General features: G+C 41.2%; 4 protein-coding genes across 6 annotated transcripts; 1 reads left to right on the top strand and 3 right to left on the bottom strand.

Annotated features, from left to right (window-relative positions):
• Nucleotides 1-14,876: 14,876 nt before the first annotated feature.
• LOC131447517 (terminal nucleotidyltransferase 5A-like) lies at nt 14,877-18,674 on the bottom strand. The gene is made up of 2 exons (XM_058619338.1): nt 18,427-18,674; nt 14,877-17,212 (listed from the first exon to the last, which is right to left on the bottom strand). The coding sequence occupies exons 1-2, from the start codon at nt 18,562-18,564 to the stop codon at nt 16,199-16,201; spliced, it is 1,152 nt and encodes a 383-aa protein (XP_058475321.1). The 5' UTR covers nt 18,565-18,674; the 3' UTR covers nt 14,877-16,198.
• Nucleotides 18,675-30,225: 11,551 nt separating this feature from the next.
• On the bottom strand, nt 30,226-47,757 carry LOC131447283 (palmitoyltransferase ZDHHC18-B-like). Of its 2 annotated transcripts, none has more exons than XM_058618950.1 (9): nt 47,463-47,757; nt 46,187-46,347; nt 38,577-38,726; nt 38,281-38,445; nt 35,668-35,719; nt 35,490-35,592; nt 35,121-35,230; nt 34,404-34,506; nt 30,226-31,051 (listed from the first exon to the last, which is right to left on the bottom strand). In XM_058618950.1, the coding sequence occupies exons 1-9, from the start codon at nt 47,717-47,719 to the stop codon at nt 30,803-30,805; spliced, it is 1,350 nt and encodes a 449-aa protein (XP_058474933.1). In that variant the 5' UTR covers nt 47,720-47,757; the 3' UTR covers nt 30,226-30,802. The 2 variants fall into 2 exon arrangements, with proteins under 2 accessions (XP_058474933.1, XP_058474934.1); XM_058618951.1 differs by having other exon boundaries at nt 30,227-31,051; nt 38,281-38,418.
• Nucleotides 47,758-48,516: 759 nt separating this feature from the next.
• kdf1b (keratinocyte differentiation factor 1b) lies at nt 48,517-57,200 on the top strand. 2 transcript variants are annotated; one of them, XM_058618952.1, is made up of 4 exons: nt 48,528-48,819; nt 50,075-51,006; nt 52,954-53,040; nt 56,485-57,200. In XM_058618952.1, the coding sequence occupies exons 2-4, from the start codon at nt 50,094-50,096 to the stop codon at nt 56,550-56,552; spliced, it is 1,068 nt and encodes a 355-aa protein (XP_058474935.1). In that variant the 5' UTR covers nt 48,528-48,819; nt 50,075-50,093; the 3' UTR covers nt 56,553-57,200. The 2 variants fall into 2 exon arrangements, with proteins under 2 accessions (XP_058474936.1, XP_058474935.1); XM_058618953.1 differs by lacking the exons at nt 52,954-53,040; nt 56,485-57,200 and adding an exon at nt 52,167-52,947 and having other exon boundaries at nt 48,517-48,819.
• Nucleotides 57,201-59,810: 2,610 nt separating this feature from the next.
• LOC131447039 (uncharacterized) lies at nt 59,811-65,165 on the bottom strand. The gene is made up of 6 exons (XM_058618499.1): nt 64,234-65,165; nt 62,218-62,441; nt 61,709-61,899; nt 61,497-61,587; nt 60,821-60,993; nt 59,811-60,071 (listed from the first exon to the last, which is right to left on the bottom strand). The coding sequence occupies exons 1-6, from the start codon at nt 64,321-64,323 to the stop codon at nt 59,893-59,895; spliced, it is 948 nt and encodes a 315-aa protein (XP_058474482.1). The 5' UTR covers nt 64,324-65,165; the 3' UTR covers nt 59,811-59,892.
• Nucleotides 65,166-72,089: the final 6,924 nt, after the last annotated feature.

Genomic DNA, 72,089 nt, shown 5'->3' with positions numbered 1-72,089 from the left:
GCAGGGTGACCCAATCACAGTGCAGGAGAACAGGCAGGCCGAGGCAGGCGGGTGAATTGGTGGAGGAAGACCAGGCAGGAACCAGAGCCACCAATCAGGAGCAAGGGCTGGCACACGTCTTCTGCATACTCAACACATGACAAACACTTGTGGCAGGACTCTAACCTCACCTTATGTCACCTCATGTCCTCATTTGATCCCATTTGATCTAATCTCATAGCAGTTTATCTCTTCCTATATGATCTTATCTCCTTGTCATTTCTCATCTAATCTCATTTTAACCCAGTTTCTCTCTACTCATCTCATCATTTCTTATGTTCATCTCATTTGATCTCATGTCCTCTCAGTTCATCTCCTCATTTTATGTCAGAATGTCTTATCTATATTCTGTTCTTATATTATTTCAATTTCTCTAACCTGAAGTCAATTCATCTCTCATATTTTTCATATTTCAAGATGAAGAAAAACACTGTGGCACATAACCTGAGGGAGTGTTAAACAGTTCACTTTTTGTACTGTTACCAACACAAGGGCTGCATCATAATTACCTCCTTATCAATTAATCCGTCAGTTATGCTTCAGATATGTTTTAGTTGACAATGTGACACAAAAAGTGAAAATTGCATGTTTCCAGAGTCCAATGTGACTTTTTTAAGTTGCATTTTTTTTGTCCGACCAACCGCCCCAAACACACAATGGATTCCATTTATAGTTATATAAAACGGAGAATCCTAACATTTGAAAAGATGCCAGTGACTGTTTGGCATTTGTGTTTATTACTTTTCCTGATACATTACTTGAAATAATGTGCAAAAAAGGTTTTTTGGTTAATTTAACATTCAATTTAAAGTTTTGAACTTAATCCAGTGACCCAAGTCTCTCATTTGGAGCAACACATGGGGGAATGAAGTGACAAAAAGAATCAACCCTAACCAAAACCAACAAGATATTCTTACAGTGATTTTACCAAGGTGTACATCACAGAGACGTAGTGGTTAGCACTCTTGCCTTTGCAGAACACCTGAGTTCGAGCCCCGGTTGGAACAAGGGTCTTTCTGCATGTAGTTTGCATGTTCTCCACATGTCTAAACTACATTGTATTGCTATAAACATGTCATCATTGACTGTATAAACTTGTAACTTGATACAGTTGTTGTGTATCTGCTCCTGGTCTCTCTCTCTCTTCTGTCTCTACCTCATCTCCCTCTTGTCCTTTCTCTCCCCCCTTTCTGTCCCCCACCTCTCCTCTGTCCCCCATTTTCCTTTCACCCCGACCGGTCGAGGCAGATGCTGCACATGTGTGAGTCTGGTTCTGTCAGAGATTTCTTCTTCTGTTAAGAGGGAGTTTTTTCTCTCCACTGATGCCTAGTGTTTGCTCATTGTGTGAACTGTTGTGTTTCTCTGCTCTCCTTGATGTTGTCTATGTACACACCTGAGATCATGTAGGTTATGATTTGGCGCTATACAAATAAAATTGAATTGAAAGTGTGCTTTGGTTTTCTCAGGGTTCTCCGGCTCTCTCCCATAGTCCAAAATCATCCAATATGGGGATTAGGTCAAATGGACACTCACAAAATGGCGTGTTTCCACCAGGTTTACTCGCCTCGCCTTGGCATGGTTAAGTTGCATTTCCACTAGCATAGTACCTGGTACCAGGTCATTTAAGTACCTGGTACCAGGTAATTTCAGTACCTGCTCTGGTGAGGTTCCAAGCGCGCTGAGTAGGTACTATGTGTGACATCGCCAGACTGCAAGAAGAGACATCCAACACAAGAATCAAGCTGAGCAGTGCTGAACTGTAGATCCGTTAAAAAGATTTAACGATCCTGAAGACGTTGGTTAATCTCCAACAACTAGCAGTCTCAGGCCCCGTTCACACGAGGACGCTTGCGGGTCACAGCATGGAATTCACATGGGCTTTTTTCTAAATGTAAAAAACAAAACAGTCTTAAATCCTTTGGCAAACTTAGTCATGAATCATAGATTATGGTGTGAGATACTATCATTCAAATTTATTTAATAGGTTAAAAGACAATCAACAGTTTTCATGGTGTTCAATAAACTTACAGCAAATCTTTTATGATTTCATATTCAGGATATTGCAGCTTTTAAACGATAGCACATGGTTCCATGAAAACTACACCCACTCAACACTTTTTAAATTAGACTTCAGATAAAGTGACTGTAAAGCATCATTGGTAATTACCACTTTCACTTCATCCCCCCCGGCCTCCTATGACGAGTCCCACTTGAGGCCCCACACTCTGCAAACCCTTAAATGTTATACAGCTGCTTACACAGCCACTACACCTCCCTCTGCCCCATTCATGTGCTATATCAGGGCTGCAGGCGTCACGCTCCTCCAGAGCCCTCCAGACCTCAGTCTCAGACCCCAGTGGGGAGTTGAGCGCATTGCTGCTAAGGTGTCTCATATAAAGTTGCCCCACATGGTCATTATAATGTCTGCCCCTGGTGAGTGCTGGGAACTCATGGGAGCTATAAGCTTGGCAGGGAATCTCAAAAAAGTGCTGGTGTAGAGAATACACTTCCTCTCTCTGGGTAACAAACCATTCATTTATAAGAACGGCTGGTTCTTAACCCCAAGAGCTGCTGGCATGTTCCACCATTTAAAGCCCTCAAGTCTCTGTAATGAAATAATGTTACTGCCGAAAGATCTGTTCTTGAGTCTACTTAACATTTTCCTAAATATACTAATGTCAGCTAACTATATTCCTCTGAATTTTTCAGAATGACCCACTACATTTGGATCATGTGAGCTTACCAGAGATCAATGTTTCCAATCATTTACATAAAGAAACATGGCTCTACATGTGGACTTGACACACAAGCCAAAGGAGAGTAGATTATATTTATCCAACACTCGCCCTGTAGTGATGAACCCTTAACAGCATCTGTCTGACCCTCTTTTGAGCCTGAATGAGCCACATACAGTCGTAACATCTTTTTCACGATGATGGTTACAGTTGGCGGCTACAGCCAGCGCTCGTCTAAACGCGGGATAAAAAGTGACGATGCGACACCACTGTCGCATCATCATGTAAACGTAGCCTAAGTCTTTTCTATATCATGGATCTGTGTCTATATATCCACACCACTGACCAGAGCAAAGTATTGTATGAACTTAACCTGGCAGTAAACCTGATCCTGATTCTGATGTATGCAGCTGTCAGCATTAGCAGTAATTTGCAGACCTTCACACTTTTGTTTTTCGTTCACTGTGTGCAGCGTCTTGCACACCATGTTCCCTCCCATGGAGAATGTGTTTCACATTAAAACACAGCATGCAACATGACAGCAATAAATGACTTAAAAGTAAAGGATCAATATGGATTTACTCCGACCACACACGCTGCTGGTTCAACAGCTTTAAACTGAATTCTGAATCATTAACGTTATACTTTGGTTTAGTCAGCAGAATGATGTGCTGCTATTGCTTTGACTCTTCAGACTTTATACACTCACGGCCTCTTTATTAGGCAAACAGGACACATAATAAAGAGGCCGGTCAGTGTAGGTATTACATGTAATAGGAGTGCCTATGATTTGTGACTGACATTAAATTTACCTTTTTGGTTTTATTTTTAACATTAAGCATCAAAATATCAAAAAATCTGAATTGTTCATGGTGGTGTGAGTCGACCACCTCGGTACAAATGATGTACGAGGCATTGAAAGTTAATAACATATATTTAAATCAAGCATAAATAGGAATCCAGGAATCCTTGCCTTTGCCCTTGAAGTTGGCAGATTATAAAAAAGTCATGAAGAAAACAGATGGTGTGAATTATGCCTATTATGGAGTCACATTTTCCTCTGTATTGTTCTCACTGTGATGATCTTACTGAGTGACATGTATTCTTAAAGGGTGGATTAGCATGGAGTACAAACTCTGTCCATTCAGCTTATTTCTAGTGTCCATTAATAATACAGCCCTTAAAACATTCACTCTCTTTCTGCTCTCTATGTTTGTCCATGGTATGACTCTGTGTGCCAAACATGGATAAAGACGATATGATGCTTTCACAAACTAATCCCTGCCCTGGCCTGGAGCTGATTCACCAGCATACCGAATTATTACTTCCCTGTACTCTGGAATCAGATTGGCTTACAGCTTGTTTTGTAACCGTATCTGTTTTGGTTCCTGTTGTGGTGTCCTGTGAGCCACCGTGTCACAGAAGCTTGTTTCCCGGTAGCACTCTGGCCAAGAGACAATGGAGAAACCTGGGAACTGAAACAGAGTAGGCGGCCACAAGTGAAACCTCTAGAACTGTAATCTGCTCCCAAGTATCTGGCTTGTTTTTATCCTGATAGTACCCTATAATGTCGACAAGCATTCCCACTGTGTGCATTGTGTGGTCTAGCAGTGTCTGTGGAGGGTAAAGGAAGCTTATTCTCAGAGGTTTGCCTCAACTTGACCAACTGAAAAAACCTCTTTAGATTTGTGCCACTATAGTTTTATTTCAGTGGAGTTTACAGCACATCATGTTGAGAATAAATAAATCCTACAACTGAAACCAAGAACCATGTAATGATTAGGGTTTAAAGCACTTTACACTATAGTTTTTACTATAGTTTCCTCATTCAAACATCCCATCTATATGCAACACTTTTTTGTATCACAAATATATGGTCTGGGTTGCAGGACTAGCAGAGCCAGGAATCAAACCCACAACCTTCCAGTTGAAAGACATCTTACTCTACCACTGTTCCACTGTTGCCACACTTGTGTCGTACTCATTCACACACTGTTGCCTCAGCTGTCAGAACCAATTTGTGGTTAAGTGCAACACAAGGGAAACACATTGGCACTAAAACTAGATCCAACCTTTCTAGTTAGAAGACGACCACTACCCCTGAACCACCGTCTCTCTATAAGGCACTCCTATTTTATTACAGCTTCAGCTTCAAATATTATTTTAAAGAAATAACTGATTCAATCACAAGTGAACAACGCTAAGACAGATGAATGCATGTGCACATCTGATCACAAAAACACAATAGTGTTCTTATGGTGCATTAAAGACCGTCACATACACACTCTGCAGTTCTCAGCACCCATACATTTATTTCAAGTATTTATAGTGACCACCAACATTTTAACACTGATCTTTTTTATATCATTTGTTTACATTATATTATTCTTATTTATATTGGCTGTAAGAGATGAAGAGATGACCCCATCCTGTGGTCGCTGCTGTGCTCACTCATGGCAGATGTTATGACAGAATTTGTCCCATACAAAATTATTTTTAAAAAGTAGAAGTTATTCAAATTAAGCTCAGACAACTCTTTGGTATTCTTTATGTTGCTTTCGGTTTTAAACTCAAAATGGGTGATTATTACAAAACAGATTTAAAAATAGATGGTTTATGTATGTATCCCAATATAGCTTTCTGGTGTTTGTGCTATAACTGTGAATGACCCACTGTGGATGTGGGAATGGGTCAGGAAATAAGTATGTGGAAGCCAGTGTCTCTTTAGGCGGATTCCTTTGACTGGGAGGCCCTCTGTGACTCGCTAGGATGGAATTTGCAGGAAAGAAGAAAGGTGAGAGAAAGAGAGAGAGAGAGAGAGTTTTTTCCCCAGAGAGGAACTTGGGCTCAGCAGTGGCTTCCAAACAATCCATAGTCTATGTTGTGTGTGCTGGGAGAGTGAATAGCCTCAGTGTTTCAGACTCACAGATGGCAGAACTTGCCCCAGCCTCTGTTTCATCAGCCGTTAGACTTAACAGTGGGACGTGTGAGACAGCACACAGGTAAAACCACTGCTGAAAATAAACAGGCCACGACCCAAGAGGAGCAAATATTTGATCAATCTGAGAAAAGGTTCAAAGTAAAGATAAATGCAGGGGTGAAGGAGTAGGATGGGAGAGAGCAGAAAAGGGAGGCAGTGATGGCTGAAGATGAAAGAAGCCACCATTGTGAAGTATGTCCTATTTTATATAAATGCATTTTCACTGATGTTTCTGACAATGACCGTATATTAACTGTCCTACAAATGACTGCGAGTTAAGAAACAAATACGCTGACGTGGAAGTCTAGATTGTGTCTGGTCAGTCCAGTCGTACAGTGGTAGGTTGATGACGCCCCCTGCCTCTTTTCTTAAGATAAATCAGTAAATGTCAATGGTCTGTATTTATATAGCGGAAATCTGAGCACAGGAATGTGACGGTGACACCACAACTGTTGTCAGCTTTCTCATGTGTTGAAGATGACTTCTTCCCCTGCATCGAAGAGCAAAGAGTAGTCTATATAATAGTGCAAATTCATGTGCTGCTAATGGTGTAACAGGGTCTTGAAAAAGCATTAAAAGTCATAAAGTCATTGCTAAAATGAAGGCCTTAAATGGCATTAAAAAGCATTACATTTGATTCACAGAGGCATTAAAAAAAATTAAAATAAATACTTTTGATGAAAAAATAATATTACCAATTTTTTCTTAGTATATAAACATTAATTTTGCATGGAAAGTACATTGGTGTGATAAACATGTGGAATCAATTCACTGGGTTGAGTGTTTACGGCTGGTGCACTATGCAACGTGCTCTGAATGTGCCCATTCTGTACGTGAAGAAAACGAGCAGACAAACGAAGAAATGGGGAAGTGCCAATTCCAGAAAAAGAGGAACGATTTCGAACCTGGTTGAAACCTGTTGACGGTAAACCTGGGGAAGGATTTTGTAGCGTGTATAAAAAAGTCTTGGGTGTAAATGCCATCAAATCCCATATGCTGTCAGAGATCCACAAATCACAGTAAAAGGAAGCCAGCTGTTGACTATGCCACATAGTTCCTCTGCTGCTGCTACTACCACAACTGCTGCTGCAGCGAGCACTTCCAGCACGGCTGCTACAGAGGGAAAACCATGCTACAAACAAGTAGCGTTTGGTTCCAACGCGACTTTGCAAGCAGAAGTGCTCTGTAGACTTGTAGTCAAGACCTAAACCGAGACCAAGACAATACCAAGACCAGAGGGTATCGAGACCAACACATGACCAAGACCAAGGCCAAGACAGACCAAGTCAAGACCAACACCAAGTCGAGACAAGACTGGGACCAAGACCGAGACCGGGAAAAAAAAGACGGGTGTTGAAGTTACACCATAACAGCAGCATACTGCGGTTCAGCCACAGTTTACATTCAATACATATTAGAAGGTTTCATTTCAACAATACAGAGACAGAGTTGATGTCATGTGAGCTCACTCACTGTAGAGGCACTGTAGAGGCAGTACAATACAATTTCAATACTTTACACTACACCAGAGGGGTATTCCAGAAAGCAGGTTCAACACACTCTGAGTCTATCCCTGAACTCTGAGTTGACTTACTCTGAGTCGGGAAACTCTGAGTATCCGGTTCCAGAACAGCTGATCAGAGTTAGTTCAATCAACTCTGAGTATGTTAACCTCGAGGTACGCGCGTGCACAACCACTATAAAAAGCCATCATCAATGGAGCCCCGATACCACGAGTCACCATGACAACCGAGAAAAAAAAAGATCAACTTATTTCAGTGCGAAGGAGTTGGAGATCCTTTTGCTGGGCTACGGAGAATATGAGCACATATTTCGCCGCGAATGCAACACAGCTGCAGCAGCGAAGGAGAGAGAGACCGCATGGGAGAAAATTGCTGCCCGAGTCAACGCGTAAGTTTGAATGTACTATTCCATTGACGTAACATTTAACCGTAAGATCGTAGCATAGCCTATAGTTATGAATATAAGTAGGAATGAAATCTGAGTTTTTCATTTAGGTGCAATCCAACAGGAGAAAGGAGGACTTGGAAGCAGCTCAAAATGAAACATAAAAACATCATTCAAAAAGGTAAGGCATATTTTGCTAGGCTATGATTGCACCTCACTTTGATTTATTTTTAATTGACAGAAAGAAGGCAGAGGCCCGAAAAACGGGTGGAGGGCCACCTCCACCACCTCTGACAGAGGCTGAGGAGCTGGCTCTCAGCCAATACAGGGGTCGCCCTGTGGCTGAAGGCATCCCTGGGGTAAGCTCATCTGAGCCTGTCACCCCCCAGGACACAAGTGCCTACATCAGATGCAAGTATACACTTATGTCTTTTTTTAAAATAAAACTTTTTTATATGTATATGTATATGTATGTATGTGTGTGTGTGTATATATATATATATATATATATATATATATATAGATATAGAGGAGGAGGAGGAGACGCTGTCTGCTGCCACAGGGAGAGATCCGGAGGGGCCTACTGAAGTGTGTCTTAATATTATGTATAGCTACTGGCACTGCTCTACCCATTCATATTCATTTACATTCTTGAGTGGAATTTGGAGTTTGACATGTACACTGAAGTGATGAGCATAGATAATGGACAAACTAGCACATTCTTGTCCTTCAACAGAACATGGTTGGGCATCACCAAGAGGAGGGTCCATCAACTTCTAGAGCACAGCTTGACACAGTGAGATTTTCGGTCAATACCATGTTAAATCTGTATGTAGAACTGCAGGAATTAAATGTCGTCCATATGTTTCCGAGTTGCCGGTAAAAGAGTTGTACAGGGTGCACCTAATGAAAACCATTCAAAAAACCGAGAAAGAAATGGTGTACCTGGACCGGCAAATCAGAAAAACAGACTTGTAAATTCTATTACTTGAACGCCAGTTGAGGTGGGTGCATTGTCATGGTGAAACAGGTGAATATGTGAAATATGTTAATAGTTGGAACTATATTACAAATCCTGACTGTTGCTTTTGTACTTTTAGAGAATAAAGAAGAACCAAATCACATGTGAATTTGTCTTTTATTTTTAATCAAAACGTCTAATCTGGGTCAGAAGATTCTCTCACGACGTAATGCATTTCTAATAAATACGGCTTCGATGTCGATTGGATTTCTAATGAATGGGCAATCCATGTCTAACTGCTTTCTTCGTGTGGGAGAAGACAGGTAGAAACTCTGGGTTTCTTATAGTAAACCTGCCAGCGAGCAGGTTATGTTCACAGAGTAAGTTACCGCAGTAACAGACCCAGAGTTTAAGTTACCTCTCTTTCTGGAACGGATAACTCAGAGTTTCCCTCATCTCAGGGTTAACAAACTCAGAGTTCTCACATAACCCGCTTTCTGGAATACCCCTCAGGCCTATTCAACTAGCGCTGCCTGTGGGCCGGATACAGCCCTTTTTAACAAACTCTCAGTAAATGAAGCTGACTGTATGATGAAACTGACCTATGAGCTATTTTAAGAAGAGCAGCTGAGTCTGAACGGCTCTGTCACGTTAATCAATCTATTGTTTTGTGCGACACAATTTCCTCATTTCTTTAGTCCCTCCCCCCCAAAGCTCCACTTGCTGTCGGATGCAGATTCTGCCCTTCTCCAGGTAAGATGTGTGTCTGCAGGGTGTTTTGTGAGCTGATGCCTGACTTTGCCATAATTAACAATGGTTTCATCATTAAATGCAAGACTACGAAAACGATCTTCTAACTTGTGAACATAGCCATATCTTGTCTAGCTAGCTTAAGTCAACTAAGTAAGTAAGTTAATAGTTATTCCCGCCAAGTGTTGAGGCAGACCTTTCATGACTATAGTGCTTCTGCATTAGTGAAATATGAATTGCACCAGCATTATAATTTACATAGTGTCTGTCTACCCTGTCTAACCTTTCTCACTCTCTCTCTCTCTCGCTCTTTACTCTGCTTATGGGGAAAGTCTCAAGACGAGCATGGTAAGAGCAATCTGTGAACATAAAAACATAGCTGTGTATGTGGTATGTAAGCAAGAATGGTTATATAATGCTTAGCATTTTTATCAATATCTTAGTTACAAAAGTCAGTCAGTCAGTCATCATCTACCGCTTTATCCTCTGCCAGAGGGTCGCGGAGGGTGCTGTGCCAATCTCAGCTACATCGGGCGATAGGCTATAGTCTTTTTTGTGAACCCTCCTGGCTTTATGACTAGAAGACAGATACAGACAAATACACAAACAGGCAGACCAACAAACAGTTCCACAGATGGCTGCCTAGCTGAGAAAGAGATGAGACAGAGACAGGTGAGAGACGCTCACGTTACTGGAAATGAACTGACTGAAGTGTATCATGATGTCGTTCACCGAGCGAATGGACAGAAATGTATTTAAGAGCATTAACTTAAAGAGACACAAGTCAAATCATGGCTTGTTTTTCCTGTCATTGCAGATCTTGTCATCCCTGCCCTGCAATCACCTCATTCCCCTCACCTGAGCGTCCCCACCCACTTCCACACCTGGCCTTCATTATCCTCATCAGCCTCCCATTCAGTCTCCCTTTTAAATACAACCATTCTCATTCTCCTTCTGTCAGATCGTCATGCTACATGTCCTGCTCTGGTCCTGCCCAAGACGGCCCGTTATGTCTGCGTGGGGTTTTCTGTGCCCCTCTCCCTCAGTTTAGTTTGCTCACTTTGTTTGCTGCCTAAGTTATTTTTGAGACTTCAAATAAGTTTTTTTGACTCTCTAAATTTGTGCTCTTGGGTTCAGTGTTTCCGGAGATCTAACAGTACGATCTGACCAGAGAATGGACCCAGCCGATTCAGATCCAGTGCTGCAGGAGCTGTCTTTTCAAGTCACAGCTATCAAGCGTCAAGAGGCTCCAATCCACTCGGTGGCTCGGGGTCTTCAGGAGTTTGCCGCTCATCAGGGCCAGGTTTTGGACTCCCTCCATGAGCAGTTGCAGCAGCTCTGCCTGTCAGTAGAGCCTCGGCTTCCTCCTCCAGAACCGTACTCTGGTGAACCAGGAACTTGCAAGCCTTTCCTCGTTCAGTATTCCCTCCTCTTTGAGCTCCAGCCCTCCTCCTATCCGACGGACCGAGCTCGCGTGGCGTTCATCATCTCCCGGCTCACGGGTTGTGCCAGAGATTGGGGAACTGCGGAATGGGAGAGGCAGTCTGCGGTTTGCTCCTCAGTTGAACTTTTCTCTCCTGAACTGAAAAAAGTTTTTGATCACCCCACTCCAGGAAGAGAGGCGGCTAGAGGACTGCTCGACCTGGTTCAGGGGAAAAGGAGTGTTGCAGACTTTTCGATTGAGTTTCGCACCATAGCCGCAGGAAGTAAGTGGAACTCTGTTTCACTTTATGATGCCTTTTATCATGGTCTCTCTGATGACATTAAAGATGAACTGGTGGCTCGAGACCCTCCCGTGGGTTTGGATACCCTGATTTCTCTCGCCATTCGTGTGGATGGGCGCCTCAGAGAGCGGAGAAAGGAGCGAGCCCGCTCCACTAATCTCCAACGTCGCCCATGTCTGCCTGCTGTGGAACCAGCCTCAGCCCTGCCCCTCACTTCCAGCACCTTGTCTGACTCTCCAGAGCCAATGCAGTTGGGGCGGACTCATCTCGCTCTGGAGGAACGTCTGCGCCGCCGACGGGAGAACAGGTGTATGTACTGTGGCCAGGTCGGTCACTTTGTGGCATCATGTCCAGTAAAAGAACAGGCTCACCAGTAATTCTACGAGGGTCCTTCCCACCTTCCATGTTTCTCGTCATAAGCCTGTTAAGGAGAGCCCGCTTAAGCTACCCTCCAAGGCCCTACCTCCCACCCGGCTCATTGGGGGCGCTCCACCCTACACTGTCAGACGCCTCAAGTCCCATTGGCGTGGGAGGGGCTATCAGTACCTGGTAGACTGGGAAGGATATGGTCCTGAAGAAAACAGGACCAGGACCAAAAAACAGTCCCTAAACCAGTGACAGGGTCAGGAGACCCTGTCACTGGTTTAGGGACTGTTTTTTGTTTTACTAACTCTCCTGTTATTGCAGATCTTGCCATCCTTGTCTGCCCTGCAATCATCTCATTCCCCTCACCTGAGCTTCCCCGCCCACTTCCACACCTGGCCCTGGTCTGCTCTGGCCAAGACTGCCCGTTATTTCTGCTAGGGGTTATCTGTGCCCCTCTCCCTCAGTTTAGTTTGCTGTGTCTGTCTCTGACTCTCTGCTGCTCTCCTCTCACAGTGTCGCAGCACATACACATTGTCCTGTCTCTAATATTGTAAGAGACTATCTGACTGACACGGACATGTGCAAACAGGTACTATAGCATCATTTCAACATAGTCAAGTGACATCAATCGCTGTGATTGTTGACAAAATGCCTCATGTTATTGAGCAAACACAGGTGTGTGTGTGTGCACATACACATGCTCTCAACACCTGCTTTTTGTTACCATGTTTGTGCAAACACTTTGTTTTTTTGTGTTCCGGTTTTGGAGCATTGAGAGCACAGCTGATTGTTTAATAAACAATTGACTCTAACGCTTTTGCCTGCTTATCTGTCAAATTTTATGTAACACACACAATAAATAAAACAAACAATAAAACACACAATAAATTTGACTTGGAATGAAGTTGTTCAGATGTAGTTAAACTACTTTTGCCATGTTTTGGTGTACAAACGATTACGAAAATGAATTCCAATAATACAATACATAAAACAAACTAAGGAAATAAACTAAATCAAATAGACAAAACAAAAATGGAGCTCTTCCAACATGTTCAACATACCATCAACAAGTGAATAAACATCCAAGAAAACTAAGCAAAATCAGTCACAGCATAAAAGGAACATGTTTAATTTAATATGCTTAAGTTACAATAAAATAAAAACTACTAGACTCACACTAAAAGACATTCAATTAAAACGTTGGTTTGGGTAGATCAGGGAGTAGACATTTGCATGCAAAGTAAATCTGTGCTATCGGAGTTTTGAATTTGAAATTCTAACCCTGAACTAAACTTAATAAAATTACAAGCGTTTTTCAATGTTAAAAATAAATTAAGTAAAATTCTTGTTAGCAGTGATTAAGCTTGTTTTACAGTGGCCAAAGGGTAAGAGCACAAGAGCTGGTGTGTCATATTTATCTGTTGTATTGATTCAAGTATGGTTATCTTGTCTTAAATGACAACCTCAGCTACTTGAGTAAACATAATGGGGAAAAGAATTGTTAGCATCTAAGTGTAAGGTTTTCACTGGACTATATAATAACTAAAACCATCTGACATCTGAATTTGAACATTGTAAATGAATGATTTGTTCAAATGTTGTGTAGTTATTAGGGATATCGGTCCGATATCAGCCAAAAAATGAGTATCGGATTATATCGGACTGCCTCTAAGATCTCTGATATAAACGCTCCGATACAACAGTCCATTCCGCTCCAGCTCTTCTATCCAGCAGCTGTTGTGATCACGTGGGCTCTGAGCAGAGCCGGATTAACTAAATGGACTATACTAGGCAGACTGTATTTTTTGGGCCCCCCTCCATCGATGTTATTTATGAATTGAAATCTGAAACTTACCAAAGTTACTAATAAAAGTTAATTCACCTTTTACATAGCGTAGTCTTTGGTTACGAGTTGGTTCTTTGTATTCCAAAATAAGTCATGTGTCGTATATCAGACTATTTTTTGATTTTTATTACCGTATTTATAGGTTACTACAAGGCTCTATTAAATGCTATTAAATTATTCTTATCTTATCCATTGCGAGTGTCATTGTTAAGGCAGTAGTACCAGTAAATCACCAATAGGTGTCAGCATTGCTACGTAAACAGAGCAAATAAGATAAATGTTGTAAGCTATTGCATTTTGCAGAAAATCTTAATTAAATGTGTTGATTAAATTGAATAGTTTAACAAGTAGTCAAATATACAAAGACCAATAACATGTGCAGTAAGAGAATGGTGAGATGGTGAACTGTGCACTGTTGTTTTTGGAAGCCATTCTAGATTTAGTCTTAGTTTTAGCAATTTTAACAAATTTTTAGTTAAAATGGATGTAACCATTGGTTAATAATAAATGGGTCAGTTTTCCTGTTTAAGTAATATCACTTGATCAAGTCTATTCTAACATTCCACACTACAAAATAAGTCATTAAAGTGTGTATGATTCGTGCTGATATCGGATCGGATCAATATCGGTATCGGCCAATACTCAAGGCTGCAATATCATCCCTCGTAATTATGAGGCTGAGCTGTGAACATGGTCTATGTCACGAATCATTTGTGATCATTTGGTTTCAAACCAAAGGTATTACACACTTTCACATTTTCACTAACTAAATAACTTATATGTTTCATGCAAACTTCAATCATTCATTTAACTTGGTAAATTTAGTTTGAATAGTTATTAATAATGGTGGTTCCAATTGCAATATTACTTTCAAGTTTGTCAACCTTGTTTCCTTGTGTCAGTGTAATGATGGTGCTGTGATGGAATCACCAAACTTATTAGTTACCCTCAGGTCCATATGATGTCATGGAAATTCACTCATTCAGTTTTTAAAACATTTCAACAAATGAATGAAATATAATTATTTTCAGCCACACACAACTCTGCATTTAACCCATTGTTGTTACACACAGTCGTCTTAATATTGAAAACTTGTAGTTATTGAAATGTCCACATTTTGGAACATGTCCCCATGCTTAAGTATTTAAGATACAATGACTCCTGGCCTCAGAGAGTTTGAAGTGCTGGACTGGATGCAGCTGCTCCCTCAGCTGCTCCCTTTAGAGCTTACAGTGTCCAATACAAGCAACAGCAATCTGATATGGATTGTCCCTCTACAAGGATATGGAGAGGGACATGGCTTATGTCCACGCTCTGGCTGAGGGCTGTGGGACACAGAGCTTGGATTACAGACTGTTTATGTCAGGCCACAGTGATGGAACACAGACAACACACAGTGTAGCTTGTGTGATTGAGAGAAGTTTGTGAAAGATCGACAGTGAACAAGAGTTTAGATGAAATTCATATCATTCATCATCACCTAGAATAAACCCTGATGTACAGTAACCTGGATGAAAGAGTTTAAAACACTTCTGAGCAGGATATTTGTTTAACTACACATGAAAGTTTATTTCCACTAAACAAAAACACACATTTACATGTCAGTAAAGATACAAGACATGAGCCTCCATCAGACAAGAAGCAGAACAAAAAACAAGTTCCTGCGTCACGTATGAAGCCTTCATTTTTCAATGCACGTCCACATTATGACATTATGAAATGAAAAGAGAATAAAATATAATTACTGTGGCTCAAAGGAGAATTGTTGATATAAGATTTGAAGAGAAAGAAACAATACAAACTCGTTGTACACACTAGGCCATAAACCAAACAAGCTACATTGCTACAGAGTTTACATCATTACAAATATCTTTCAAAAGGTTAAAGTTTTTATCGGTATGTTACTCTTTTTCATGAGGCGGTAGTTTTGTGTTTGTGTGTGTGTGTGTGTGTGTGTGTGTGTGTGTGTGTGTGTGTGTGTGTGTGTGTGTGTCTCTAGGGGCCCTATGACGTGTGTGTCTAGGGGCCCCACACACACACACACACACACACACACACACACAATCAACTGCACCCATGAAAAGACAAGCGACCACCACTGAGCTTCTAAAGGTCATAAAGGTCATACGAAGCCTGTGGTCAGAGAGCGCGCTAACACCAGCCTCCACATGAGCAGGGGGCGTGGCCTCTGATGAACTCACCAGTATCTAAGCACATTATTGTGTTGCTTTAATGGTATTGACAATTGTTTTTGTGAAGTTATGTTTTATTAAAAACTTTAGCATTAAAGCACGTATTAAAAATACTGAAATATTGTGTTGCATAAATAACTTTATTTTTACATTATAGTAAATTTTACATTTACACTTTGCTGGTGTGAAACGTTAAAAAACTCAATTTGAAAAACATTTTAATAGGAAAAATGGAACTTATAGCTCTAGGTGTGTGTGTGTGTGTGTGTGTGTACGCACTGAGAGAGAGAGAGCAACACAAGTGTGTATGTGAACATGAGTGCACACACTCTTGATAAGGTGTACAATAAATTGCTGATGTTGAAACTTCCACCCAACATTAGAAAATCTCCTCTTAAAAGACTTTTGAAACACAAACAAGCTTTTCTGGTACAGAGTCACCTGTGTTCAGGTTCAGAACCCACATGGTCCAACATGTCACATTAAAGCCACTCTGCCACCACAGTCATGTCTTCAGCGAAGCCCTCAGCATGTGTTTGGGTGGTGCGTGAGTGAAAAGCGTCCCCCCCCGAACAGTGCTTTGCTGCAGCATGTTCCACAACATTCACATCATAACAAATAAATAGAGTATTTCAGTACTACACCAATGTACCCTTTAAACGTATACAGTAAACAGTAAAACCTGTGACGTCACCGCTCAGCTGCAGGGCAGCCATGTTTGATAAGAGCTGCTCACTGTGGTCACAGGTGACACATAGTAATGGCTGAAGTTGCCGTCTCGGACATAAGGAGCAGGCTGGTAGTAGCAGGTGATGTTGGACAGAGCAGGAACAGCGTTGTGTTCAGCCATGACACGCCGGGCCAGCGTGGAGATCAGAGCCAGCGTCTGTCTGCGCTCGTGACCCATGAGACACACGGTGCTCTGGTCCACCACGCGCCTCAGCGTCACCAGGTACTCGTAGCGCTTGTGCTCCAGGCCTGCAAAGTGGTTCTGCAGATAAGCCTCCAGCTTCCTCCGCTGCTCACCGATGTCAGAGAAGTCGATGAAGAACCGTGAACACATGTAGCGCTGCATCTGCTTCATCTGCATCTCAGACGACGGCTGGAAGCCGCGCACCAGCAGGTGGCAGTATTTGAGCAGCCCGCCCCCTCTGATCTCCTCTGGGCTGCGGGTGGCGATGGTCCTGGAGCGAAGGTGATCCAGAGCCTCGCCGAAGTGTCCGTACATGCTCTCGCCCTGCACTGTGGGGTGGAAGGTGTCAGACATCTCCGTCTGTGAGCAGCGGTCAAACAGCAGCAGCGAGTCCAGAGTGATCTGGAAGGAGTCCACGCTGAACTCAAACTGTCTTCTCAGGGAGTCCACAAACTTCAGCTCCACGTTCTTGCCCGTGTTGTTGGACAGTGAGATCAGACTCCAGCGATCTGTGTCGGTACAAACTTTCACCAGCTTCTGCACGTACGCCTCCTTCAGAGCGAGGGCTGAGACTCGCTCCCTGCTCACCTCTGTAGGCAAGAACTCCACCAGGCAGTCCAGAACCACGTCTTTGACACGCTGGAAGGTTTTGTCATCAGTGAGATTCAGACCAAATATCAGGTCTAGGTCTTTGTAGCCGAGGCCATTGTCCTGGTGCAACACATGGCTAGCTGCAGAGCCGTTCAGCTTCACGCCACGTACCTCCACGCCCCGCTCCTCCAGTCGAGCCTTGACAACCTGAAACACAACAAAGGTAACGATCACAAGAGTCTACACAAAATACACAAGTGTGTGCGAGCAAAAATGGATCTGCTCTCCCTTTAAAATGAAAACATACTTAAAACAAAGTCAATTTGCCTGAATTACAAACACTTTTAAATGTGAGACCTTTGCTGTTGGATGTGTAAGCAAACATGTCCATTTACCAGTCAAGTGAAGACATCTCATGTCACTGCTGTGGAAGAACATAATCAGCTGTTTCTGGATGCTCCCTTTCAGGTCTGTGTTCAGGTCCCAACATCACATTTCTGTTTATGTCTCTGTTTCATGTAAATCATGTGATGGACCGTTAAACATAAACTAACCCCTGTGTTTGCATGAAGAACATTAGAAATCAGAGAAGCTGAGTTTCATTTGAAGGGAAATCCAGTTGGTCCATGCCATGATCTGCCTGTCGGGGGTCTCGGGGAGTGAGTCATGGTCTGCTCCATGTGAGATACTGGACTTGTTCCTCTACTTTGAGGTTCCTGGACATTTTAATCTATGCAAGAGACTCGTCTGAGGGTAAATAAAACATTTACTGAGTCAGACATGAAAGCCAAAGAGATAGAAAGTGAAGGTCAAGGCGAGAGAAGCTGAGATTTTACAGTAAAGTCAAGCATTCATTGACTTTACTGTAAAATTCTTGCCTTTGCAACTCCAAACTGGCTCATCTCACATCAATAATCAAGTAAATCATTGTTTGTCTCTGTGTGTTTGCCACTAATGGACCGGCCGGGGTAAACCTCAGTGTGCTGACAGCTCCTTAAATTCTCAAGCTCATGGAAAGAAAAAAAATAAGTAGAGCTGCAACTAACGATTATTTTCATAATCAATTAATCTGTCGATTATTTTCCTGATTAATTGATGAATCGTTTGGTCCATAAAATCTCAGAAAACCTTAAAAATGATGATCAGTGTTCGTCAAACCATTTTTTTAATCAATAAATGTGTATTTCACCCATTAATCAATAAAATAAATATGATGATTATCAGTGCAACAGCCTTTAAAACCACTTTATCAGGATATCATGTCTCATGTCACGATACAGAGATAATATCGATATGTTGCCAAGTCAAGTTAATATGTTTCACAATTTATTTCAAAATAAAAACACTTTTTTGTTTATAATGTTTATGTTTTTAATTTTAAGTGTTTCCTGTCGGTGTGATAAGAAGAGCTCGTGTCTCACCTGCACGAGCTGTCGGGGCTGCACGGACAGCGTGGGGAAGTTTCCGCGGCCGTGGATGGGGACGCTCTCCGCCAGGATCGAGTCCAGACGCCGCACCTGATCCCAGGTCAGCACACTGACCCTCTCATCCCGGTACATGACGACTCAACGGGGCGTCCAGAGATGACAGACAGAGGAAGCTCTGGATGTGTCTCACAATCCGCCAAACTGTGAAGCAGTGATGGTACACGTCACTGCACGAGCGTCAGCCTCTGAGTTCACTGCCTCTCTGCTGAGACCCGAGCGCACCAGCGCTTTTTACCGGCCTGAGCTTTTACAGGAGCTTCCCTATTGGCTACGTGCACGCGCATGCGCGCGCGCACACCAATGTGTGAAGTGAGGAGACAGTGTCAGTGTATATGTCTACAAATATTACTAAATCAAGTTTAAATAAAAGACACCAGTAGATGTCAGGTGTTTATTTCAATATAACATATGATAATAACAGTGTAATAAACGCATATCCAGGGAGGAAACTCAGCATTTGTGATGTCCATGTGTTCCAAACTTCAGGCAGTCATTTACGGCAAAGTATTTTCAAAGGCTCATACATACATTTTATTTCCTCTGTGTTCCCGTGATAACGAGACCATTCATTAAATTGACTGTGAAATAATAACATTAACATCATATTTAAATTTTGAAAATCAGTTTAATCCAAAACTTTAGATTTTGCTGTCTGGCAGATTATAGATTATAGTTTCAGTCAAAAATAACTCTTCTGTAAGCAACGTCCACTTTGTTGTGCAAAACTGTATGAAAATGCATTCTGTCTGTAAAGTAAAGTCAGTATCTTCAAGCATGTAACATTTTCTTACTGGCTTTTGGTGAACTCAAATCATCAGAGTGATCTCATGTGTCGATGCTAAACTAAGATAATGTATTTGGAATACTTAACCGTTAGTGTAATGTTTGTATATAACATAGCACGTATGGACCGCTCTGTGGCGTTCACTCCACATACCATGTTTAGTCCATATCCATCACACATATTTCACTTTCCGTCCGTCTCTGACCTGAAGCCGGCGAATCAGCGTCTTTGTCACCACAGAGGAGAGAGTTGGAAAAAAATATGGTTTTTATTTTAGTTTTATTGTAAATAAAATGCTAATTTAACATTAAAATCAATTTCCTTTTTTTGTTTCTCTTCATTTGAAATAGTTGAGACACTATTTTAAAATGCAGTAAATTGAAAATAACTGTTATAGTCCAAGTTATCACTTATTCAGGGGACTCAGGCTCAGGTGTTCATAATCAAATGTATGCAAGTGGTTTTGAACGTCCCATTTTTTCAAATGAGTTTACCATGAGACCAACATCGGAAACAAGCGTGCCTTACTTAAAAGAAAACATGAGCTAACCGTGCAGCATCTGCTAAATGGAGAAATCTATCGTCTATCGTCAATAAATAAAATGACATGTATGTATTTAAATACATGCGGGAGAAGTCGGACATGTGAGAAATATCCTTGTAATAAATGCATCACATCAGCAGCACAATACTGTTTATGACGACATAGAGCTGATATCTGCTGATAACCTTCTAGATTACACTCACAAGGATATGACATCATATGTAAAAGTGGAATAATGATGTCACTACGAAATATTCCCTGGGTGATGTGATTGGACGGAAGGTGTGCCACGCCCACAACACACAAACCCAGAAACTAACGAGGAGAGAGTGACAGGGAAACACAAAGTTGTGCAATTGGTCTTAAACAATCTTTGTCTTCTGCTGGGATTTAATCCAAACCATTGTTGTGGCTAGTTACTGGAAATTCAAGATTCATTTTAGAATAGTTAGTATTCCTAAAATTAGATTATTTTTCTAATGTAAAACATGCTTGTCAAGATTATTTTTCTTTTTAGGCAAAAAAATAAGAACAATTTCCTGGAAACAAGTTTTTTTTTCATTTCTTGCAGCTGAAGTGGTGGATTAAGATTAGGATTAGGAGGTTTGTTTCCCCTCTGTTCAATTGGGTAAGAACATGAAACACAACGTGTTCAGCTGTTGTTTGTTACGGCTGTGAGAGACATCAACATAAACACTGTCAAAGACACAATGTTTTAGATGAACTTAGATGAACAAGACAAAGTTGCAGTAACGCGCTGAGATTGAGGCTCGAGCTTCAGGCTCGAGCTTCAGGCCGATCACTTGCTTTTATCTGTGGTACGTTCCAAACCTCAGGTCAGAGGTGGAGTCCTGATGATTTGACCACATGGTTTAAAAGGTCACCAGTTAAACCCTCAGGTTCTCCACAGTCCATCATCAAACATGTTTTCCATCAGCTGTGAGGAACACACACACTGAGCGCCACGTCTGGCTCCTGTTCTCCTGTTCTCCTGTTCTCCTGTGATCCTGATTCCATGTAGTGATTGAGCACAGATGTGAGGCCTCACACACTCAAAAATAACTTACATTTTACAGCCACATAAATTCATCAGAGCCACTTCCTTTGATCTTAGGACAGAACAATATGCACCTTGACAAAGTCTGACTTACTTCACCTGGTTATCCAGATATTTTAAAGGGCATGAAATCATCACGACCGAATGTAAATGAAATAAAAACAAAGAAATGGTCTCACGCGTCTCAATTGTCTTTATTATGAGGGAACGCTAAAACTGTGTCTGTGCCACTTAAATACCCCATGTGTGCAATTGTGTCCACTGTAATCAACTGTGGAAAACACAGTAAATGTAATGCATTATAGTGTATGAAGTTATTGTGTTATAACAATGCACCATTGTGCACATATGGAAGACTTCATGGCATCAGAGGTTCTTCCAGGGGTGGTCTTGCCCTCATTAGAGCTCTGCACACATTGATGTTCATGTTGTGGCTGGTGGTCTGGGTCATAGTGCCACACTGTGCACAACAAGGTGGAACAAACACCTCTGTGAGTAGCAGTAGCTTGAAGGCTCAGTAAGAATAAGGAGCAGTAAGTAGGTGCCGACTTAGGTTTAAAACACAGAGCATCACAACTCTGAAACCTGGAAAAACATTATAATATAACAACAACCCACCTAATAAAATCTCCTTCTGTATCCATTTATTTGTGGATATTAATAACATCTATTAATAATTATATTTCACACAAAACAAAACTACGGTCTCATTTTATTTGATAGTCGCTTGGTGACACTCGACTTCAATGTAATCAATGTTGATGTTTATGTGCTAACAGGCTTGGACCGGCCACGGGCGTCACCAGTGGGGCTGACGGCTCGGGGCCCCCATAATTGATTTTCTTGAAGGACGCTCTCAGCCCTCCCCTCCCTGCACCCCCCCCTTCCCAGGTTATCAAATTTTGCTATTTGAGTTACGGCAGAGTTGGAGTGAAGTGAGTATGGATAAAAAGAGCACGGGGGTCTAATCAGTTTTAGAGTTTGTTTTAACAATTAATACAAGATTTCTGATTTTCGAGCCTCCTTATATAATAATCATAAATCATAAATAAATAATCATTAAAACTGAAAAGAAATTTGAAAACATCATGATTTCCAGGTTAGTTAAACACTGATCGACATTTTTCAACATTTTATGGACGAAAGAATACTTTAATATTAATGGAGAAACTAGTCGACAGATTGATCGATTCTAAAAATAAACAGTATATTCAGTCATTGAACTGTTGTGTTTCTCTGCTCTCCTTGATGTTGTCTATGTACAGTGCCTTGAGATAATGTATGTTATGATTTGGTGCTATACAAATAAAATTGAATTGAATTGAAATTGAATCTCTCCCAAGATGGTGGAAGGTCATTTTTTGGTCCTGGTCCAGTTCTGCTGAACAGATAATAACTCAGAAGTGATCATGCTTGTGATCACCCGTCAACATGATCCTGTTAACTTTCTAGTCACAGACCAATTAGACAGTCAACTAATAAGATGCTGACATCTAGTGGTAGATGGATGATACACAATTACAGACATGAAACAAACCTGTGAAAACATCAGTGACATAGTTGATCACATTCACTTCCTGCCCCAGAACACTTTCATCAGGTTATCAAAGCTCAAAGCTCGTCAACATGAACAAAGACAAACAATAAGTGGCTTCTAGAAAATGTGTATGACCTTCAGAATTGCTCTTCACAAAGATACGGGTTAATGTAGTTAAGTTAGTAAAACTACTGTTTATTAGTGCTGTCAAACGATTAAAAGATTGAATCGCAATTTAACGCAATAATGTCACAGTTAACACAATTAATCTCAATTAATGGCACATTTGTATCTATCATAAAAGTCTTCTCGCTGCAAGGCGAGAGTGCTAAACACTGTACCACCGCGTGGCCCATGTGAATGAAGTGCCGTAATGAAATGGAGAAATGATCCAGGCTGCGTTGGAGACGGAGAAGCACACATCGCTCGCCATCCACTCAAAAGAGAACGTTAGCTGCGACTCTCTGGCCCAAACAAGTGTGTGCAGCGTGTCTGTTGTGTTGTTTCCGGTCGAGTGTGGTGTTGTAGTTTTTCTAACGTTACTAGTTGTTGCAACAGCATGTGAAAAACACCACAAAGTTTGCTCGGTCAAAAAGAACGTTCATCTCACGACGCCATTAAAATGGGTTTGTGTTAACGCCGTTAATAACGCCGTTAATAACGCGTTTAACTGACAGCACTAGTATTTCTATTCTTATCTTTCTGATTTCACATTGTATTTATTGAGGGTGATTAGTGGCGAGTACTGTTGCCTTAGAGCAAAAAGACAAAGTCCTCTGTGTGTGTGGAGTCTGCGTGTTCTTCTTGTCCGGTTCTCTGGTTTCCTCCACAGCAGATGTGAGGATTCTGTTGGAACATTGAATAAACAGACACACACTCTTGTGTTCACCAGGCACGTGTGTAACTCCTCCCATTTCAGCAATCAGGCAAAATCAGTCAATGTAAGAACAAAGAAAAGTCAACAGATTCACACTGACACTGTGACACAGATGACGGTGTGATGACCTGAGATCTGCGCTCACCAAGTTACCGATACATGTGATGAACACATGAATTAGAGTTTTAAAACTATATGTTTAACATGTTGTTATTGTTCCAAATAATATGATCACAAGTCTGTAGGTTTTCTGGCCTGACTTTATTTATACATTTTATGATCATTATATTAATATAATCAGTGTAAGAAAGATATTAGTATAATGACGATGATAATAATAATAATGATAACAACAACAACAATAAGAATAATAATAATAATAATAATAATGATTGTGAGCTTTATATTATGTGAAAGTAACATTTTTGGGCAATAACATTGTAGATATATTTAAAATGTGTTGACCTGACAAATAAGTTTGATGATGTCAAATAAACATATAGTTAACAGAATAATGTTCTACAATATTAATATTATAATATATTAGTATTTTCCGTCGGGTTTTTTTCAGTTTACAGATAATTATCATACAGTGTTTGATCCGTGCAATGACGAGCTGAGGCGTTTAACATTTTTTAAAATGCATTACAAATATACTAAATACTAAATATAGCATCATAAAAATAACATATCAAAATATTTTATATATCATGCTTAAATATACTCCCATCATGCCTTTGGCTGTCCGTGGACACGCCGAGCAAGTCGAGAACGCAGACGGCTTGTCCACAAAGCCCAGATGCATGATGGGAGTAACACTACTGCACGTGCTCTATGGGCCTCACAACCCGGAAATAAACCAGGAAGTCAGAAACCTTTGAGTTTGTGTGTCGTGTGTACGTTGTGTGTTTTGTCCTGACCTTCACCTGCACGGGAAGAAAAATGCATTTGCATTATTCGACTATTGTCAGTTATTTAAAATTGAATGAATTCATTTTCTACCAAGGAGGCTTGTGGGTGGAGCTGAAGCCAACACCAGCTGACCTTTGACGGCATCAGGTTACACTCGTGGACAGGTCAGCAGCCAGGTCACATGGGCTCCAGGTTATTCTTAATCCTCAAAGTCACTCTGGTGTTAGCTTCTCTACACTGACTCCCGGAACAGTTCAGAAATCATTTCAAATCCTCCTCCTCACGTACCAAGCACTTCATGATCAGGCTCCATCTTACCTTAAAGAGCTAGATTTACCTTATCATCCTAACAGACCTACTCGTGGTCCTCAGAGTCTCTGTTACTGTTATTATATCTGTAATGTGTATCCAGGCTTCTCAGGTTTAAGTGTAGCATTACAGCGCCACTTACAGGCCTGGCATAGACCAGGTTTGGAGTGGTTTTGGGGGAGTTCTGTGTAGACATTTCCTGCTCCCTCTTCTGTGAAGACCTCCCTCACCCTGAGAGACTCCCTGGTTAAGTTGTGTCCTGGCAGTGGCTCCACCTCTCCTGGACTGACTTCCTCAGGAAGTTGTGGGGAACACAGGTCGCCTTCGCACACTTCTCTGCCACATCTCTGTACATCCTCCACCACCACCCGCCGAGCTCAGGACAGACGGTAATTGAAACAGCTGTCTCGGGAATGGCCCCATGAGGTTTGTCCTGAGTGGGATGGGGCAGGGGTACTATGAGCTCTGCCCCCCTGGCAATGGCAAATCAGCAGGCAGTTGAAGAGTGCCTGAACGAAGAGCCTGACCAAAGGCCACAATCACTGGTCCTCACGTAGCCCCCAACATCAATCACCCTGAAACAACACTGGGCGTCCACAACTGCCAACAGAACCAGTGATAATGTTCCCTTGTCGTTGTGGTACAGGGATCCTGAGCTGGGTGGGGCTTACCTGTCCATGGCTCCACAGCAGAGAGGAAAATTCCACCGCTCCTCTGTTGTGGACACGACCATGTAGTCAGACACCAGGGAGTCAGCAGCAGCATCAGGGACAATGATGGAGACCATGGATCAGCACAAGTCCAGCAGCATCAGCATCAGGGACGATGATGGAGACCATGGATCAGCACAAGTCCAGCAGCATCAGCATCAGGGACGATGATGGAGACCATGGATCAGCACAAGTCCAGCAGCATAAGCATCAGGGACGATGATGGAGACCATGGATCAGCACAAGTCCAGCAGCATCAGCATCAGGGACGATGATGGAGACCATGGATCAGCACAAGTCCAGCAGCATCAGCATCAGGGACGATGATGGAGACCATGGATCAGCACAAGTCCAGCAGCAGCAGCATCAGGGACGATGATGGAGACCATGGATCAGCACAAGTCCAGCAGCAGCAGCATCAGGGACGATGATGGAGACCATGGATCAGCACAAGTCCAGCAGCAGCAGCATCAGGGACAACGATGGAGACCATGGATCAGCACAAGTCCAGCAGCAGCATCAGGGACAACGATGGAGACCATGGATCAGCACAAGTCCAGCAGCAGCATCAGGGACAACGATGGAGACCATGGATCAGCACAAGTCCAGCAGCAGCATCAGGGACGATGATGGAGACCATGGATCAGCACAAGTCCAGCAGCAGCAGCAGCATCAGGGACAATGATGGAGACCATGGATCAGCACAAGTCCAGCAGCAGCATCAGGGACAATGATGGAGACCATGGATCAGCACAAGTCCAGCAGCAGCATCAGGGACAATGATGGAGACCATGGATCAGCACAAGTCCAGCAGCAGCATCAGGGACGACGATGGAGACCATGGATCAGCACAAGTCCAGCAGCAGCAGCATCAGGGACAACGATGGAGACCATGGATCAGCACAAGTCCAGCAGCAGCATCAGGGACAACGATGGAGACCATGGATCAGCACAAGTCCAGCAGCAGCAGCATCAGGGACGATGATGGAGACCATGGATCAGCACAAGTCCAGCAGCAGCAGCATCAGGGACGATGATGGAGACCATGGATCAGCACAAGTCCAGCAGCAGCAGCATCAGGGACAACGATGGAGACCATGGATCAGCACAAGTCCAGCAGCAGCATCAGGGACAACGATGGAGACCATGGATCAGCACAAGTCCAGCAGCAGCATCAGGGACAACGATGGAGACCATGGATCAGCACAAGTCCAGCATTAGCATCAGGGACGACGATGGAGACCATGGATCAGCACAAGTCCAGCAGCAGCAGCAGCATCAGGGACAATGATGGAGACCATGGATCAGCACAAGTCCAGCAGCAGCATCAGGGACAATGATGGAGACCATGGATCAGCACAAGTCCAGCAGCAGCATCAGGGACAATGATGGAGACCATGGATCAGCACAAGTCCAGCAGCAGCATCAGGGACGACGATGGAGACCATGGATCAGCACAAGTCCAGCAGCATCAGCATCAGGGACAATGATGGAGACCATGGATCAGCACAAGTCCAGCAGCAACATCAGGGACAATGATGAAGACCATGGATCAGCACAAGTCCAGCAGCAGCATCAGGGACAATGATGAAGACCATGGATCAGCACAAGTCCAGCAGCAGCATCAGGGACAATGATGAAGACCATGGATCAGCACAAGTCCAGCAGCAGCATCAGGGACAATGATGAAGACCATGGATCAGCACAAGTCCAGCAGCAGCAGCATCAGGGTCAATGATGGAGACCATGGATCAGCACAAGTCCAGCAGCAGCATCAGGGACGATGATGAAGACCATGGATCAGGGTGTTGTCCTTTATTATTCAAATCATACTTTGATTTTACAGCATTAACAAGACTGGTGCAGCTGTGAACCCACGTCATTGTCATCAGACTCTTTCACAGTCTTATCATACACATGATAAGAGACTGTCTCTCATGACACAGGTTCTGTATTCTCAGAGTGATTGATGTCAAACAGACTCTAAATCATCCTCCACTTCACAGAGGTAAGTTATAGAAGCTGGTTTGATTTGTTTTAATTATCTTGATAAAATAAAGCAATGTCATATTTGTATAGAATGCTCTAACGTAGGCTGCTTGTACATTAGAAGTCCTGCTCCAGAGTTCATTGTATCTAACAGAGATTTGACTATTTACCAACTGTAGGGACCCAGAGAGCAGACAATAACCAGACAATAACTAGACAATAACCAGACAATAACCAGTGACCTCTTGTCACTGTGAGTGCCTGAAGTCAGAGACACCAGATACACATCACTTCACTTCTTTCTCTTATGAATGACAAAGGGAAAGTAACTGGGACATAAAAGAAAGGTGTGAATGGATGATCTGAGCGTGTGCAGCTCATTGCTGCCATCTAGTGGTCACTTCAATAAAAACAGTGTGCAGTGAGGTGTGTTTGCTTTTATGTTGATATTTCAATAACCATACAGGTTATACATGTATAATAGTTTCAATGCTAAGATGACTGCTGACACACAAACAGTGTGTGTGCGTGCCTGTATTTTAGTGCATGGGGATCATTTAGTGCAGCTTTTGCCATCAGATTATAATCTGGACTAACATGATGTCATGTGATTTAGATCAGAGATCCTGCTGGTCACTGACTGTCAACTGAAAAAAGTCCACCTGTTTCAGTAGATGTGGGCAAAATGTGTGTGTGTGAGTGTGTGTGTGTGAGTGGAGGGAGGCCAAACAATACAAATAAAATAAATAATACAAATGTATGAGTAGCAGTGGCGTGAGCAGAACATTGGGGAAATGTGCTCATATTTATTTATGTAAATAGACTCACTCAATAAAAACAGCACTCACTTTGTCACCTGTGTTTTACAGACGTTCACTTTTGAATCCACTGGATCCACACGACTTTCTGGATCTGCTTATATCTATGACTTATCATAAACACATACACACGACAGACGTCATCACTGAGATATTCACATGTCCTGATCCTGCACACACACACACACACACACACACACACACACACCACGTTTCCTTCAAATCTGATGTGTTTTAACAGAGATGAGTTTTTAAAAAGAGGGATTTCATGAAAATGTGATCATTTATTGTGATTAACGTCATTGGAACACATTGAGGTCATCACAAAACATTCAGTCAAAAACTGCAGACAGGAAGGTGGTGAGGTGAGAACGTGCACCTGCTCATCTTCATCTCTATGTTGTTTGTTCACTGTGTTTTAAACTGTGTTTTACACTGTGTTCTAAACTGTGTTTTACACTGTGTTTTAAACTGTGTTTTACACTGTGTTCTAAACTGTGTTTTACACTGTGTTTTAAACTGTGTTTTACACTGTGTTCTAAACTGTGTTTTACACTGTGTTTTAAACTGTGTTTTAAACTGTGTTTTAAGCAAGTTCAAATGCATCAGCATCAGCATCAGGAGCCTGACAGTGACAGTGTGTGAGTCAGACGATGACGTGACAATCTGCTGTCACGTCATCAATTACTGCACAAATAAATCAATTCAATCACTTTAAGCAAGATGCCATGCACTTGACTTAGATTCTGATTAATCACATATGTTCAGGTCCTGGAGCTGGTTTGAGGGAGCATGTCGCCTCATTCCTGAGCATGTGTGTGTGAGTTAGTGTCTGTACTCTCAGTTCATGTGTTCTGATTCACAGTATTTGTACACTTCTCAGCAAACACACCTTACTTTATTTTTAGCTGCCACTTAGTTTTAACAGGGATCAACACATCTTTCTTTTTTTTCACTTTAAAGCGGTGAAAGTAGTGCTTTTACTGAGCTCCTTCAGACTTGTCACCAGTCTCACACCTGAACACTGAGGCCTGTTATTCAGCTTGTAACATGTGTCTGTAACATGTGTCTGTAACATTGTCCATGTGCTGGTCACTTCAGGGTGAAACTTCAGAAACAGTATGTCATTTACATGTGTGAATGTCACATTTGTAGGGCTGGGAAATATAGAAAACAATCTTATACTTTTCAGATTTATATTTTTATATATTTATATTTCTTTGGTATTTTAAAAAAAAAAACAGATCTTTGGCTTTTTAATGTTAAATGAAAGATTATAAACAATTACATTGACTATAAATATGGTCAAATTCTGCTTTAACACAAATAATTACGCTTAAAATTAAAGACTTTTTCATTTATAATGTTTAGTGTATCCCATAAATATTTTTAAGTAATTATCACGATATTGATATAATATTGATAAATGGAACCTTCAGTTCATTCAAAATGCTGCAGCACGAGTTCTGACAGGAACTAGAAAGAGAGACCATATAACTCCAGTGTTAGCTTCTCTACACTGGCTCCACCCACAGTTTAGAATTCAATTTAAAATCCTCCTCCTCACGTACAAAGCACTTAATGGTCAGGCCCCTTCATACCTGAAAGACCTAGTCTTACCTTATCACCCTAACAGACCACTTAGGTCACAAAATACAGGTTTACTTGTGGTTCCCAGAGTCTGTAAGAGCAGAATGGGAGGCAGAGCCTTCAGTTATCAGGCTCCTCCTCTCCTGTGGAACCAGCTTCCAATGACAGTTCAGGAGGCGGAGCCTCTCTCTGTATTTAAACTTAGACTTAAAACTTTCCTTTTTGATAAAGCTTATAGTTAGAGCTGGTTCTGGGAAACCTGTTGTGTTTCTCTGCTCTCCTTGATGTTGTCTATGTACAGACCTGAGATCATGTGTGTTATGATTTGGCGCTATACAAATAACATTGAATTGAATAATATTGATATTTTGATAAATTGAATAATATTGATATATTGATATAATATTGATAAATTGATATCAGTCAGTCAGTCATCATCTACCGCTTTATCCTCCACCTGAGGGTCGCGGGGGGTGCTGTGCCAATCTCAGCTACATATAAATTGATATAATATTGATAAATTGATATAATATGTATAAATTGATATAATATTGATATATTGATAAATTGATATAATATTGATAAATTGGTAAAATATTGATGTATTGATATAATATTGATAAATTGATGTAATATTGATAAATTGGTCAAATATTGATATGTTGATAAATTGATGTAATATTGATATAATATTGATAAATTGGTAAAATATTGATAAATTGGTAAAATATTGATATATTGCCCAGCACTACATATTTGTGACAGACTTTCCCTTTGAGACAGAAACCAAGTTGAGCTTGATTCTTCTGAACAAAGCATTGTTCACCTGAAACACATTATTTATTGGATTTAACATGCTGTTAAATTCTTCTTTTATATCAGAATCACTGACAGACGTGTATGGCTCTATTGCGAGAGTATGCTAGTGCCACTATGTTAAACATTTCATCATTTCATTTGCTTTCCCACATTTGCTTTGTTGACTCTCATTCATTCTGCTGTCTGTGAATGAATCAGACTTAATAACACATCTTTGTGACTGTTACACCCTCACTCAATGACTTACACTGTTTTATACAGTAGCATGCAAAAATCAAACACGTCGGTTATTCAGTGCAAAGCGCAGAAGCTGGCAGCATCCAGAGAGGTAAAGGAGACAGGGACGGGAACATGGAAAGCCCCTTTACTTTGTCTTTGACGGAGTCTTGGTGTGATGTGAAGGAGAGGTGTTCCCCTGGTCCTCACAGCTCATGGAGAGCTGAGAGAGTGAGAGGTCAGAGTTCACTGCAGGGTTGTTGTCTGTCGGAGCTGTCTGATGTTTCTCCCGATGTTTCTCCCGATGTTTCTCCCGATGTTTCTCCCGAGGACACGGGGTGGACAGGAACGGAGGGAGAAAGGCTGAGTCCAGCAGACCTTTAGGTCCCCGTGTGCACTGGGGATCAAGGCACGAGACAGACAACACAGAGGGAACAAGATGAGCAGCAGTGTTCAATCATTTCAGCGACTGCAGCAACAGCAGCTACAGGAGGGAGAAAGCAGCCAGTTTTATGCCACACATCTGCACATAGAGGCACATTCATGTTCAGTTTTGGAGTGAGTAGCAGGTAAGTATAAGGTTTACTAAAGAATCAGCCAATGAACTTATAGCAGTAGATGAGTTCTCATGATGCACCGATACCATACCTGTATCAGGTCCAATGCTGCCCGCTTGTAAAACTACTGAGATACCGCTGCACCCAATACCACTTTACACATGTTCAAGTGAGAGAAGCAGGTATGCGGCGATAAGTGGAAGTGTTGCAATGTCATCAGTTTGGAAATAATCTGTAAGATCAGCAATTATGACAGAAGCAGAGCAGAATGTCCTGTGCTGTGACTGTGACCACGAGGAGGTGGAGAAAACATCCAAAGAACCAACACGACACAATAAACAGCAAACATAAGGAATAGTCCTCGCTCGGCCACAGCAAAAATAGTATCTAAGTGTGTATTTTTATTTATTTTTTGCTGTAATGGTATTATTAAGTACACAAATATAAGTCAATATACACAAAGAGTGGTATCGGTGCATGCCTACAATTAAATGTCTTGTTTCAGAGATCATCTGGAGGTGATCAGGTCGCAGATGTTGCTCTAGATATTGTCTGGAATTGTTGCGGCCTGTACGCACGAGTCAAATCTACAGATGATATCCAGAGGAGCAGATCTGTCGAGCTGCTCTCAGCATGTGGACATTTCAAAGACACTTTTTATTACATAGCAAATGTCGTAGGGCAGCATTTCCATGAAATAGAACAAACACAGGAGCATTAGTTAGGGTTCCACTCCAGGTTTAAGAGAGCCAGGGTCACACTAAACACCGTCAAGCTTTACTAAAACAAATGTCAAGGTGGCCTAACACACTATTTACACAATCTACCACATCTGCCATGGGCAGTTTGGGGTTAAGTGTGTTTTCTGTCCGTTTTTGGCATGAATCACGAGTGTATCTGAAGGTGCTTCCTCAAACTGAACTCACCTGTTTATAGCAGCTCACTGGGCTTCTCTGACAACTCACAAATGAATCACGCATCAACAGTTCACCACTCAAACAATGCAAGTAAATAACTATGTTATATATATATATATGTATTAATGTTTTACTGTTTTTATGGTCACATTTATGTTGTTGTTTTTTGTAAAACCATACTTTTGAAAATCCATGGATAACATTAATAATAATAATATTTTAGCATTGCCCATTTCATACTGGTGTATTAACCATTACAGAAACATAAAACATACACATACATACATACATACTGTATATACACATACATACATACATACTGTATATACACATACATACATACATACTGTATATACACATACATACATACTGTATATACACATACATACATACTGTATATACACATACATACATACATACTGTATATACACATACATACTGTATATACACATACATACATACATACTGTATATACACATACATACATACTGTATATACACATACATACATACATACTGTATATACACATACATACATACTGTATATACACATACATACTGTATATACACATACATACATACATACTGTATATACACATACATACATACTGTATATACACATACATACATACTGTATATACACATACATACATACATACTGTATATACACATACATACATACTGTATATACACATACATACATACTGTATATACACATACATACATACTGTATATACACATACATACATACATACTGTATATACACATACATACTGTATATACACATACATACATACATACTGTATATACACATACATACATACTGTATATACACATACATACTGTATATACACATACATACATACATACATACTGTATATACACATACATACATACTGTATATACACATACATACTGTATATACACATACATATTATACACATACATACATACTGTATATACACATACTGTATATACACATACATACATAGATACTGTATATACACATACATACATACTGTATACTGCCTAAATGACTAAATGTTGATTTCCATGTCTTTGCCAAAAAAAGTTTTTTTAAGTTAAAGTGACCATAAGCTATAATGTGTATAATGATCAAACTTTGCCTTTTCCTCTTCTAAATGTGGTTAATCAGCGAGTACATGACACCGCAGAGTCAGGACAGTACAGACGTGACAGACTGCTGAGTGGACTGATACTAGGGACAGTTGGTCCAGACCTTAACAACAGAAACAACCAACAATGGGAACGATTTCCATTTGGAATGTGTGACAAAACATAATCAAAAAAGAGAGAGGGCGGGCAACAAGGAGTACCACAAAGGACGTAAGGAAATGTACTGATGGAGTTCATATGTGACACATAATTTGGCACTTAAGCTATTTTAAATCAACGCTAACATGCTAACCCTGTTAACACTGACAGGGGGAGAGGAGCTAACACAGAGTTAAATAATAGTGAACTGCAGGTTCACCATACCTGGAAATACTAAGCATTACACCTTATTCAACAGCTTATTCTACACACATACTGTACATACAATCACTGGTGCAAACAGCAGCTACTCTCCTGTATGTAACGTATGTAGTTGCTTTGATTCAAAGAGAAACAGCAGCTAAAGGTAGAGAGGATTTTTGTGACATCTGAAAATGATGATGTTCTTAAATGATTCAGTTTTAATCATCTCTCTGTTATAAAAAACAGAAGAAAATATTCACATTTAGGAAGCGGAAAAAATCCAGGTTTAAGAAACCTGGAAAAAACCTGATGTTCAGCACAAGGCTGCTGACAAACAGACTCAGGAACACACACATCTCTAGGTGTTCAGGGGTCACGACCCCAGTGACAGCCTGGACCTAAATCACATCTGGTGTCAAATCTAAGGACATTTATCCCACTATGCACCGTATCTCTAATTTAACTGCACTTTATAATCCATGTTGTGGGTCATAATCTGTTTTTCATCTGTTTACACTGCAGGTTTTATAGTATTTTTACTGCTTCTTTGACCTCTTTTTAACTTTGCTTTTTACTACATGTATGCAGCATATGTTAGTTTATGTTTAGTCTATTTTATTTTTATCCTACTAACAGTTTGTTTGTTTACTTTCTGACTAACCTACACTGCTATCTATCTACCCCCCAAGAGTGATGTCACTCTCATGTCTGTGTTTTACCTGCCAGGCAACAGATGAAGGTTTGTGGTGGGAGTTGGGGAAAGCAGACACAGTAGAGAGGTGGGAGGATCCTCTTACCATGGTTATCTCGCTTTTAACGGCCACAGATGGGACGTCCATGTCCGCTCCACCTGTCTGGGCAGATTCGTCTGCAGGCAGGAAGCCTCGCCTGTCGATTAAACTAAAAGAGAACAGAAGAAAGGAAAGTGTCTTATCAGTTCATCCTGAATGCACACACACACACACTATATATGACTTTGGTTTGCAGGTGCAAAGTTGTTCATGAATCAAAAGAAAAGAAAAAAAAACAAAGTGAATGTGGGTGATCCATGAAAGATCAACCATGATGATCGTTGTTCAGAGCTGTGAGGGGGGGAGAGATGGAGCTCTGCCTCTGGCTGTAAAATGTCATTGTTCTTCATAAATTGTGTTTGTAGTTTGTGTACCGTGCATGATCTACAAAGACATGATCCACAGAGAACCGCGTCCCAGGGAGGATCTGAACACAACCCAGTGAAAGAGCAGCTCTCCAGGTCACCTGAAGCATATATGTATACAGTACACTCATGTCACTGGTGTCTGTGCCTTAGAAACCTGTATAATCTAGTGGACACTCATTGTCCCCCGGGTCATTTCAGTTTGAGAACCCTGATGAGAGAAGATGAAGTGTAATTGTCCATGTTCACCACCTGGTGGCAGCCAGTCAGAGAGTCCATGTCACACAGGACAAGACCAGATGCTCACATGGCTGAATTTCAAGAATGAACCATTCCAATCCCAGAATGTGAGACCAACCTTGGTGGCATGGGTCCACAGAGCACAGAGCAACAGTTGATGAGGATGTTTTTATGACTGTATGGGTTTGTGACGTCTTCTCCACTCTTCCCTGACCAGGAGCCTTTGATCTGGAAAACAAACACACAATTTTTTGTTTTTTAAACTTCATAAATCAATAAAGGGTTTATGTTCACTTATAACAACATTACTAGCACTACAAAGAAGCTCCAAATGTAAACAGCGACTAAAACACAGCTACAGTACGTCTTACGTTACATTATATAGTATTACAGTTTTACATGTTTATTTACACATTTCTTAAAAGTGATAAGGTGAGATTATTTGAATTATACAAATGTCATAAAAAAACATTGTAGCATTACTCACATCTTCATTTGTGGTCAGGTTAGAAGCCACTAAGTATGTATGGAAGCCTGAAAGGCCCAAGATGGACCAGACTGAGAAGAAACATATGACGAGCTCTACTGCAGTGAAAGGTTGCATTAAGGAGAACATTAGTAAACAATGAAGCTTTTTTTAAATGCATTGATGACAAAAAGGATATCTTCCTGGACTCTCCTGCAGAGCAAACACCACACCCTTTCCATCCTGAGCCACTGAAAGACAAGAAAACATACTGAACAAAACAGCTGCTGTCTGAGGCTACATCCACTCTGCTGTCCACACTACCACTCTGTCTTTAAGTTTGAAAACAACAATTATATTTTTGAATGTTATTGAATCAGGGAATCATTTTCAAAACAGGGAAAAGACAATAAATGTGTGCCTTTAAGCAGAAGGAATGCATTTTTGCACTGTATACATGCACAAAAGACACAGAGTGTCCCTTTAAGTGAATACAAGTATTTATTTCATGAAATGACACAATATAAATTGAGCAACTTAAATCAGTGAAGCCAACTGAGTGATGTAGATGGATGAATATCATTACATTACATTACATGTCATTTAGCAGTCGCTTTTATCCAAAGGGACTTACAAGGGAATTGAGCACAACCTGCCAAGGGTGGAGTTGAACTTGCGACCATGAAGTCTTTTGCACACAGGGTACCGGTCTCAGCCACTGAGCCACTCCACCCCCCATATCAATGTAATAACAATGCAAATCGAGTTACTGCAGCTAATGATAGCACAAGCCATAACATAAAAACCCCAGTGACTGTAGCCGTGTCTCATTTAAGGGTATGGATCCTGTGGAGGAGAGGACTCATCTGCTGCACACTCAGGCTAAACGCTGCCCTCTACAGTTCAAAGTCCTGCATCACAGTTCTCCTGTCCCTCTGATTTAAGCTGTAATCAGCCAAAACAGCCCAAACAGTCTGCTATATTTACATATCTGAAATATATTAATAACTAATAATAGTAGAATGTAGTGATTTGAGTGTGTGATGTAACAGTTTAACCGTTTTTGATGGAGTTTTGTAAATATTTCATGTAATACTGGAGTAAATGTGATGTGTCTCATACTCAGAGATAAACATGGACAAACTATTTTCCTTAAATGTTACTAACCTGGAATATGATTTTAATTTGTACAGAAACAAGACATTAATTATACAACAGTAGTGTAACAACAATATGTAAGAAAATGTTTCTTCTCTTTAGTCCACAAATGAACAATAATTGAATAATATGGCCGCGGCCCGGGTCCAGACCCAGACCCGGATCTTTTCTGACAGTGTTTCTATGGTTTCTACCGTTTCTACACGCTACTCAGTGAAAGGGACATCCTGCCTGTACTAGTCAGCCAATCACAGGCAGAGTAGGGCGGGCCTTCATTGAATAGAGGCGTGGAAAACAGCTGGCACTCTCGTGACAGTGACAGGGAGAGAGAAATACAAAGGATTGAGAAGACAAGAGAGAGAGTCTGTGTACCATGGCTGGTTTGTAACGACATACAGTGATTAAAAGTGGGAGTGTGAAAGAACACTACGAAAACAAGCATAAAAATACATATGATAAAAGTTACCCACTAAATTGGGCAGTTAGGCTCCAAAAGATAAGTGATGTTAAAGCCAACTATGATCGGTCAAAGAGGATTTGAACACATTCCTTTACTGGCCAACAACTCGCTAACGAGTGTTCCCTCAGAGTTGTGTGGATTTTGGGACAAAATCCTGTTCAGTTGTGCACATGTTAATTTTTTATTTTTATATGCAGCCAAGTCTTTGTTTTAACTTGTTATTATTATTATTATTATTATTATTGTTGTTAAGTACAATTTACTTTGCCTTTACTTTTGTTATTTATTTTATCTATGATATATTGATATATAGTGTATGTAGTCCTCCAAAGTTCCACTGAAACTACCGTAATTTCCGGACTATAAGCGCACCTAAATATAGAATTTTTAAAAAATATTTATTTTTAACATAAATACGCCGCACATGTCTATGCTCCACTGGCAGACTTGACCATAAGTTGCTCTTCACATGCAGCCAGGGTCATCCAAGCCTCCCACTTAACACAGAGCGCCACCTTAAATGCACGATTTACAGTGATGTCGAGTGGGTGCACCTTAAAGAATTTAATTAATCCCCTTAAGGAAAGTATTTCTCTGCATTTGACCCATCCTAGAATGAGGAGCAGTGGGCTGCCACACTGAGTAGCGCCGGGGAGCATTGGGGGTTGGGTTCCTTGCTCAGGGGTACACCAGCCCTTTTTTTTTGGCCGGGTGGGGATTTGAACCGGCGACAAGCCTAGTTCCCTTTCCACTTGGCCTTTCCACACAGCTTTTTCGCAGCATGAAGCTTGTGAAACCGGGAAAAATCCATAAATTAGCCGCGAGGGAAAAAAGTAGCGGCTTGTAGTCCAGACATTACGGTAAATATTGTTGAAATGGCATTGAATTCCATCTTTCTTTATTTGATTTTCTTGACTTCACACAGTGCAGATATTGATACAACGACAATGCTACTTCTACAATATATAAATGAATTGTAATGTATAACTAAATTATAATGCATGTTGCACATGATGATGCTGCACACCTGTACACCTGTGCTATGAATGGCTGTGATCTGTTTTTGAGTGTGCTAGTATGGACACAGATTACTGCGTCTGTTACAGAGCTGAAAGTCACATGTTTGAAAATGCTGTTTTCAAATGAAAGCATCTCTATAAGAATGTAGGCTTAGTGTGGAGCCTGAAGACCTACTCAGTGCCAGATGTGTGGTCACACATCCAAAGATGAACGCCGTCAGGAAGGAGAGCAGCACAATAAAGGTGTAGAAGAAGCGGTAGTTGCGTTTCCCGACACAGTTGCCCACCCAGGGGCAGTGATGGTCGAATCGCTCTGAAGGACAAGTGCACCAGAGAAGAACTAAATGTAGAGGAATAGATTGTGTGTTGCCGAGTGAGGTTATAATGATCACTGTGGCCCACATGAAGCTATTATTTATTACATATGGTTGTTGATGTTGATGTTACGTTGCTGGTGTGTGTGCTGCTCACCCACACAGTTGTCACACAAGCTGCAGTGGGAGGTGCGTGGAGGCCGGAACATCCTACATGTGAAGCAGTACTTGAGCTTGACCACCTGCTGGTTGATCAGGACTTCCTGAGTGCGCGGCGGAGGATGATAGCTTGTGTTTCCTGCATCGTCTACAGAGACAGAGAAGGACAAAAATCATGCCAATGTCAGTATGTGCAGCTCCAGCAAACTCTGCTGCAACCACACAGCAGCACACTGTCTCTGCCAACTACACTCATCAATAATAAATGCATACAATCATGAAACTGACAATAAACATAACTGCTAGAGTATCTGTTTGAAAAAGGACGAAGCAGGACATGGAACACTTTTCTCAGTCCTCAAATATTAGTAGTTCACACCTTTAGATGTCAATAAGATATCATCACTGCCAATGTAATATCCATTACACCAAGAAGTGAAATATTTGTCAACATAGAGCTGAAAGTCACATGTTTGAAAATGCTGTTTTCAAATGAAAGCATCTCTATAAGAATGTAGGCTTAGGGTGGAGCCTGGCAAAGGTTTCAGGAATCTGCTGGTTGATCAGGACTTCCTGACAACCGGATGAAAGTGTCTTATTGTTCATGCTTCAGACCCAAATGTGAATTTGTCCTGACGATGGACCATGCTACAGTTCCAATGAATTCCAGAAATGTACAGAATCCTGTGGATTTCAACATATAACATCAAGCCCACGTTACCCTCAGAGCAACGGCTTAGCAGAAAAGACTGTTCAAACTGCCAAGTGGATCCTCACAAAGGCCAAGGAGGATGGACTATAGGAACACTCCTGTCGATGGACTGAAATCACCAGCTCAAATCCTAATGAGCCGCAGACTACGCTCCACTCTACCAACAACAGCAAAGCAACTGCAGCCCCAACTAACCCCACAGAACATTGAGCTAGAAAGAAGGGCAGAATGTCAGCGCAAACAGAAGAAACACTACGACAGAGCTGCCAGACCTTTACCACGACTGCACGCTGGAGCAACAATCTGATTCCAGCAAGAAAATGGCCAATGGAAACCAGCCGCACTCATCCAGCTTACAGAAACGCCACGCAGCTATCATACCAGAACTGATGATGGACAGACAATAAGATGAAACCACCATCACCTCACTGAGGCGCAAGAAAGTACATGTGTACCTGCTACACAACAGAGTGAGGTCAGTGGGAATGATTCATCTGCTGGAGATTGGGAAATTCAGAACTTACACATTCTCCGAAACCTTGTCTCCGCACGAGATTCTATTCAGCCAATTAGACTTGTGATTTTGATGGAATTTTTTGGGTTTTTTTGTTTTTAAGAAATAATTCAAGAGTGCGGGAATATGTATATTGAGACTGCTTATGTTTACCTGCTAAAGTGACTATAGAATGTCATGGCAGTAGTTTGTACTATCCACCCTCCACAATCACTTATCAACTGTTTGAGAATATTTACACCCATCTATTGGGGGTTACAAACTATAACTCTTAACTCTATAACTTCTAATTAGGGTTAGAAACAGAAAAAGTTAAGTATTAACCAAAATAAAGTGGAAAACAATTAGTGTTCACCAATTTTGCATTTCGGTGGAGAACCAAGAGGGTGGCTCCAATGTGTCATTAGCCGCCATTGCTAGCATTAGCTCTGGCTCATTGCTAGCCGGGGGCCGACACTTTAGGGTGTCTTGGGCTGTTGGTCAGTTTCTTTTCATGTTTTCCTGCTCCACATATTCTTGGCGTCGTCATCGTGCTGCCCTAGTAAACTTCTGTTTCACAAAAGCTATTAATACGGTCTTACCCTGTGACTAAATTTCATAATATATCAGAGGACTGAATTGACCGCCATAACCGGACATTTTTCGGGTAGGATGCTTTGTTAGAACACCTGCATATTCCGTATGGTATTATACTGTATAGTGTGCACCTAATGTAATTCAATATATATTATTTTAGATATGTTTTGTTAATATTCATTTCATGATTCAAAGAGAGTCACATGTCCACTTCAGGTTCAAAATGTCTAATAACCATAGTTCATGGTAAAGACACTGTATGTAATTCATGATTTGCTGGAAAAGAGTAATAATACATAATTCTTACAACATTCCATATACAGTTTATTGTACTGTTAAAAATGATTAATTGTTAACTTTTGTGATACATTATTGTTTTGGAAACCTTTATGTTACTATGGCAAGTAGCGCCTATGTTTCTGTGAAGGCTAGGTTTTTGAGATTCCCTGGATTTAGAAAAGACGAAGGAACAAACTTGTCAACACAGCTGTCAATGTAGCCGTCGACTGCATTACTCTACAATGTAGATTATTACCACAGTAAATTATTTTTATATACAACTTCTTTGACTTCTTTCAGGTCATCACTAAACAAAAGGTGTGCGCGTCTGAGGATGATTTAATGCTGAAACACATAAACAACAAAAAATGGAAAGCAGCGGCTCCTCATGAAACATGAGGAGCTTTTACAGGAAGTGAAGGTCATCATCCTTACAGTCATTGCAAGTGAATCCAAAACACTCTGCAGCCCCTCCCAGAATTTCATGTTGTGGAGGTCTTCACCAGACAATTTGAGATCTTTCTCATTTACCAGCTTTGAGTCAGACCTCCAAGTGTTTCTTACCACTCCTCTTGTCTGTCTTTTCAACCATCACAAACCACTCTCGTCCTGTCACCTGTGCTGCTGCTGCAATTGCATTAAGAGGTAGACAACCCTGTCTGTCATGTAAACTGCATTCTTTAATATGGGGGTGCGAAGAAGGCCTGGACAGTCAAAATGAGGTCCTGAAAGCCAAACTCAAATATAAAAAATAGTCTAGAACACAAAATCGGCAAAATGAACACAAAACAAGCCTTCCAGATGGCCAAACCCCTCACTGGAAATGCACCTAGACCCAGCCCACCTGATTTTGGACACCTGCTGAACATCTTCTTTAATCACTTTGACAAGGATGACTTCACAGAGAGTGCCACAGATAACTGGGCACGCTCCCCCTGCTGGACCCCAACGAACCAGCACCCTTCTCAGGGAAAGACGTCAGGAGGCAACTGAGAAGGTGCAAGTCAGGCAAAGCTCCAGGGCCTGACGGGATTCCAGCAAGGGTACTCAAGACCTGTGCTACAGAACTCTACCCACTAATACATCAACTCTTCTGGGAAATCTACCGGCAATGCAAAATACCTTCACCCTGGAAAACAGCAACAATAATCCCAATACCCACAAACCCCGACCCAAAGAACTGAAGGACTTCTACCCCTTTCATCCTGATGAAGTGCCTGGAGTACCTGCTGCTCAACACCATCCTGCCACATGTCCATCAGCGCATGGACCCCTTCCAATTTGCTTACAAGGCCAAGAGGGGTACTGAAGACACTGTGGCCTTCCTGCTGCATATTCTGCTGGAACACTTAAACTCCCCTCGTACTACCGTCAGAATCCTGCAGATTTCTGTTCTGCTTTCAACACAATCCAAAGACACCTGCTGATGCAAAAACTGCACCATCTCAACTTCCCCTCCCGTCTGATACATCTGCTCCATAACTTCCACTCCAACAGAGAGCAGACTGTCTGGGTAGGCACAACAACCACACCAGGACTCACGACCGACACTGGAGCCCCTCAGGGTTGTGTTCTGAGCCCTTTCCTATACACAATGTACACAAACGACTGCACAAGCCCCTCACCCCCCACCATATTCCTCAAATATGCAGATGACAGCCATTCTTGGCCTCCTCACAGACACAAACTCAATTCAGGAATATCTCAACACAGTTTCTCATTTCACCAAATGTTGTGAGCAGAACCAGCTCAACCTAAATGTAAATTCAATTCAATTCAATTTTATTTGTACAGCGCCAAATCAAAACATACATTATCTCAAGGCACTGTACATAGACAACATCAAGGAGAGCAGAGAACTCCGACAGTTCAATGAGCAAACACTAGGCATCAGTGGAGAGAAAAAACTCCCTCTCTGACAGAACCAGGCTCAGAGGTGCAGGCTGCCTTATTCATTGGTTTAGTTTTACTATTGTCTTTACTTTTTAATCATCTTAGATCCACTTTAAAGTTTTCTTCAGTGAGAAATCTGCAAAGGATCATGGGACACTGTGCGCCAACATGACAAGGTTGAGGTACAGCTGCTGCATTGACACTATGAATTCATGACTTTTTTGCTGCGATTGAATCATTGGCTGCTTTGGCCAGCAGAAAATATTTTGAGCTTGCAACCTGATTCTTTTTAAATTTTTGACGATGTTCTCTGCAGTTTTGCTGATACACAAACAAAAATGTTTTCTTCCCTGATGACATGGGCATATTCCAAGATGACAATGCCAGGATTCATCAGGCTCAAATTGTGAAAGAGTGGTTCAGGGAGCACGAGACATCATTTTCACACATGGATAGGCCACCACAGAGTCCAGACCTTAACCCCATTGAGAATCTTTGGGATGTGCTGGAGAAGGCTTTGCTCAGTGGCCCAACTCTCCCATCATCAATACAAGATCTTGGTGAAAAATGAATGCAACACTGGACGTAAATAAATCTTGTGACATTGCAGAAGCTTATGGAAACAATGACACAGTGAATGAGTGAGTAATCAAACGATGTGACCCTTTTTTTTAGGACTTTTTTTGGCCAAGCAGTGTATGTACATGTCACAGTTGCAAGCAATGAAAGAAGGGGCCACACGCTGCCTACAACACATACAAAGATTTTTTCATCACAGACACAACTGTGTTGCTTCTGACAGTTGCCATGGAACACTTTGGGCTGGAAAGAAGAAGGAGTATTTTGTTCAAAGATCGAGCTGTATAATCATTTGTATTTTGAATGTAATGTAATATGTGATGGTGTCTTATAAACCCATGAGGGTTGGGCACTTTGTGTGCAGGACACAAAAAACAAAATAAAATGAAATGAAATAGGGTGTTTGGCTCAGTGCTGTGGTGGCTACAACATCTCTGCGTGCACCATCGCTGCCTAATGAAGTGAGTAATCTACTCTTGTGATGGGGAAGTGTCCGTTAAGTAAGTTTACGACCCTGTTTTCTGGATCCCTATCAACCCAGCAGACCTCATCAAGTTACTTTTTGGTGACAGGACATCTTTCCGCAAGTCGTTAGTAGGGATGTCCGACATTATTGGCACACTGATAATATCAACCCGATATTAACCTGATAAAGCAAGATCGGTTCATATCGGTATCAGTTTTTCTGCCGATAATGAAAACCTGATAAAGTCATGCCTGGATTTCGCCAAAATATGCACGTAAATGCTTGATATACATTGTGGCGAATTTTAGTTACAGTACGCAATAATGAAATTCAATTGAACAGGAAGAGTCTTTTATTTGAACATTCACAGTGTTGAGCAAGATACTACATCCAGTGAAAACCCAGTGTCATGAACTACATGAACACTCTTAACTCATGGTGCAAAACACAAAAGCAGCAGTAATCTAGTTAAACATGTATGAAAACAGTACAACAGTGATTATTGCACCATGCCTGCACAAACATATCGCATATATATAGAATAGAATATGGTCCTTTTATGTTTCCAGTGTGCGATTGATGACCTCATCAAACTGCGCCATGATCCATCGGAGGTACACACAGCATTTGTGCAGCAAAGTAATGAAAAGAAGCAACAAGCAACTAACCCTAACCCTACAGGCACGTCGAGACGTTCATTTCAGATGCTGTATCCATCAGCTTCACAACAGATATCTGGTTTTTAAGTGCAATGTCTATATTTGTTCCCCTTCTTTGCACTTCACTTCACACTTCTAAAGTGTTGCTTGTATTTCATAAAAATGTCCCATTATCAAAATTGTATAGTTGAGAGAAAATGTGATAAATAAATGATACTTTGCATAACTTCAGTTGATTTTTCTTATTTTGTACAGACAGTGTTTATTTGTGGAATGCATCCAGTGGGGCATCACAATAAAATTAGGCAATATGTTTTAACTCCAACAGTAGATACGTGACCTAAAATTAGTTATGTGGGAAAAAAGCTTTCATATGTCGGAATCGGAAATTAAGTGTTGGACAATATCGGCATATCGGATATCGGTATGCCGATAGTCCATAGTATCTGAAGACACTGTAGAACAATGTTTGTTCTTTTTGGGCTTATGGTGACGTGAGTGGCATTTTCCAAATGCAACTGTCTTTTAATAATTGCTCGGGAATCCAGGTCCGCTGTCGCTGTCAAGGCCAGAATAGGTGTACCTGAAGGACAAAGGCAAGTGCATTAGCACCTACAATATGTTGTCAGTGTAGATTTCTGTATTGATAAGAGTTTAGTAATGTAACAAAACAGATTTTTAGTTAATGATCGTCTATGGATTATTACTGTCCTTAATTTCAGCACCGCGCTAAGTGTTTATCAGAGAAGGGCAGGTAAACAAGCTGGAGGCTTTCCTGAGGAGAGGGGTGACCCTGATAACCATTAGTCTTCAGTGGCTATTGCACCAGCCACATATAAGCCTAGGCTGAAGACAGGATCATGGGCATGGGTCTCACAACTTTCATACTCACCCTGTTTTACAATGGACCTCAGTTCTCCCAGCCTGGTTAAACTCTCTCTGAAGGCCTTTACCCTGGTAGACATATCAGAATACATTTAAATGTAAATACATAACATAATGTGAGAACATCAATGACATCAACAACAAATGTTTAGGTCTGAACGAAACTATCCATTAGTTAATTGTTCTGTAATGTCACTGCTGTAATGTAACATCAGAGCCTCATAGAACTGTGTAACATCAGAGTAGTTTGTTGTAGCTAGTTTAGATTACTTTTTGAATATCTACTTTGTCGCTAAAACAAACTTACCATATAAGTGAGATGAACCTCTTCCACCACAGTCCCTAATACGTTGTCTTGGAAGACCTCGGTGGCCAACATGTCTCCCCATTTTTCTGAAGAAGCCAGAATTCGGGACTCACTGAATCCTGTACATCAACTGGCACCGACCGCTTCAAATGTCCTCCTGGTCGCCTTTGCCAAGTTGAAGGGCCAAGAGTCCGAATTTGGTAGCCTTGTTTACCTGGTCCTCCATAAGAGCAATCAATGGTGAGACAACAATCACCAGTGGGTTTTGAGTCCCATGCGTTTGACCACCAGCATAGCTAGCTGATAAATTAAACTTTTGCTTTAGAAGGAATGACTTCAGTAGCGTTATTTGTTCATTTTTCAACGAAAAGTTTAACTCCAAATCGTTCAAAGTCGAGGCCAAAGCCGATTTGAGAGACTGATGTTCGCCAGCAGCAGCCATCTTGTTTACGTGCATGTAGAAGACCGACAGGGACTACACATGGAATGGTTGCTACTCTGTTGTCATCATGTTAAGCCCGCCCACCGACTCCATACACAAAGTGATTGGGACAAACCAGAGTTCGGATTTTGCAGCTCGCGAGCTAACGAGGAGTTTCTAGACGCACCCTAGGTACAAATTTGCTACCGCTAGGGTGCGTCTAGATTTCTGGGTAATGCAGGAACATCAATCTGAGAGAAAACAATGAGCTTTTTAAAAACTTACATCCACATATTTATGCCAGAGTTGGGCCTTACCAATCTGTTTTTCAGTGTCAGCAGCCTCATCTGGTGTTGCTCTGGGTAGGATGCCAGGATCAGTGAAGCTGGTTTGGAGCAGGGTAATTATCACAAATATAAAAAGGACTCCACCAATAACAGGTATGCAGCTGGTCAGGTGTTTCACCAGGAAGGGACAGCTGCAATGGCCACAGAGGGAGAGAGAGAGAAACTTTGAGGATTTTATGCAATGAAAAGGGATGGGAATTGTTTTCACTGTAGGGGGGCGATTGCTTTCACAGCTCTGGGGAAGAAGCTGTCCCTGAGTCTATTGTTCTTCACTTTGATTTTTACAAAGACTTTGAACATTTATTACGTTTCTGAGGAAAAAAATGCTTAATTTTAATAAATACTCATTGGCCAATTCCTATTATTAAAAAATATAAATTATTCACACAGACAGTTTTATAAATGAGAGTTTGATTTATATTCAGTGGTTTTATCACTATGTTACTCTTTGGAGACCGATCTGGAGCACTTTTTCACTACACAGTAATACAAAGAACAAGATGTTCATATTCAGCCAGTGATCTCAGTTCCAGTACATACGGCAGTGGTTAGGGCTACAATTAACCATTATTTTCATGATTGATTAATGTGTTGATCATTTTCTTGATTAATCGAGTACTTGTTTGGTCCGTAAAATGCTGAAAATGATGTTCTCAAATGTCTTGTTTTGTCCATAAACCAAAATGATTCAGTTTTAATTATTTCTGTGTTATATGGAGCAAAGAAACTTGAAAATATTCACATTTAACTTGTTTTTATTATTGAAGAAAACAATCAAACCGATAAGCAAAATATTGGACAATTTGTTAAGTAATTCATTTATAATCAATTAATCTAATAATCAGTGTCTTCTCACATCCCAAGCACTGGTATTTACTTTTTTTTTTTTTAAGAAATATGGTGACTTAAGTTAAGTCGAGTATTAGTTAAAAATAAACAACTATTTAAGCTGTATAAATGTTTATCTGCAGTAGGGATGCACAATATTATCAGCATGATATCGGTATCAGCAGTATCAGCAGATCGGCTTTAAAATGTATTATCGGATATTGGCAAACAAGCCAAGATCCGATGCCACCTCCTTGACTTCTAAGCTAGCGCCCCCTACAGCTATTATTTATTTTATACTTATTCATCTTGGAAAATAAAGATATTTTATATCCACATCTGCTGTGACGTATGAAAACTATTATGTTCATTTTACTACAGAAATGATTAAATGTAAAAAATCTTGTTTACAACTCACTCAAATGTAAAGAATAGTCCAGTTGTGAGGACAATAAGGCCCAGGGTGAGGGGCAGGACCCCGCTCTGCCGGGCCACCATGATCCGTCCCCCGCAGAAGAAGCGATTCTTACCGGGGAAAACTTGCCACTTCCTCCTGGGTTTCTTTGATTTCTCGGTGTTGTCAGAGTCATGACCATGTTGAGGTTGAGGGGACGTTGTGACCGTGCTTGTCGGGAGAGCCTGTGGGACGATTTGCTGGTATTCGCAGTTGTTCATGATTTATCGTGAAGTATTGGCTGTTGTGACTGTCACACCTCAGTAACTGTGACTGGTGTAAATCCAAAAAGAGCCATTGTTCAAACCCGTTACTGCTCCTGTCTCCGCGATGACGACTTTCAGCTACGTCCCAAATGCTCAGCACGGATGTAAGCGATAAACCGCTGACCGCGGTTAGCTTGGTAGCGCTGACCAGCTCAGCCAGCTGTTGGTTATTTAACATCAAAAAACCCTAAATACCGTTAGCGCTGCTCGCATGTTCGTTAAGCACATGTCACTGTTTAGCTAATGCACAAAGTGTGTCGTACATGAGACGGTACGTCATGGTACGTGTTCTCCAATAAACCGTAACTACACATTCACGAATGATTTGCGTTCTGCACCGACGTAAAGAAGCAAAACATGATCACCTTCAACACTCTGAAAACATTGATTTCCGGTTTTACTTTGAAACTCTATTAAAGTATTGTTATGGTCATGGCCTTCGTAAGCATATTAAACACATTTGTATTTTTTGTGTTTATGATGTCTATCAATACTAATTTCTGTATTTCTCAATTTGTTTAAATATGGTCAACAATCCATAAGCGTTTTTTTTTGTTTTTGTTTAAATGTGACATATCCGGTAACCAGCGCCTGAGTACTGCGAACTTTACGTAAATGAGCGGCTGTCAACAATATGACCGGAAATTATTTCAAAATAAAAGTGTAGAAAATGAATACATTTTTACTTCTCATTTTTAAAATGGATGATGTGTCATGTTTTATTTTATTGTGGCCTTCTTGACAGGTTTTATATAATTAATTTGTAGTCCACGGCATTTTATTTTCCACGGAGAGCCGGAAAACGCACAATTGTTATTGACGAAATTCATAGTCGCACTTTATTGCAGCGTCATTACCGGAATAATAAATTGTTGTTGTAACTACCTACCTGGTGCGCTTCCTCCACCTTGATGTCCTAGTATATGGATTTTGGGCGAAAACTTGCAAGTTAATGTTGGAGCTGAGTTCATATGTGACATTCAAAGCCTATATTTGAATGAAGAAGTAAGACAAAACAACATCATTCCGAAGTCGGTGGACGAACCGTGTACGCTGTAAGTTAACCACACTCGTAAGTCCTTTAATGGAGGAAAGAGCAGGAGTGACGGGGCGCCATGAAAGTGAAAATATCCTTTTACACAAAGTAAATGACCTAATGTGGCTTCACACGGGCGAAACTATTAAGTCATGTCTATATGTCCATGTGTTCTTGTATGTGGTTTTTAGTAAACTGCATGGTGTCAAACATGGAGCAGTCATGTCACTCAGTGGTCAGTCAGTCTGGTTATTTAAACATCTATTTATTAATGCAAAAACATTTACTGTATTTGTGGCCGCCACAATGACTTTAAAGCATTCTGCTGTAGCTTATCAATGTTTTTTTATTTTTTTCCTGTTTTTGTATGCCCTCAACTTTTAAATAAGAAAGTAAATTCAAAACTTGAAATTATCTTTGGTGCGTTTTGCTTTCACGTAATAGCCACACACTTTTATACTATTTACTATTATATGAATAGATAGTGACCGTTCAGGTTTAGAAGCCCCATGATAACACTCTCTGTAGAAGGAGTTGGTACATTGTCACCCAGGGAGAAGAATTTCACATTTGTTTTTGAAGACAAATGCCCTCAGGTGCTTGTCAGACAACAGTTTGGATTCATAACACACTTTGATAGCAGTTGTTTGTTTATTGATGTCACTACAACATTTGCTTATCAATAGGTCTGAGCAATATATCAACATTATATTTTATAATTGTGCCATGAGACAGATGTCATCTTAGACTTTGTATAGTGTCCTATCTTTAAAGTATTCTCCTGGTTTCAAAGGCTGTTGCAGTTTACTGAGGTATTTGTCAAATATTTGATTTATAATATAAAATGTTGATTACAAATCCATAAACTGGAAAACTGTTAATGACCCTTTTTCAAATTTACTGCTGATAATGTGTGTTACAGCATAATTTTCATCTATTTTATTGTTTCTTACTCATGGTATAACAAGTATTATTTATTAAACATTTAAAAGCCAAAGAAAAATGCTAGTTATCATCTAAAATTAATAGTATCAAATGTAATCTAAGTGTGTGATACAGATAATTAACGTTAACATTTAAATGGTAGATATTTTTCATAATATGTAATATTGTCACTGTCCTTTTGAGATGCACAAACCTCTCAAAAGAAAATATTTGCAGTATTACTAATATATTGGTACATAGCCTAAAAATATTGAGATATTATTGCCCAGCCCTACTTAGTAGTTGCATCTAAGAGGAACCTGTTTGTTTTTTCTCTTCTATCTGTGCAGACCTTAAAGCCAGTAAGTCATGTCTGGTGAGAACAGCCCAAGGCCTGGCAGCTATAGACACAGGTCAAGCCAGAGCAGCAGCCAGAGGTTGTCGTATGAAGAGCGCTGTGTGGACCCGGTGGAAGACAGGCTGCTGACTCAAGAGCTAAAGGCAGTCCACAAAACTCTCATGAAGGATGAAAATGTGAAGAAGTCTGAGACCACTGGTTTCACGAATGCCACGACTGACCATTCCCCTGTGGCTCAAACCTGCAATCCCTGCACTTCCCTTAGAAGCTTCAGGAGGTGCATGTGCAATGTGCTGACCTGTGGCCTGTACAGGGTCTGCCAGCATTCCAGTCTTGCTCCATGCCTGGTGTCAAACGAGAGCTCTCCAGATAAACCAGAGAAGGTGAGTCTCCAAAGTATGAGCCCAGCAGATGACGAAGAGGAGGATCAGACATACTGGCTCGGGGATGTCCATATTGCTGGAGTCAAAGTTGAAACTGCAAGGGAGTATTTAGATGCAGAAACCAAATCTCTATTATATGTGCGTCCGGCTGGTGGTCAGACGCAGCACAGCACTCTACCCTTGCATGAGTCAATGCGATTTGATGACTGGGAGGATGACGAGGAGGACGTAGACTCTCTAATTACAAAGAAGCTCCTGGAGCTCTACTCTGAATATCAGATTGAAGAGTTGGCCAGGTGCACCTCAGACTCTGTGTTTCTGAGGAAGAGCAAGGCCATTAATCAGCTCATCAATTCGCTGGCAGAGGAGCACAGAATGGATGAGCAGGAAGCTGAGTGTCGGCTCGTGCGAGGCATCATCCGCATCAGCACCAGGAAGAGCATGAAGAGGAGGCCGGTGCCTTCCAGGACGGAGAGGACGCTGTCGGACAGTGGGAATGAGACAATGAGGGAGAGCGACTCCTTCTCATGCAGCAATAACAGTAAGTCACTACTCCTTCTTTATACATTCCTTCTTTACATTACACAAATTACTATAGAGCTGCAACTAACGATTATTTTCACAATTGATTAATCTGTCGATTATTTTCTCGATTAATCGTTTGGTCCATAAAATATATGAAAAAAATGTTGATCAGTGTTCATCAAACCTGGAAATGATAATGTTCTCAAATGTCTTGTTTTGTCCACAAACCAAAATGATTCACTTTTAATGATTTCTATGTTCTCCAGAGCAAAGAAATTAATAAAACACTCACATTTAAGAAGCTGAAACAATCAGAAACCTTGATTTAATCATGAAAAAAGCTTCAAATCAATGAGTCGATTATCAAAATAGTTGTCGATTCCTTTAGTAATCGATTAATAATCGATTCATCGAGTAATTGTTTCAGCTCTAAATTACAACTTTACATAATTCATTAACATAATACTATGTGTGACGTGTCGGCACTGGAAGAGTCATGAGCATGTAGGGATGTAATGATTACCGGTATGACGATAAACCGCGGTTAAATTCCCGACGGTTAGTACTACCGTTTCAAATTTTAATTATCGTTAAAACCGTGATTGATTACCGGAAAACTCACAGTGATACTGCTCATTTCCTGGAGAAGCAGCAGCACCTGAACGGCACTCACTCAGAAGTTTGCACTGTCTGTCCCGTGACAACACGGCTGAAGCCACCTGCGCTCCAGAGATTTTCCCCCCAGTTTAAAGGATGTTGACGGTAAAATAATTGAAGACATTCAACCCAAAAAAAAATCTCTGCGAAGGGGGGTAACACCAATTTGATGAGCCATCTCCGTGACCAGCACCCACAACTTTTCAGCGAGTGTAAGGTAAGTCAACAAAAACGGGATTTCGGAATAGTGGGAAACGTCATGGTTTGTCTGTAAAACGTTCCTGTGCAGACGACACGTACTGTAGCAGAGCAAAATGTGTTTGTTTCTGTTTTTGAATTTTTATTATTTTTATGCTGTGTACGACTGCTGCTACTAAATTATTATCCGACACAGAGTGTGGATCTGTGTGTGTGTGTACGCGCGCGTGCCAATCAGTCAGATGATCATTAATAATAATAATAATAATAATCATATAATATAAAAAAATAATACCACATTTGCTTTTCCCTTATTTACAGAGTGGGCGTACAGCAAGCAACCCCAATGCTACAGCTACAGCTGCCACAGCAACATCATACATCCACATTACTTTGTTTAATATGTTAGTGTGTGCACATTTGATTTGTACCTAAGGTACAACAAACACTGAAAGTGTCCTTTCTGTAATAGATCGTCTGACATGTGTGAGACTAGATCTCCTACATGAGCACTGAATGTGAAGAAAAGTATATTTATCTACATGTCCAAAGTGCAGTTACCTCTTATGGCCACAAGGTGCCATCTTGCACAATTTTCACATTTATTTTTATTTATTTATGTTATTATTGTAATGTTTCTGCCACATTACTTTGTTTGAAATGGCAGTATTGCTTTCATATGCACTATGATTTCTACTTATGGTACATAAAACAGTGAGTTTTCTTTTCTGTACCAGTTCTTGAATCTGTAAGACTACATCTAGTCTTGAGCAGTGAATGTAAAGAAAAGTATTCTTTTTTTAAATAAAACTTGATTAAAAGATTTCAGTGTGTGTGTTCAGTACTTTTTGAACATTTTGAACACATCTAACAATACCATGATAAAATTGATAACAGTGATAATTTTGGTCACAATAACCGTGATATTAAATTTTCATATCGTTACATCGCTACGAGCATGACGTCAAAAGAATCAGTGTAACTAATCTATTATGATTCTAAACAGCTGGAAGTAAATATTAACATGTTGCCTTTGTTGATACATCACGTTGAACTGTTGTTATGCTTCTGAGTAACCATTAATCTTGTTTCTCACTCTGTCGTTAAGATGACTACAAATCAAATCCAAACATCCAAATATCAGAACTGACCTCCTCTGATAAGTGTGCAAGAGAGATGTGGAGAAACAACGGAGGTAAGAATGTAGCCTTTACTATTGTACACATGACTGATACATCCAGAACATTAACAGTTGTCGACTTAATGCCCTAATGTGTACATATATATATATGTATATATTTATATAGATATATACATATAGAGTATATACAGTATATAATTATATATGCAACAGGCAAAAGCCTTCTTGCTGCAAAGGCAAGAGTGCTAACCACCACACCCACCGTGTGGCCCAAGTATACATATGCTACACAATTTAAAGTAGCTGGAAGCAGCATTGCTTTAATTGTCTTCCATGACTGCAAACATTATGCAAAAAGAAGCAAACCAGAGAGAGGAAGAGGCATAAAATGCAGGACTGAAACAACTGTACGGGAACATTTGACCGAAAATAGAAATCCCCATTCTCAGAAAGTTGGGACAGTTTCTCAAAATGCACTAAAAACTAAAATGTGTAATTTGTTGAATCACTTGGCACTTTTATTTAACAGACACAAATAAAAGGAAAAGATTTCCAGTGTTTGACTGCAACACACTACAAATTGGGTTTAAAAGGAGCATCCACCAAAGGTGTAGTCTTTTCAAGGGTGGGTCGTGGCTCATCATTTTGTGGCAAATATTGTGAAAGAAATAAAGTTTTTAAAAAAGACTTTTTCTCAGAGAAAGATAGAAAACTATGTATGTCTTTTACCATCTACCAAGACTTCAGGAGTCTTTGTGTGTGAAGGCCATGGCTGAAAATTGCTGAACATTGTATATGCATGAACATTGAGCCCTTAGGTCGTATTATTATTATATGATAAACCATCATGCTACTGTAACAGGCACAGCTTGGGAGTTCCTTGGAAAGTTATTGTCATTTAACCCAGTCCACCTGTGCATCAAGGAATGCAACTTAAAGTGTATTATGGAAAAAGGTAGCTATATATCAGTTTTGTGCAGTGGCTGAGTTCTCTGGATGCAGACTCATCGGACATGGACTGACAGACAATGAAAACTGATGTTCTATGGTCAGATGAGTCCAAGTGAAAAACAGACGTCAGTTACTATGTGCCAAAGATGAAAAACACTGTTCAGACTATTGAAAGGTGCAAAAACCAGCATAGGTATGGGGGAGTGTTGGTGCCCACATGCCAGGGATTATCTGCATATGTGTGAAGGCACTGTTGATGCAGACAAACATAGACCGTGCACACATAAAATAAATAAATCTGTGTGTACTAGGGCTGCCAAGATCAGGCGACTAGTCACGATTACGCACGAGCATCTGAAAAGGAAGCACGCTGTGGCTGATTACATTTCTGATGAAGCGGGAAAGGGACACACACCTGTCTATATAAGACAGCTCACAGTGCATGTCAGAGCAAATGAGAATCATGAGGTTGAAGGAACTGCCCAAGGAGCTCAGAGACAGAATTGTGGCAAGGCACAGATCTGGCCAAGGTTACAAAAGAATTTCTGCAGCACTCAAGGTTCCTAAGAGCACAGTGGCCTCCATAATCCTTAAATGGAAGAAGTTTGGGACGATCAGAACTCTTCCTGGACCTGGCCGTCCAGCCAAACTGAGCAATCGTGGGAGAAGAGCCTTGGTGAGAGAGGTAAAGAAGAACCCAAAGATCACTGTGGCTGAGCTCCAGAGATGCAGTAGGGAGATGGGAGAAAGTTCCACAAAGTCAACTATCACTGCAGCCCTCCACCAGTCGGGGCTTTATGGCAGAGTGGCCCGACAGAAGCCTCTCCTGAGTGCAAGACATATGAAAGCCCACATAGAGTTTGCCAAAAAACACATGAAGGACTCCCAGACTATGAGAAATAAGATTCTCTGGTCTGATGAGACCAAGATTGAACTTTTCGGCGTTAATTCTAAGCGGTATGTGTGGAGAAAACCAGGCACTGCTCATCACCTGCCCAACACAATCCCAACAGTGAAGCATGGTGGTGGCAGCATCATGCTATGGGGGTGTTTTTCAGCTGCAGGGACAGGACGACTGGTTACAATTGAAGGATAGATGAATGTGGACAAGTACAGAGATATCCTGGAAGAAAACCTCCTCCAGAGTGCTCAGGACCTCAGACTGGGCCCAAGGTTCACCTTCTAACAAGACAATGACCCTAAGCATACAACTAAAATAACGAAGGAGTGGCTTCGGAACAACTCTGACCATTCTTGACTGGCCCAGCCAGAGCCCTGACCTAAACCCAGTTGAGCATCTCTCGAGAGACCTGAAAATGTCTGTCCACCAACGTTCACCATCCAACCTGACAGAACTGGAGAGGATCTGCAAGGAAGAATGGCAGAGGATCCCCAAATCCAGGTGTGAAACACTTGTTGCTTCATTCCCAAGAAGACTCATGGCTGTACTAGCTCAAAATGAGCTTCTACTCAATAAGCAAAGGATGAATACTTATGACCATGTGATATTTCAGTTTTTCTTTTTCAATAAATTTGCCAACATTTCTACATTTCTGTTTTTTTTCAGTCAAGATGTGGTGGAGTGTACATTAATGAGAAAATTTTTTTTTGATTTTAGCAAATGGCTGCAATGAAACAAAGAGTGAAAACTTTAAAGGGGTTTGAATACTTTCCGTACCCACTGTATACAACATACATATACTGTATATGTATATATATATATGTATATATATAAAATATGTTGATGCAAGATTATACGAGGTGCTCCATTTCAGCAAGTGTACGTTCTTTTGCCTTAAATATTCACCTCATCATCTTTCACAATTTGCCGTAAGAATAGCACAATATATCATCCTGACATGAGATACAATTATCAAGCACTCCTCACAGTAGTGTTGCAGTCAAGACCACCTAAAGTCGAGACCAAGTCGAGACCAAGACCACAGCGTATCGAGACCAAGACATGACCAAGACTTTGAGGGGTCGAGACCGAGACAAGACCAAGACCGTTAGTGTCGCTTTGCAGGATTTACACGTTGCGCTGTGCTTTCTTTTGGAGGTATTTATGCACAAAAAGTCTTTGTGGTTCAGGTAACCAAATTTTATTATAGGTGAGTTGGCTGACATCTTCTCACGGCCTCTTCTCCTGTCACTCACATACACTTTTGTGGAGGGCGTGTAAAAGGGGGCGGGAGGGGTGACTACATTTCAAATGATAAATGAGTCAAGTTATTGGTTGTACAATACGATTTACGCAAAATCATAGTAATGATATGAACAAGTTAATCCAAAAATGCACAGACAATTTATTGATATCCACAGTTGTGGTCTTGACCGGTCTTGAAATAAAATCCTGTGTCCGCTTTGTCCGAGACCGAGACAAGACCCAGTAAAATGCAGTCGAATCCGAGGCTACAACGAGTACTACAACACTACCTCACAGTATCATTTATCACATAAACAGCCATGTTTTGCATGTTTTACCGTATGATTCCCACCCCGAGGTTCCTGTTTCAAGACTAATAACAGTTTTTTGTTTGTTTTTAGGTTCTAGCTCGCCAACATCTTACTCAGCGTCCCACACAGAGACTAACTCTTCAGGTGTCAAACCATGAGGACCTGCTTCACACCATTAGTCCATGCTTGAAAGATTTGACATGCTGCATCCACAAGGTCACATATGAGACATTGAACGGGGACGGACTTGCACAGGAATCTCCAGCTGTACCATGGTATCTCTGTCAAGACCATGGCTTTGCTGTAACACAAAAAACATTCCTATTGTCTGAAGGACTTACGTGAACTCAGGTCTCAGGTTCAAAATATGTGTATATTTGATTTGGAGCTTGTCTTACAGGCCAGTATCACGAGCAGCTCATTTATAATGAACATGACAATTAACCTCCCCTCCATGAAGGAATCTTTTATGAAAGCTGAATCTCAAATTATTGAGCTGTTTATTATGCAAAGGATAAAGAAAATCCATCCCATCCATTCTCTACCGCTTTATCCTCCACAGGAGGGAAAGAAAATCCATAATCAGTTAAATTTCACATTTGTGCATGTATATTTACTTATATGTTCTGTTTACAGTTGTATTAAAAATGAAATTTATTTATTTTGATTATTTGTGTGACCGTAGGAGCTTTGTGGTTCAGGTGGTTTCATGAAGTTCAAACACACTGAACGCAGCGTGCTTGTTTTCAAACGACACTTTTCACAAAGACACTTTTTAAAAAGCAAATAAAATATTAATTTAATCATTCAAACATATTGTATTTTATTGTTTACTCATACTTTGCGCTCCCTCACTTGTTCTTAGCACTCCCTGATTTGTTCTTTGCACTCCCTCACTTATTATTTGCGCTCCCTGATTTGTTCTTTGCACTCCCTCATTTATTATTTGCGCTACCTCGCTTGTTCTTTGTGCTCCCTCACTTGTTCTTTGCACTCCATGATTTGTTCTTTGCACACCCTCACTCATTCTTTGCGCTCCCTTACTTGGTCTTTGCTCCCTCACTCATTCTTTGCGCTCCCTCACTTGTTCTTTGCACTCCCTCATTCATTCTTTGCTCTCTCACTTGTTCTTTGCTCCCTCACTCATTCTTTGCGCTCCATCACTTGTTCTTTGTGCTCCCTCACTTGTTCTTTGCGCTCCCTCACTTGTTCTTTGCGCTCCCTCACTTGTTCTTTGTGCTCCCTCACTTGTTCTTTTCGCTCCCTCACTCATTCTTTGCTCCCTCACTTATTATTTGCGCTCCATCACTTGTTCTTTGCACTCCCTGATTTGTTCTTTGCGCTCCCTGATTTGTTCTTTGTGCTCCCTGATTTGTTCTTTGTGCTTCCTCACTTATTCTTTGCGCTCCCTCACTCATTCTTTGCGCTCCCTCACTTATTCTTTGCACTCCCTCACTCATTTTTTGCACTCCCTCACTTGTTCTTTGCGCTCCCTGTTTTGTTCTTTGCGCTCCCTGATTTGTTCTTTGTGCTCCCTCACTTGTTCTTTGCTCCCTCACTTGTTCTTTGCGCTCCCTCACTTGTTCTTTGCGCTCCCTGTTTTGTTCTTTGTGATCCCTCACTTGTTCTTTGCACTCCCTCACTTGTTCTTTGCGCTCCCTGATTTGTTCGTTGCGCTCCCTCACTTGTTCTTTGCTCCCTCACTTGTTCTTTGTGCTCCCTCACTTGTTCTTTGCGCTCCCTCACTTATTCTGTGCGCTCCGTCAATTGTTCTTTGCTCCCTCACTTGTTCTTTGCGCTCCCTCACTTGTTCTTTGCACTCCCTGATTTGTTCTTTGTGCTCCCTCACTTGTTCTTTGCTCCCTCACTTGTTCTTTGCACTCCCTCACTTGTTCTTTGCATTATGAGTTATTTTTGAGTTTTATGAGTTATTTTTATGGGATTTGGGTTATTTTTCTGCAACTCATGCACTGAGTCAAAATCCATCAACCCAGCATACATCGGTTGACTCAGCACCTGGGCTGTTTGTGCTTCGATCGTCATCACGTCGACAGAAGGTCCACCATGAATGCAGACCCTTCACCAGGCTCTATGCACCGAGCGCTCACACAGATCAGCATCAGGAGAACCTGACACAGGGCCAGGTACCTTTTCAAATGTAAACAGTCAAGAAAGGGCTTCAGTTCAACATTAGTAAAGTTTGCTATAAAATAACATCGCTAACAGTTAACCTTACGTCAGTGCAATTTTACAGAATAAATTAGACTTATTTTTAGATGAGACTACAATAAGATCCTGCAGATTTTTTCGGTCGCCATGTTGTCTTCCTTTACAGTCGCCCGTTTCTTTCCTCTGAACAAGGTGAAACTCTCCATGATTGATCCTCAGTATGGTTTTGAAGGCTAATGTTAAACTTCCAAGTGCAACACACGAAGAAGACAATCACAATCACCGGTTCACAAATTAAATATCAAAATCTTTCCGTGGTTAATTTCCTATTTTTGATCTGAGCAATAAATCAAAGTACAAAAAATGACCTGTTATTAGTTTTTTTGGTATCAGATTCATAAACAAATAAGGAAATAACAAACCGTTTTTTCATATTTCGATTTTGGAATCTCAGTTGAATATGAACGAATGATACACAGATTTTTCCGTTTTCTCGTTAATTGATTCAAACGAAAAAACGAAGGTCACAAAGTACACGGACCCAATGGGACCAAGGTACGTTTGTTCCATTTGTTTTTCTGGTACAATTGACAAAGGCAGAAAGTCGTTTTTTCGTTTTTTTTTCAATTTTGGCCAAAAAGTGAAAAACGGGAATTCAGCTCGACATCATGTTTCACTGAACTTACTGACAAACAAATATACCACACAATGTTTCAATGTTTGTCACCTGCAGACTTTGGATGTGTGCTCACTTATACTAAATGGTTAATTGATTTTCAAGTCATCTGCTGTGGTGTGTGGTTAAAAAGTAATGCAACAGAGTTTGATTACATAATGCATTCTCATGTGCAGCTGAGTAATTACGAAAAAAAGACCAGCAGGTGTCGCCCCATGAAAACCTGATCTTTAGGTTTGGTGAAACTCATTTTCTCAAACAGAAATGTGGCTTCACTGAGAGCTGGACAGAAACAAGACATCTATAGAATATAGATGAAGTATCTATGCAGTGAATAAACTGCAGGGACAGTGAGCGTCATATGAAGGGTCAACTGTTGCACAGTAGATCTCATTCAGAATGAAGCTCTGTCGCCTCTCTCAGCTGTGATCATGTCTGTCACTCTGCATACAGGTTAGAGATTCATTCTTACTGATATGGTCGACTTAAAAAAGAAACTGTTTTCATGTCTAATCAAAATTCAGCCAAGACATTATATCTTGGCAATCTCGACAATAAAATGACATATCTGTACATTTGACAGTTTAGCATTTATTTCTATAGTTGAACAAGAACACATAACATTTTCACTGACAGGACATGTGAACGTAGTTTTAGGGGCGGGACTTCAGACATGCCAGTGCTGCAGACAGTCCAGCCACCTCTGTGTAGACAGGCTTTTCGTCCCTGCACTTGCAGCACAGTTTAGAGGTGTACCCCCACTCCTTGACACACATCCTGCATCCCACCAAGCTCCGGCAACAGGAGGAAAACATCGGCTCAGTCATTGTGTCTTAAAAACACAAAAAAACAACAACATACAACTAAATGTGTTAATATTTACTGATTGATATTCTGGGTTGTGTTTCTGAAGCATGCACTCTAACTGAGATAATCATTGGATGTTCAGAGTCCTGGACACATTTCTATCTTTTCACTTGATGTCTTTTGATTGTTGTTTTATTGAACAAATTACCTTTAGAAATCAGGGAAGCCAGCCCGCTTCATATGTTTAAAAGAGAGCTAACAATGTATGATTTTACTTTGCATTTAGTGAGAACTGCTTTGCCTTAATTGAAATGCTTACGTTATTTATGCATTCTCTTTTTAACCTTACTTTTACTTTATTATCATTTTTAAATATTGAACAAATTTGAAAGTAAAATTTTATAAGGGCACAAACATACGTTCCAACAGAAAATGACCGAGATGTAGGATTGAACAGAGTAATCGTAGAGTAACCCTTTAAAGCAATACATAGATATATATATATATATGTATATATATATATATATATACATATATATATATATATATACATATCATTCTAATGTTACTGCATGAAAACAAATGTTTTAAATGGTTTCATTTTCTTTCAAACTCCATTAAAAAAATACCTAAAGTCAAAATGTTATAGTCTCTATGAATTGTCAAATTAGATATTTTCAAACCAATTGTTCCAACATTAAATCTAATACTGTATATTGATTTTTCTTTGTTCCATCGAGCAACATTCAGAACACATGCGTGATGGAAAGTTACCTCTGCAGATCAAACAGGTGAAAGCCTGTTTGATCTCTGTGTTTTGTAACACCACGTCACGGCTGGCAGCCACGAAGTCGGTTATCTTCCGAGTGACTTCATCCAGGCCATGCGATGCATCCAGCAGCTCCTCCACCATGTCTCTCAGTGAGAGGACTTCAGATTGCTCATTTCTGCATTAAAAAAAAGAAACAAAAGTTAACAGATCAAGTCATTGCAGCCATTTATGACATTTAGCAGTGTGTAAATACATGTTCTCTAGCAAGTTATATGTTGGACAATGAATAAGAAAAATATTTTTGATTTCTCGGAACGATGTTCAGTGATTGACTGATAGAACTAAAGGTGATGATGGCTTCTTACACCATTAGTTGACCCAGCCCATGCAGGCTCAGTTTGAGAAACGCACAATCCGGTCCCAGTGCTGGTGGGACTGAAGCCCTCACATGGCAGACTCATGCTGCCCTTCAAAAGTCGACCAAAGAGTCAGAGCTTGTGATGCAGTACACAAAATGGCTACCTAGGGTTAGGGGTTAGGGGTTACCGTCAGAGATAGTCGGTTAGGGGTTACCTAACCCCTAACTAGCCTTTCTTTACACATTCATTTATTCTTTCTGTTGATGGACCAGTTCAAACCTTTCCAGTCAAACATTTGTTTTGTTATGTAAAACAACACCTGCTTCTGGATCCTCTCCGACGCCATTGCCTGAAGGCAGAACGTTCAATGGCTCGGATTCTTCTGGCATTCTGCTTCCAGTAAAAAACTCCTTCATGAGAGAAATGCAAAGTAAAGACACAAAGATAATTTAACAAGGGACATCGTTGTGCTGCCACTACTAGACCATTTTTGGCACGAATGAAAACTAAATAAAACATTGTTTTATTTACCAGTTGTTCCATCAGACTCGACTATCTCATTACCAAGTGTGTCTGTGAGAATGTAGTCTTCACTGTCTCCCATGGCCATCTTCACTTTCTCAACAATAACTGATACAGTTGCCTCTGCGTCCACAAATCTCACCACAACTACCCTTATGGATACAAGGTTTCCATCCATTATGTCTGACACGTGGATTGACCTGTAATACACAAAGAACAGTGAGCAAACTATGCTAGCAACATGTAGCTTCTCCTGGAGGACCACGTGTTCTGCCCTCATTCAAATGATCCGCTTGTTCTGAAGCGGCTTCAGGAGTTTATAACTCATAAACTGATAAATGATTTCAAACAGCTGTGTTGGAACAGGGAGAGACCTAAAATGTGCGGAACAAGTGGTAGAGGAATGACAAACACTGGTCTACTGTTCGCTTAAACAGAGACTCTACTTGAGGAAACTTGAGCACTATTAAGCATTCTAACTTAGATTTGAACTCAACATAACATGCGCCCCTCGTTACCTTTGAAACGAGCTGGGCGCGCTCAGCGCTCTCGTCAGCTGAGCCGTGTTTGCAGTCGACGGTGGCAGACTATGACGAAAAGCAGACTGGCGTGACAGAGCTTCTTCCCCATGAACCTCATAATGAGCACAGTCAGAGAGGTCCAGGGAGCTGAAACAGCCACCATCAGTGGGAAGGATGGCAACATTGCAAGCATCAGTGATGTACAGGCTAGCTGTGGTGACCTAAGAGACAGAAATGTTGCAATAATCATCATCATCTACCGCTTTATCCTCCGCCAGAGGGTCGTGGGGGGTGCTGTGCCAATCTCAGCTACATCGGGCGATAGGCGGGGTACACCCTGGACAGTTCGCCAGTCCATCGCAGGGCCACACACAGATAGAGACAAACAACCATTCACTCTCACACTCACTCCTATGGTCAATTTAGAGTGTCCAATTTACCTAATCCCCACATTGCATGTTTTTGGACTGTGGGAGGAAGCCGGAGAACCCGGAGAGAACCCACGCACACACGGGGAGAACAAGCAAACTCCATGCAGAAAGGCCCTTGTTCCAACCGGGGCTCGAACCCGGGTCTTCTCGCTGCAAGGCGAGAGTGCTAACCACTACACCACCGTGTGACCCTGTTGCAATAATATTAAACAAAATCATTGAATTGCTCTTATGCGTTTACACGTTGTTTCTTCTCAGTGTCTATTTATACTTTGCCCTTTACTCCAATGTCTCAGTGGTTTATTAATGAATTAATTTTTTTAATATATAATTATATGCAGTTAAATCCCCAAGATGATTTATTTACCAATGCAGCCTTCTCTATGTCCACACATACACGAGTGTTTTTGTCACCTATCTTTCTCTGTGTGATTGACCTTTTGTCCACATGCAAACATCATAACCGAACACTAAAGCTGGAGCTTTGTGAAAGGAACAATAGTTCTTTACATCTATAACTTACCCCTGTATGTGTGGACATAATTAAACCACAATATACAATGAGTCTAAATGTTAATGACAAGCTGCTACTACACACAATTACTATTTAAGTAGTAAATCTCTTGCTGGACTGTAGAGTTACATTGAGTATTGTAGCATATCCCTCCCAAAGATGGTCTGACACTTGACTGATTTCAAATTTATTGTAAATTCCAAAAGCAACATCAGAGCTGTGTACAAAGTATGTTAGCTGTAGTATCTTCCCATGATAGTATTATAATCGCCCTCACAGTAATCACATCAAGCCAACACTAACTTACTGAAACAAATCATTTACAAGGTATTGCAGTTCAAAACTAATTCAGGATACAACTCATATGTTAACATCAAGGTTTTACAACATTCACAAACCTTTTGCCTCTTCTGCGGTTGCTAATACACTGAATATTTCTCTCTGTGCTCTGATTTGACCGTTTTGCTGTCTTTTTCACTACCTTTTTAGCGCAGTCGAGAACTTCCTGCCAATACCGGAGTCGCTATCAAAATAAAAGCAGGAAATACAACAAAAGGGCAGGTAAAACCATGCAACAAAATGTTCATCTAAAACCTGACAGGTATGTTCGTGATGTCAGGTAATAGGTTTCAGGGTAGGCAGTTGATGATCACTTATTCTTATTTTGACCACAACCCATCATCCTTCAACTCCTACCCTTGTAACATGAAGGTTATGGCCAGCGATGGTAGCGCTATCTCCGTTAGCTGAAGGGCTCCTCAGGCGGCATGTGGAATTTCCACACAGCACTTTTATTATAATAAACATGGACTCTACCAAACCAGGTCTTCACGGCACTATCTCTCATTAAATAACATCAGGAAATTATCAAAGCCTACATGTCAGGCTTTAAATTCACATTTCCTCAGATATTAACACACAGATATGAAGTGAAGCCACTGAGATGAGGCACTAAACATACGTTTAGTTCTTCAGTCCAGCGAGAGATTTGCTTTACTGTACAGGACACCTGGATGAAAAAATGAAGCTAGCAACCACCAGAGGCAACAGTTTGCAATATTGGCTTACCTGGAAAATCCGGGCAATTCTGTCGATGCACATGTCATCTATTTTAAGAATGACTGTCTTCCTTCCTCTAAAGAGAACAAATTTCTCCATTTCAGCGAGTTGTAGTCAACAATTACAGTTATAAGATATCTAAGATAAATCCAGCCAGGGGGAATTGGGAAGAAAGCGGGGGAGGTTAATTGGCACTCACAACCATCAACTCAATTTTGCGCCGATTTGACGGCAGATTACTACTGCGTATGACGGGAACGTTTGCAGCAAAAATACGCCACTCTCCTGGAAGACAATGTAGAACTTTCCAGCAGGCAAAACTGTCACCAGTCTGTGTGTGTTTGGAACATGCGCTGTTCTAACCAAAGCACTGTTTGTCACCAAAGCGCAGTTTGTCATCAAAGTGCAGTTTGTCGTCATAGCTTTGCTATCAAAGCTCTTTTATTTCTGTTAACCTTCATTATGTGTCTCTGTCTAACTACTAATCATCAGAACTTGTACGAACTGTGTGTGTGAATAAATCTTCATCTTCATAAAGACACTCGAGTTGTTCCCGCCGTACTTGTTCTGGTTGTCCGGACAGTCGTACGGGTTCTGATGATCTGATTCTTTGAAACCAGCTGACCTTTCATTAGAACAGTGCATGCTCCAAACACACAGACTGGAGGTTATCTTAAACATCATATCTCTCACATACAACAATAAATAGACGAATAGTTTTACCTGCTGGAAGGTTCTTCATCTCCCACTTGGCCTACTCCTGAATCTCCTGAAACTCCTGAATGAAGTAGGCCACGACAACTAACTAAGAATTTTACCTTTCAGATGTAACATTCACCCACAACTGGGTACATAAAGCTACATTCTTGGGTATGCATGCGTTATACACAATATGAATAACAAATAGTAAAGGTTTCATTGTCCATGAACACATTGTCCTTAATGACATAGTGGCGTCCTTTACCGAAACACACCACCAACGTCCTGACGCACTCGTGGAGGATGGTGGAGGGGGGGTCTTGATCCTTTCCCGAAACACACCACGTGATGGGGAATCTATTCCTGTTCCTCCACAGGTAACAGAACCACCAGCCTTAGCTGCCAGGAAGAGGAGAGTCTGGAACTCCAGTGTTATCAGGTTACCTTCCACCCCAATGTTGCTCAACCCGCTCTTAAGTATACGGACTGCTGCTTCAGCTGCTCCATTTTTTTCCATCAGTCTGTCCCAGCAGTTGCTGCTTTCTTCCGGACTTGATCCTTGTCAATGTTGCTTAGGAATTCGTAAAGTTCCTTTAACACTGGCCTGGCGCCCACGAAGTTGGTCCCTTGATCCAAACCAAAGCTTCCTTGGGTGGCCCCTGAGAGCCACAAAGCACTGGTACGCCTTTAAGGTCAATCCCGGTTCTCATTTTTTCCTTCTTTAAGAGAAGTTAATAGAAGCCATTACGAAGACCTTGTCTTCTTGCACAAGGTAGCCCATCCCTAAAGCTTTGTTGTCTTCCTCCCTTAGCTTGTTGGGCAACACCAGAGTCATTAGGTCAGGCTTTGCCTCGTCCTTCATCCCATACCAGCAGAGTATGGAGTGCCGAGCAGAGAACGACGGTTGTGAAGGACCAGAACCGGAGACCCGGAGACGCTGGTGAAGCAGCCATGAACAGCTCAGCCTCAGGTCCTTTTCCTGCTATCTCCTCAGTGTCTGTTCGCTGCTTCAGCCACAGGGATCACTGGCTGCACCCCACAAAGCAAGTTTACATGATTGTGCGGTCTTTGAAAAGGTGAAAAATAAAAGTCATTAGCGACTGCCTACGTGGGCTGCATGTGGGTCCTCTCCCGACCCGTTGCATTCACATAATGCAAAAAGTCAGCAACCACTTGTATGACACAAATGTGACTGTGTACCTAGTGTATGATGACCTAAATAGTTACAGAATGTCATTATGATGTGTGGGTGGAATTATAGTTCAAAATAAATGATCCCTCTATGGACCCCCAAAACACCTGGAGACACAAGTGTCTGTGGTCTTCAGTAGATAGTGGACACAAGTGTCTGTGGACTTCAGTAGATAGTGGACACAAGTGTCTGTGGTCTTCAGTAGATAGTGGACACAAGTGTCTTTGGTCTTCAGTAGATAGTGGACACATGTGTCTGTGGTCTTCAGTAGATAGAGCAAGATGAGAATACAGAGAGAGAGAGAGGGAAGGAAGGAAAGTCACAAACTGGGGAGAGAAAGAGACAAGGTTAATGACATATAAAAAGTCATATTCATACCCTGAGTGTGAGAGAGTGAATGTGCGTGCACCACAGGAAAATCCCCCAGCAGTCTAGGTCTATAGCAGCAGAACTAAGAGATGGTCCAGGTTTCCCTGAACCAGCTCTAACTATAAGCTTTATCAAAAAGGAAAGTTTTAAGTCTAACTTTAAATACAGAGAGAGGCTCCGCCTCCTGAACTGTCATTGGAAGCTGGTTCCACAGGAGAGGAGGAGCCTGGTAACTGAAGGCTCTGCCTCCCATTCTGCTCTTACAGACTCTGGGAACCACAAGTAAACCTGTATTTTGTGACCTAAGTGGTCTGTTAGGGATAAGGTAAGACTAGGTCTTTCAGGTATGAAGGGGCCTGACCATTAAGTGCTTTGTACGTGAGGAGGAGGATTTTAAATTGAATTCTAAACTGTGGGTGGAGCCAGTGTAGAGAAGCTAACACTGGAGTTATATGGTCTCTCTTTCTAGTTCCTGTCAGAACTCGTGCTGCAGCATTTTGAATGAACTGAAGGGTTCTAACAGACTTGTTGGAACATCCTGATAATAAGGAGTTACAGTAATCTAATCTAGATGTAACAAAAGCATGAACTAGTTTTTCAGCATCCTGTAAAGACAGAATGTTTCTAATTTTCATAATGTTCCGCAGGTGGAAGAAGGCTGTTCTGGAAATGAGTTTTATGTGTGAATCAAATGACATTTCCTGGTCAAAAGTAACTCCAAGGTTCCTCACAGTGGAACTGGAAGCCATGGTGATGTCATCTAAAAGGGTCGCTTTTTTGAGAAGGGGTTTAATAACTGCTATTTTAAACGTTTGGGGCACATATCCAGTTAATAAGGATAGATTAATTTGAGTTAATATAGAGCTGTTAATTAAAGGAAACACATCTTTGAACAGTTTGGTGGGGATAGGATCTAACTGACAGGTTGATGGCTTGGATGATTGAATTTTGAATGATTGAATGACTTTATTCCTCCCCCAGGGGGAAAACACACATTCACAACAGCTCGGTTAAAGAAATGAGAATAGAATAAAATAAAATACAATATAGTAAAAAAATTACAAAAAAATTAAAATTACACTCTAATATAGAGTAAGTATCAGGGGTAAGTAGGAAAGTGAGTGGACATTTAAGACGAGGAGTTAAATATCCGAACAGCAGTGGGGATGAAGGACTTTCGGTAGCGCTCCGTCCTACACTGAGGGTGCCGGAGCCTGCCGCTGAAGGAGCTGCCAAGCCCCTCCACAGTCAGGTGCAGTGGGTGGAGTGTGTTATCCATGATGGAGGACAGTCTGGATAACGTCCTCCTCTGTCCCACCTCCTCCACCAATTCCAGCGAGCGGCCCAGGACAGAGCCAGCCCTCCTGACCAGCCTGTTCAGTTTGTGGGAAATAACTGGTTTTCTTCATTCCTGTAGTGGTTAAGATAACAATCTACTAACAGTCAAGCTGTGAATGGAGGCTCGGGAAAGTGTATGATAAGGAAGGGTCAACTTAGGGTTTCAACAAATGGTATCTGTTATTCGTCGTAAACATTAGGTGACATCTTAGGGGGTCATAAACGTTGTTTCTTGTGTCTGTTCTTGTTTTACTTTGATGTTTCTGTATAAATGGTAGAGCTTTCTTGAGAAACGGGAGAGACCATTTTAGACCGTCCTTGGTGACAGTGTCTCTCCCCCATGCAAAAATCCATGCATGCAGTAAAGATATGATTTACACAACACTGATGACTCAAGAATTTCTTTCACATTTTGGCGACGAGGATGGGATGGACGCTCCAATGCTCAGGGCCTGGGTTCTGACTGAAGGTTATTACTGGTAAGGAAAAATTCCGCTCGACAAAGGAGGACAGGAATTTGCATGATGTCAGAAACGGGTGCTGACCAGCGGACGCTCCATCTATTTAAAAAGTGAGTACGGTGTTTTTTAAATCATTTTCAGGTAGACAGTTGTAATTCCTTTGTGGTAGACTGTCGAGATATTCTATAATTCCTGTGTGGTTGAATATCGAGGTCCGGTGTAATTCCTTTGTGGTAACCGAGACCGTCTCCATATAATTCCTGTGTGGTTTGGAGACCATCTTCATATAATTCCTGTGTGGTTTTGAAGACTAGAAACCTAGGTAGATAGTTGTAATTCCTGTGTGGTAGGCTGTCAAGATATTCTATAATTCCTGTGTGGTTGAATATCGAGGTCTGGTGTAATTCCTTTGTGGTAACCGAGACCGTCTCCATATAATTCCTGTGTGGTTTGGAGACTAGCTTCATTTAATTCCTGTGTGGTATTGAAGCTCTGAATTAAAATAAAAAAAATAAATTAAAAAATTCAGCCAATAACTAACAACAGTAAGTTGAATATACGGTGCCAGATTTCGAAAGAAACTGTAAGACATGGTATTCTTCTACTAAGTGAAAATTGAGCATAGAAATTATAAAAAATTTAAGAAAAGAAGAGCAAACGTTAGAAAAAAAAAAAAGAAGGGAAAAGTGTTAAATTTAAGATTTCTTTTAAAGTCGACATATATTTTTACGATTGGGACTTAGTAAAATTTAAATTTGGACTATGTGTTGTCTTGTATTGTTTTGTGTTGTTCTGTGAGAAGAAGAGGAAAAGTTTATTAAGAAAAAAAGGTGTTAAGATTAAGATTTATTTTAAAGTCGACATATAAATTTAAAATTGTGACTGAGTAAAATTTAGAAATTTGGTTTATGTGTTGTCCTGTATTGTTTTGTGTTGTTTTATGTATGTGTGGACATAAAATCAGTTTTTAGAGCTTGTGTTGAAGAGGAAAAGCTACTTTTGACATGGGGTCATTGCAGGCTGTGAAGTTTGTTTGAGTTTTTTATTTTTTAGTTGAAGTTTGTTTGAAAAGGTGTAGGGTATTGTTAGAAGAGAGAAAGGAAAAGAAAGTAAAGAAGAAGGTAGATTGGCAAGTTTTTGAGAAATGGGAAAGAGAAGCAGCTCTGAGGGAAGAAAAATCTGTTGCTGGATGAATGTTAACACAGGAGATAGGAGAAGAAGGTGGTAAAAAGAAGGAAAGACAGAGACGTAGGGCCAGAGAAGTGAATCTGCCTCCTCCATATGTTCTCCCCGTGTCTGCACCCCCTCCTCCCTCAGAGACACAAACAGCAGGACAATCACCTACAGCTGAATCCCAAAAGGACTCTGAAGGGGAGAAGGAGAAGAAGCCAAAGCTGTACCCTGATCTGTAAACCCTTCCAACATCTATGAGAAAAAACAAAGGGACTGATATTACGACTCAACCAGCTAACATTGCTTTTCCCAGACATGTCTCCTCTCCATTAGCAGCTTCTTTTGACTACTGGCTTAGGAGTCAAGGGGACAAAGGAAACGTGCACCAGATGCCTATGTTGACATTCCCAAATCCACAGCCACGGCCAACGGATGAAAAGGAGGTAGAAGCTGTGAGTCGGAGGTGTTTCAAACTCCGATGGGCCAACATCCGACCGGCCAACTGGTCGACATCCCCAGCCATTGAATCAGTGCGGTTCAACGACATGATGGTCAACCTGGTTGAAGCTGTGCGTGCTGCTTTCCCCTTAAGAGTGTGTTGGTCAGAGATCCACAACACTAAACAAAAGGAGGGTGAGTTAGCAGCTGACTACCGCACTCGTATGGAAACTGTTTTTGCAGCTCACTCAGGGCATCGACGCAGACAATGAGGCATACGATCACCTTAGCCTCAAGAATCATGTCATGGCTACATGTGGTGGATGGGAAACTGGACAATAGCGAATATCTGGACACACGTTCTGCACGCTGAACGAAATAAGGTTTTACTTTCAACAGATCGTTAAATAAACAATTTGGTCCCTGGGATGAAATGATTGTTCATGTGTGTATCCCTGTGCTAATTGTGTTTTGTATAACTTTTTGTTGTTGTTATACTTTTTTGTGTGCACTCACTTGTATGCAAGCTTCTGTGTATAGGTGTATAGGGGGAGTACTTGGAGGTGACAGAACACCATTGTATGTGAAAGTACCTTGTGAACAAAGTAAGGATTGTGAATTGAATGTGTCACATTTCAGAATAGGCCTCAGGGAACCCATATAGTGAGATAATTCAGATGAAGAGATAGTATGAATAGAGTTGTTTTGATGTTTTGTTTTGTTTTGTTTTTTTGGTGTTGTTTTATTTTTTTTCTTGTTACGTACTGAGAATTAATAGTTAACCTATACTAATATGTTTGCCATGTGTAGTCATAGAAAGAGTTAGTTGATGAGACCATGTGATTTCCCAAATATATGTTGACACTTTGTGTCAAAAGGGAGGAATGTGGGAAATAACTGGTTTTCTTCATTCCTGTAGTGGTTAAGATAACAATCTACTAACAGTCAAGCTGTGAATGGAGGCTCGGGAAAGTGTATGATAAGGAAGGGTCAACTTAGGGTTTCAACAAATGGTATCTGTTGTCGTCGTAAACATTAGGTGACATCTAAGGGGGTCATAAACGTTGTTTCTTGTGTCTGTTCTTGTTTTACTTTGATGTTTCTGTATAAATGGTAGAGCTTTCTTGAGAAACGGGAGAGACCATTTTAGACCGTCCTTGGTGACAGTGTCTCTCCTCCATGCAGAAATCCATGCATGCAGTAAAGATATGATTTACTCAACACTGATGACTCAAGAATTTCTTTCACAAGTTTCTTTCTGTCCCGGTCCACAGCATAGTGGATGGCAGAGGCCACCACAGAGTCATAAAAAGTCCCGAGTAGAGGTCTGCACACTCCGAAGGACCTCAGTCTCCTCAGGAGGTGGAGGCGACTTTGACCTTTTTTGTACAGGGCTTCGATGTGAGTGGTCCAGTTCAGTTTATTGTTGAGGTGAACACCCAGGTAGTTTAAGTTATCCACCAGCTCAATGTCCGAGCCCTGGATGCTCACCGGTGTGTGTGGTGGGGTCTTTTTCTGGAAGTCGATCACCATCTCCCTCGTCTTTCCGGTGTTCAAGCACAAGAAGTTGCTCTCACACCAGTCCACGAAGTCCTTGTTGACCGACCTGTACTCCAGCTCGTCCCCCGCAGACACGCAGCCAACAATGGCTGAGTCATCGGAGAACTTCTGGAGGTGACAGCTGCTGGAGTTGTAGGTGTAGTCCGAGGTGTAGAGAGAGAAGAGGAACGGTGAGAGCACCGTCCCCTGAGGCGCCCCGATGCTGCAGATGGCCACCTCAGACCTGCAGTCCTGCAGCCTCACATACTGCGGCCTGTTGGTGAGGTAGTCGGTGGTCCATGCAGCCAGCTGCGTCCCCACTCCTACGTCCTGCATCTTCCTCCGCAGCAGCGCTGGTCGGATGGTGTTGAAAGCGTTGGAGAAGTCAAAGAACATGACTCTCACAGCGCTCCCGGCGGTCTCCAGGTGAGTCAGCGCCCGGTGCTGCAGGTAGATGACGGCTTCATCCACTCCGATCTTCGGCCTGTAGGCGAACTGCAGCGGGTCCATCGCGGAGCTCACCACCATGCGAAGATGTCTGAGGACCAGCCTCTCCATGGTCTTCATCAGATGAGAGCTCAGGGCGACGAGTCTGAAGTGGCTCGGCTCCTTTGCATGCGCCGTCTTAGGAACTGGAACGTTCTCCTCACAGAATT

The sequence above is a fragment of the Solea solea genome, chromosome 20 (assembly GCF_958295425.1).
Source record: "Solea solea chromosome 20, fSolSol10.1, whole genome shotgun sequence".
Lineage (NCBI taxonomy): Eukaryota > Metazoa > Chordata > Actinopteri > Pleuronectiformes > Soleidae > Solea > Solea solea.
This window is presented reverse-complemented; position numbering and strand designations above follow the sequence as displayed.

Excerpts from the sequence above, each read along its gene's own strand:
- LOC131447517 (XM_058619338.1), bottom strand. The coding sequence starts at position 18,564 with ATGTACCGGGATGAGAGGGTCAGTGTGCTGACCTGGGATCAGGTGCGG. Across the intron at positions 17,213-18,426 it reads AGCCCCGACAGCTCGTGCAG|GTTGTCAAGGCTCGACTGGA; the intron begins GTGAGACACGAG and ends GTTGTGTTTCAG.
- LOC131447283 (XM_058618950.1), bottom strand. The coding sequence starts at position 47,719 with ATGAACAACTGCGAATACCAGCAAATCGTCCCACAGGCTCTCCCGACA. Across the intron at positions 38,727-46,186 it reads TGACACTGAAAAACAGATTG|ACGATGCAGGAAACACAAGC; the intron begins GTAAGGCCCAAC and ends CTGTCTCTGTAG. Across the intron at positions 38,446-38,576 it reads CTTGTGTGACAACTGTGTGG|TTCTTCTCTGGTGCACTTGT; the intron begins GTGAGCAGCACA and ends CTCTACATTTAG.
- kdf1b (XM_058618952.1), top strand. The coding sequence starts at position 50,094 with ATGTCTGGTGAGAACAGCCCAAGGCCTGGCAGCTATAGACACAGGTCA. Across the intron at positions 51,007-52,953 it reads CTTCTCATGCAGCAATAACA|ATGACTACAAATCAAATCCA; the intron begins GTAAGTCACTAC and ends TCTGTCGTTAAG. Across the intron at positions 53,041-56,484 it reads GATGTGGAGAAACAACGGAG|GTTCTAGCTCGCCAACATCT; the intron begins GTAAGAATGTAG and ends GTTTGTTTTTAG.
- LOC131447039 (XM_058618499.1), bottom strand. The coding sequence starts at position 64,323 with ATGGAGAAATTTGTTCTCTTTAGAGGAAGGAAGACAGTCATTCTTAAA. Across the intron at positions 61,900-62,217 it reads GCGCCCAGCTCGTTTCAAAG|GTCAATCCACGTGTCAGACA; the intron begins GTAACGAGGGGC and ends TGTGTATTACAG. Across the intron at positions 60,994-61,496 it reads CGGAGAGGATCCAGAAGCAG|AAATGAGCAATCTGAAGTCC; the intron begins GTGTTGTTTTAC and ends TTTTTAATGCAG.